Below are 72,089 nucleotides of genomic sequence, written 5' to 3' on the forward strand. Positions count from 1 at the left end.
TCATTTTCCTCCCTATGTACCTTTTCTCCTGATCTCTCAGGATGGTATAAATGAAGCCAATATATGCATTTTTGTTTTGTTGTTGAATAGATAAAGCTTATTTCAGTAAATGGAGTCATTGAGTTGTTGAATATCATGCTATTGTGTTCCCAGGTTATCCTCATACATCCTTTTTCACTACTCTCCTGACTCCATGCCCCAGAAGTCTTCTGATTCTGGAAGATGCCCCTGGTTTTGTGGTTTTCTTATTCTGGAAAATCTCTTCCTCTGCTGTCCTTTCCTTTGATTGGTGATTCCTCCCACGAGATCCATTTTGAGGAAGTACCCATTTCCGATGCTTAGCACAATTTCTGACACGTAGTAAATGCTTAATAATTTCTTGTTGACTTGATTTGATGTAAGAACCTCACCAAATTCTATGGATTCAATTGTTCTTCATTCTGATGACTTGCAGAGATATTTAAGTAGTTTCAGTTTCTCCCCCCTGAACTTCAGTCCTCATCACCAATTTAGATATTTCAAGCTGACTGTCCCTGAGAAATCTCAAACTCAATATATTCAAAACAGAGATCATTAACTTTCAAGTTTCATTGTTTATTATTTCTTTTGCAGTCTATGATCTATTTAAACTGGAAATTTTTAGCTTGGGTGATTAGGGAATGCTCCATGGAAAATGTGGTACCCTAGCCAAGTTTCATACAAAGACGAAGTTTAACATGTTGGTGAAGTATAGTTTAAGGAGGGTTTAGAAGGCCTTTGTGAAACAATTTTTTTTAAATAAAAAAGGATCACAGATATTTTAAAATAATGTCATCATCATCATCACCACCACCATCACTAGCATTTACATAAAGATTTAGGGTATACATATATAAACACATATATATGTGCACATATTTATTTATGTGTATATACTCACATGTATGTACATATGTACAAACAAATATATTTATGTAAAATCACATCAGTCCTCACAAGAACCCTGGGAGATATGTTGTTATTCTCACCATTTTTAATACGAGGAAAATGAATCAGACAGAGCTTAAGGGACTTGCCCAGAATCACATAATAATTGACAGAGGTAGAATTTAAACTCACATATTCCTGATTACACATCCAGTACTCTTTCATTTTGTGGATTTTTAATATTATGATACCTCCATTATTAGACAGCTAAGTGGTATAATGGATAGAGCACTGGGCTTGAAATAAAGATTTATCTTGAATTCAGATCCATCCTTAGCTACTAGCTATGTGACCCTGGGCAAGTCACTTAACTCTGCCACAATTTCTTCATCTGTACAATGATCTGGAGAAGGAAATGGCAAAACATTCCAGTATCTTTGCCAAGAAACCCCCAATCAGATCATGGAGAGTTGGGCATGACTAAAATGACTGAATAGCAACAGCAACAAACTTCCTTTATTTGGCTGAATAATCTGATCTAATCAATGGATAAAAAAAAATCAATGGATGTGGCTACTCATAAATAGAATCTACAATAAAATTGTAATTTTGTACCTTTGCCTCTCCACTCTAGTAAGATTTCAAAGGAAATAACCTGGTTCTCACTCAGAGGACGCTGCCATGTTTAGGAATGTTTGCTTATATTAACCATTTTTTCCATTTACTTAACTCAACCCAGGACATTTTTCTCTCCTTGTAAAATTTTCTCATGATTTTCATTAGTTATAATAGCTCATGTTTTCTGACATCTTAGCTATTTTAATTTAGATATTATTGAAGCTACACATAATTTTATTTAGTTCAAGAAAAAAATGCAACTATTTTGGGGGAGAAAAATAGATTCGTCTTATAGTTGATTTTTTAAAATTTATAACTAGAACAGAAATAATAGAATAATTAATAGGAAATTCACAAAATTTTAAGTGTTCTTGATAACATCTTTCTTATTTTCAATGGATTAAAAAAGAAAGGTATTGATTATAAATTTCTATTAATAACAATAAATTTACAAGTATTTACTATGAGCCAGACATATTTGATACAACAATGCTGAAGAGTGCTATTTTAACCTCATTTTATAGATGAGGAAACTGAGGCAAAAAGAGGTTAAGTAATTTGCTAGCTAATAAATGTTTGAAACCAGATTTGAACTGTTTTCCTGATTATCAGCTCAACATTTTATCCACCTGCCACCCAATAATCTCATATATTACACATGCCAATTAAAATGTGAAACTTTAAGAGTTGAGGGCATAATAGTTAATTGTTTCAACCTAAAGGCATTAAAAATACAAATGATAAAAACTTTAACACTCTCAGTTTACAATTATTACAAAAAGTTATAAAAATATTCTGGAATCAATGAAGTATCTATTATGATGATTATTATTAGAATAAGCAATTTCAATGTAATCTCCATTCAAATATTGTGTGGGTTTTTTTAGACTACTATCTAACATGACCAAAGAATGAAGTGTTACAATTAATTGTGTTTTCTTATTAACAATATTGTTTCTGCCATATGTAAATTTTACTACTTTTAAAAGAATTGGAATATATTATAAGAAGCTAGTACTAAAACTTTTGTCAGCACAATTGAATCTTTGATAGTGCAGGAAGTAGTCTAGGATATCATAGTGCCTCTGGGTTATTTTAATGAACATCAAATATTATATTATAAAAGCTGCACCAAAGTGACAATTAATTAAGAGCCTTGATAAACGAAATGCTGCTTTAGAACTTTATATTATAGGACACAAGTACCATCTTTTTTTTAACCCACATGTGTTATAATGGCATTTAGTCTAAAAGAGTTCAACACACCTGTCCATTTCAGGGATGTCAAAATAAAATAGAAAGTGAGAAATCCACAAATTAGCATTACAAATGGTGTATTATATTTTTATTTATTTGTTGGATATTTTCCAACTATATTTGCATCTGATTTGGTGCACTTGGGAGTTTTGCAAAGACTCATAGCCCACCTCAAGTAACTTTGACACCTCTACCTTACACTATATAATCAATTACACTCTCCTTATTCATCATATCCTGAAACCCATCATCCAGTGAGTGCCAAATTTAGCTAGATACAGCTTTCAAATAAAAAAAAATCCTAATTCCATATACATCATTGAAGGCTAATCTGAAAACAGGAGACAGTGAGAGATAAGACAGGAAGTGTCACGTCTATCTACATCATCAGCTCCATGGAAACAGGCAATCACATGGTGTTCCTGCATTAGCATATTTTGCTCACAAAGGCAGACAAGGTGGCTCTGATATGTTTCCTCAGAAAAGTACAACTCACTTTATTAATATATTGATCAGACACTTGTATTATTTCAGGACTCACCTCATCTTGTTGTCAAGGAAACAGTAATCACATCACTTTTTTGGGAGGGAATCATAAGACACCCATGAGGAAAAAAATAATTGTATTCTGGTGAAGAGAACTACCTCTCTCAGAAAAAATAAAATAAAGCAAAAAACTTTTTGGCTTCTCAGTGTTAATTAATTTGACTTTTACTATTAATAATGTGACAATAAAATATGAGAAGTTTATAAAGTTTATAAACAATAGAGCAGTAAAAAGAATGCAATGGATGATTATTTGCAAATTATTTGTAATAACTACAGATGCCTCACAATAAATATGTTACAATTAATAATACAGGTACACAAGCATGACTATCAAGTAGTTGAATATACTGAAACAATAATTATGTTTAAAACAGACAGATAGTAATTGTTTATAGTAGTACTTTGTTAAATCAAGATTCTTAATATTTTGTTTGTTGGTTAGCTGGTCTACTTTAGCTGTCAAGTGAAGCCTTACTACCCCTTATCAGAATCATGTTTCCAAGTGCATAAAATAAAATAGATGTGATTTCAAAAAGAAATTACTTATATTTAAGTTCACTTATCATTTTAAAAAATCAAAGTTCCCAGATATCAGGTTAATAATACTTAGAGATAGATTCAATTGTCTTTTTGAATTTTTAACCTAAAAGGTTTCTTGTTGGTTTTCCATTTCAAAGAAACTGATAGGTGATTAGAATCAATATGCATTCACCTTAAGAGGAGGATTTTAGAGAATGACAGAAAAATATAAAACTGCACAAAACAAAAAATCTCTATATATTATACTACATTCATATATGTGTGCCTATATTATTGCATGTGTTAAGTATATGTATATCAAAGATTAGTTTTGATATATATGTATGTTATATATGAATTAACTTTATATGTGTGGTACATATATATCTATATATCAAAGTTAATTCTTATACTTTTATCTCATTTGAAAAAATAGACCTGCTCTAAAAAAAGAATACACACACACACACACACATATATGAAGTCAATAAAAAGATACCACATTAAGCATCAGCATATATGGATGCATCTTTCTTCTTCCAGACTTTAGGCAAGTCATTTAATTTCACTGTGCCTCAGTATCCCAGTCTTTGAAACCATAGAGTTGTACTAGTATATATTTTCAACTTCTTTCCAGGTCTAATAATATGTGGCAATAGTTTTCTTTTCTTTACTTTTTTTTTCCTTTGTGATATAGCTTTGCTAGGTGTTGGAGGGAAGGGGTAAGAAGGTTGGTCTGGGAACTTCCAGGTGAAGAAACTCTTTACTGATGCAAATCTATACCATTTCTAAAACTTACTCTCTTAGAGAATTGCCTGATACCCTGAAAGGTTAAGTAATTTCTTCAGGGTCACAAAGCAAATATATATCAGAGGCATCACGGGACCCCAATTCTTCCTGACTGCAAGGTCAACTTTCTCTCCTCTATACCATATAGACTCTTAGCTGATTATAATTCTTGCCTAAACAACAAATAATAATTAAATTGCTTCACAGTATCATAATTTAAAAATATACTGTCTCCATTGTGATTTACCTAAGGTCAGAATATTGGATATCATATTTTCAAGGTCAAATTTAGAATTTAGAGTAGGACATTTTTCATATGCTTTCCATACTAGGAACTAGGTATACAGTGACCACTTGTTTGCAATAAGTGAATCAATCAGTAAGTATTCCTTTAGGAGCTCCGATACAAGACCGACCATAAAGAACTTCAAAATGCAACTTTTGAACTTTGAGGACAGAGTTAGATAAAGTTGTGGCATTAAAGTACAATTATATTTTTAAACTGAGTTGCAAGTTGTAACCCCAGATGATAAAAACTGGATATCATAGTAAAATCCAACTGAACAAAAAGCATCTATTCAGAAGGGATAATTTACACTATCTGAATCTCCTTGACCAAATAATTCATCCCATAAAGGTCAGCCTGCTCCTTTGGCAATAGATATTATCTTTTACAGATCCTGTGCTCAAACACTTTCCAGCATAAAAAAAAAAAAAAAACCATTAAAAAGTCTGTGTTCTACTTGCAGAACCTTACAGAGCTTAGCCAGTGTTTTACTATGAAGAGGTACCAGAACTCAATACCACAGGAATTGGGTGGTACCTGTTTATAAAAAGATGATGTTAACTTTAAAGAGTTAAAGACTATACTACTATAATCCTAAGTGAATGAAATGGGGAAGAGAAACTAAACTTAACTTATAAAGTCAACCATACAACTTTAAAAATTTTTTAAATATGCAAAAGGTCATGTTGCTATAGGAACTTGTTTTATGAAGACTTGACATTAAATTCACAAGATTTTGACATACATTATTTAATTATTCACAATGAAGCCACACTTTTACTATCACATTAAATTTTAAGTCAATTTTTGAAGAATAGTTTTTTTTTCAAGTTTAACTTTAATTGTAGTCCATATATTTTCAATGAGATTTAAATCAAGGGGCATTCCATGTTAATGAAGCATATTTATCTCCATATTGTAGATAACTGCCTTATTCCCTCATGAAATGTGTCACAGTGCTAGTTTATGTGAAAATATTCTGTCCCCATTTGGGGATTTCTACAATTTCAGAATAATTCTCTTTTTTTCCATAGTAATTTATTTATTAAAATTCATCATCCCCTCAATGGAAACAGAATATCCAGGCCCAGTTGAAGTAAAAAAAAACCCAACAGTTTTTGGCTTAAGTATTTTAGTATGATAAAAATGCCTAATTCTTTAAGCTAACATGGACTTGTTACAGTGATTTTTGTAGAGCCTTGAATGAAAGTGGCTTTCATCAGTAAAAAATATCTTTTCCCCCAAATCTTTAATATTCTAGTCTTTGTGTTATCCATATAAAGTATTTTTTCTTCATACCAATAGTAAAAAGCCAAATACTATGCTAGAGAGGACTCAGTAATAACCCTTCCAGATATTAGCTTCCTCTGCGGGTCTTTGCTTATTTTCAGAGGATTAAGTAGTCTATTTCATAAGCATATTTTGTGATTTCTTGGTGTTACTTTTCACTTATTAACACATTTTATGAAAACTGAATAATAGACTAGGAAAATGAGCAGACAGCAAAAAAAAAAAAAAAAAAAAAGTTTCTGATAGAAAGTTACCATAGTGACAAAGAAAATCAAGACACATAGAAGATAACAAAGTCAAAGCTCTTTTATCCAAAGTCTTCCAAAAAACAAGAACTGGGCTCAGGGAGAACAAAAGAGATTTTGAAAATCAAGTTAGACACAGAGAAAAATTAGGGAAAGAACTGAGAGTGGTACAAAAGAAAATAGAAAATGAGAAGAAAAGAGAAGAATGCCTTAAAAAAGCAAGGATGATCAATTGAAAAAGGGGGTATAAAAGCTCACTGAGGAAAAAAAATTCCTTAAAATTAAAATTGAGCAAATGGAAGCTAATGACTTTATGAGAAATCAAGATACAATAAAGCAAAACCAAAACAATGGGGAAAATGTGACATATTTCATTAAAAAAAAAAACTTACCGGGACTTATTTTCCATTTGAGAATCCAAAATGAAAACTTCCAGGAATATTATAACCAAATTCTGGAACTGCCAGATCAAGGAGAAAATATCATAAGCATCCAGAAAGAAACAATTCCAGTATAGTAGAAGCACAGGCAAGATAGCACAAGATTTATCAGCTTCTACATTAAAAAACCGGAGGGCTTGGAATATGATACTGCAGAGAGCAATAGAGCTAGGATTGCAACTAAGAATCACCTAGCCAGCAAAACTGAATATAAACCTGCAGGGTAAAAAGTGGATATTCAGTGAAACAGAGAATTTTCAAGCATTCAAAATCAAAAGACCAGAACTGAATGGAAAATTTGATTTTCAAATATAGGACTCATCAGATGCATAAGGAAGTAATCAGGAAAGTGATATCATAAGGGACTTAATAAGGTTTATTTGTTTGCATTCCTACATGAGAGAATGATTCTTGTAACTCATTAGAATTTTCTCATTATTATGGAAGTTTGAGGGTTTATATATAGACAGAGAGTACAGGTGTGAGATGAATATGAAGGGATAAAATCTTTTTTAAACTGATGAAATTAAGGAGTGAGAAAGTGATTGGGATAAGGGGAAAGGGAGAAGTGGAGGGGTGTAAATTATTTGCCATAAAAAGGGGGCAAGAAAAAGCTTTTACAGTAAAGGGGAATATAAGGAGAAGATGGTGAGTAAGTGTATCATAACTCTCCTACTTTATTACCACATTTTGCTTTGTGCATGAGTTAAACTGATTATGTTCCATTGTAGACTTGATTGATCCTTGAAATGTTTCACTTTCTCACACCACTGGCCATTGCAATATCACTCACTAATAGTCATTGATGTGTGATTATTAAGAGCTACTTTTTTGTGGTTGCAATTTTGTTAAAGAAATCTCTATCCTGTCTAAATTCTTTTGGAACTTAGCCCATTGTTAGCAGCATAATAAATCTTTGCCCCTCAATTTTGAGACAAAATAAATCTCTATCCTCACAATAGAATTTAAGACATATTAAAATAACATAATTCAATATGTATGATTAACATGAGATCTAGCAACCAGCTGAAAAGAATAAAATAAAGGTAGAGAAAATTCATAGTTTCTGATTAAGGTCAAAATTTCTAAGTCAGTCTAGTATCAATAGCAACATACTCATGAACATTGCTATAAGAAAATGAAACCATATCAAAATTAATACTTTTTAAAAATCATTAGCATTCCACTTACTCTATACTTCCATGTCAATATTTATTGGATCAAAGGACTTGAGTGGAGAATGGAATTCCTTTTACAAAAATCAGGTTACCACACAAGTTTTAGGAGCATACTGATTTTGTAAAGAAATATATATGTGAATATATATATAAATATATATTATATATATATGCATAGAGTATGTGTACACACACATATATGTGTGTATATATATATATATATATATATATATATATACACACACATATCTACATACACATACAGACACACATAGGGGAGAGTGGGAGGGTAATCTGTGGAGCTGTGAATCAATACTATATAAGCAAAATGCATTGCTATAGAGAAAGAAGTTTGACCAAGGAAGGTATTCCTCTTATCAAAGTAATAATAGCAAGCATTTAGATAGTGTTTTAAAGTTTGGGAAGCATTTTACACATATCTCATTTATCTCAATCACCCTTAGAGGCAGGTATTATTATTTATCTCTGTTTTACATTTGAGGAGACTGGCAGTTTCTAACTGACTTGTACAGGGTCAAACAGCAACAGGCAGAATTTGAACTAAAGTTTTCTTGCAAGATTTTGTGCAACATTTTATCCCCACTGCACATTCAGCTTCCTCTCAACTAGAATGACAGAGTTGATGATCTCCCACTTGGCTGCTTCAGAGTTTTTTCTTTCTTCCCTTCACTTACCATCTAATTCTTATCCTTTGATCTTTCAACTCAGAAACATGGGTTTGCCTATAATTCCTATGATTAATCAGTAATAATTTCACAAAAAGCTAATTTTAGTGTAGGGTAATATGGATCATCTATGAGTAATATCATGGCCCTTGTGTATGTGAGTCTTTTTTCCCGCTGTTTCAGGGAACTTTAAGTTAAAGGTAATAAGTTTCATAATCATAACTCAGAGCCCCCACACCAAGATGAAAGTCCTGGATATGAGAGCACAGGTTTGACCTTCTGTCCTAGTTAGTTTCTATGGACTCAAGTTGTCACTGATGCCCTTCGGGAAATTGTGTCTGCATCCATAATTAAAGAAATACCTAAGAGATGATTCATTTTAATATTACACAGGAAAAAAAATTGTTTTTTAAATTCTTTTGGGAAAAAAGTAAATGAACACCTTTAAAAGGAACAATAAATTCTGGATGTAAATGTTCATTTTTTTCAGAGAGAAAGAGGAGGTAGTCACTGGAAAGTTCAACTATCTCTGATCCCTTATGTTCCATCTGCTACTGGTAGACAACTGATCACTCTTGTGGAGTGCCATAATGCTCAACGCTATTCTTTGTCTCTGACATCTGCTTGTATGTGCATATATGCCCCCTCTGTCACTCTTTGTCTTTCTCTACAGCAGAGTAATTGTTAAAGTACAGTAAAGGCCTAACTCCTCCTTCCATTTCAAAATCAAAAAGAATTCTCTTTTAGAACTATATCTAGGATTCCTAATAATCAAAACTGTATCCTCTACACATATGAAGATTCATCTGAATCCATCCAAGTACACTAACACAGTTATAATCACGAAAAGTCATTTAAAAGCTGGGTCTTTGCTACAATAGCCAAATTTTTGAAAATATGCCATCATATAGAAATATATCCAAATGACTGAAATTTCCATTGCTATTTGTATGTTTTGTTGTAACATTAACATATATAAGTATTTAGCTTTTTTCTAGTTAAAATGTTCATTATAGTTGAAAGTGGGGGTGGAGGAAGGTGATTCTCTTTATATACCACACGATATAACCACAAAAAATAACATATTTGCATAAAATATTCCTACAGAAATGGAATCATAGTTTCATGAATTTTAAAACTTCTTCCCTCATAGCAGTCATAGGATAATAATGTATTGTACAAATGAATTACCCTAGCATAAAATTTCTCTCTCTCTGTATATATATATATATATATATATATATATATATATACACACACACACACTCTCTCTCTCTCTATATATATATATATATATATATATATATATATATATATATATATACAGAGAGGGGGGGTGAGGAGAGGGAGGAAGAGAGGGAGGGAGAGAGAGAGAGAGATTATTTTCATGTGTTTAGTATTGCAAACATATTTTGATGTGTTTAGGGAAATCTGAATAGATACTTTTATAAAATTAATTTATAAAAAAATTCTGAGAAGATGGCAGAGTAGATTGCTAATTTCAAGCTCTCCTGATTCCCCCCACAAATAGAACAAATTTGTGCTTCAGGGTGAACACGGAGTGGTGAAAAACCAAGAAGACTTGGGGTATCACAGGGATCCTCCAGATACTATCAGAAAAGATCTGAAGAAAGATTCCAGGATTAACATGTATGAATTGCAAATAGCTCTGGGCTAGCTCCACAGAAACATCAAGTGGGGATCCTTCAGGCTATCTGGTTTGGCTAGAACCTCAGCAGGAATCACAGAGACTTTTACCTCCCTGCCGATTTGTCAAGTAGGGGTTTGAATTCCAGAAGACAGAGAGAATTTCTGCTGATTGGGAACACCAGGCCTAGTTGTATTGCTGAGAATCAGCCCTGGGAGGAACAAAACAGCACCTGGTGAGTGCAGAAGCCTCAGCACAGGGCACTGCTGACTATGGGCACTTGAAGGAGGGTGAAGCTCTTGATTTGGGGTTCCTGGTCAGAGAAGAGAGGTGAAAGGAAGTTTCAGGCATCATTCCCCCACAACAATTAGAATTGCTTACACTAATACCTCTTATTTTAAAAAAATATTGAAATATATATTATAGAAAGTTGTGACCAAAAAGAGAAGCTTGACATAAGAATGCACAAAATAATCCTAGAAAATTGTCCTAAAGTGATAGAACATGAGAGAAAATTAAAAATAGAAAAAAATCCACTGATCACCACCTCAAAAAGATCCCTTGTGGAAAATATACAGGAATATTATTGCCAAATTTTGAAACCCCCAGATCAAAGAGAAAATTTTGTGAGAAACAAGAAAAATACAATTCAAACATGCTGGAGCTACAATGAAAATCGTACAAGATTTAGCAGCAGCTAAAATAAAAGACTGTCAGTCTTGGAATCATATCTACAGACAAGCAAAAAGAACTACTCCTGTGACCAAAAATATATCCCACAAAATATCTGTAATTTTGAATGGAAAAAAATGGACATTCAATGAACTAGCAAATTTTCAGGATTTTCTGTCAACCATACCCAAACTTAATAGAAAATTTAACATATAAGAACTAATATCAAAGAGCAATTTCAAAGACCTCAACTTGGACAAACTATAAACATGGACAAATTGTTTGTATGTTTTTACATGGGAAATTTATATTTTATGTTTAAGATTTATATCAACAATAGGATAAGCTCAAAAGAAAGATTGGCAGAATCAAGGTAAAATTAGCAATCATATTATACAAATGAGGTGTAGAAAAATAGACATAGAGGAATTAGAGGGGGAAGAAGGGCTCACAGTTCTAAAAATCTACTCACATAAGGAATGGGTTCAATAAGCAACACTACATATATATATCTCATGAAGGGTATAACACCCTCCTAAATCTATAAAGAAATATGGGGGGAGAGTTAGTGGATGGGGAAGCAAAGGGTGAGAAAAGAATACAAGGGAGGGATCCCTGAGTTGGGAGAAGTTAAATAATAGTAAGATAAGATATGGAGCAGAATTTAAAGTTTGTTCAAACAGGCTAAAGAATGGAGGAAAATAGGATTATAGTTGTTGTTATAATACTCAGTTGAGCACTTTATATGCTATTCCTAAAGTGTTGCTGTTCTGGGTATATCTTACCAGTTCCTTAGGTGAGAGAATAATTAGATCTGGTGGCTTCTAAGTGATTACAGATGTTTCATTAAAGCTTAACTGTTACATCAACTTTATATTATTCTCTATTGAGGAAGGATAGGTTCCTTGGAGGATGTTTCTCAAATACCTGGACCCCATTGTAGTTTATTGATTGAAACACATTACTTCATGTCATGTACTAGAAGTGTCTTATTTATCTATCCATTCAGTAAATATTCATTGAGCTTTTATTGTGTCCAAATATCAACTCTCTTCCAGGGAGCAAATACTGCTTGTCCTTAAATTTACTTTTAGAAAAAAACTATTTTAATATTAAGAGTCCTAATCAACATCATCATAACTGACTTTTGTAAACAGCTTTAGAAAGTGCTTTTCTCCTGATAATCCTACTTACTATGTGCCAACAGCTGTGCTAAACACAAACAATACAGAGAAAGCTAAAAATGTAATTTCTACCTTAGGGGGCTTAGATTCCAGTGGGTAGTAATGTTAGTAGATCATCTACTAATGATGTTGTTGAGTCGTGTCTGAGTCTTCATGACCCCATCTGGGGTTTTCTTGACATAAAACTGAGTGGTTGGATATTTCTTTCTCCAGCTCATTTTACAGATGAAGAATAGTACATGGGGTAAAATGTCTGAGTTCAAAATCAAACTCAGGTCTGTCTAAATGCAAGACCAATGTTCTATCCACTATCCCATCTAACTGCCTTCGACTAATTATAGTGGATCATGATGTTCTCTTAAGAGTAATGACACTGTCCTCTCTTATCATCTTTCTCTCTAATCCTCTCTGCTTAAAGTCATCTGAAGCTTTTAGATGTAGAGATGGAAGGGACTTTAAATACCACTTGGTCACCTAAATCATTTATTAATTTTGCAGGTGAAGAAACCAAAGTCTGAGAAGTGTTTCTCAAGCCACACAGAGAGTAAGCTATGGGTGGGGGTGGGGTTGGAGCACAGCTTTTGTGACTTTTAAAGGCTTCCTCAACAATACTTTCTCTTGTCCATATTTGAGAAAGAGAGGGAGAGAGGGAAAGAGGGAGAGACAGAGACAGAGACAGAAAGAGAGACAGAGAGACAGAGAGAAACAGAGACAGAAAGACAGAGAGACAGAGACAGAGTGAGAGATGGAGAGAAAGAGAGAGAGACAGATAGAGACAGAGAGAGAGACAGAGAGACAGAGACAGAGACACACACAGAGAGACAGAAAGAGACAGAGACAGAGACAGAGAGAGAGACAGAGAGAGACAGAGACACACACAGAGAGAGAGAGAGAGAGAGAGAGAGAGAGAGAGAGAGAGAGAAAGGAACATCAGCAGAAATAAGCATGTCATAAAGCAATTGTCCTAAGACAATTTCAAAAGATCCAAGGAAAGACTAGACTTCCAGGAGTACAAGTTCAAAATGAATGAAAGGCAAACACACAGCTCCAGGCCTACTCTACAACCTCTTGCTGCCTCTTGCAAGGTTGGGGTATGAGTAGAAGATTGAAGGACCTTTCACAATTGAGGGACATCAAGCATATCTGTGCTGACCAGACCCATCTTGGGCTTTGGCTTCCAGAAGGGTCTAGTTCACACCTAGTACAGTAGTGAGAGACAGGGATCCTTTTGGCTGTGTGCATTTGTTTCCATTTCAGGGCAGAGAGGATAACTGTAGTTCACAGTTGTCAGAGAGACAGCAAGAAACAGAATTATTTGTCAGACGTGTGGTTGGGGACCCTTTCTGTGGTTTAGGAATGGAGAGGTAATTCCAAGGTTGGGCTGAAAACAGACTTCAGAAAATTACATTTAAAAAGATCCGAGACTTGGGGATATCATTCCTTATACTTAGGGACTACATGATTACACTAATAGCTGCTAAAAACTTAAATAAAACAAAAAATAAACAAATAAAAATAATTAGCAAAGGAGAAAGAATCCAATCCTAGATAGCTACCTAATACAGGGATAGAGAAGATTGTGGGTTCAAATTCAGAGAAAGATTTTGGAGCCCCCAAAATAGATTCCTTTTTCAATGAAAAATATCAAGTGATCTGCAGCACAAAAAGAATAATTGGAAGAACTTTAAAAATTACATGAAAGAAATTGAGGAAAAATAGGAAAAAAAATAAGAGCTATCCAAAAGAAAAAAAGAAAGAAAGAACTATGAAGAGTCAACCAATCTGAAATAGAGAGCCAAAAATTTAAGGAAGAAAATAATATCTTGAAAACTAGAATTGGATAATGGGAAGCTAATTATATCCCAACACATCACAAATCATAAAACAAAATCAAACTAGTGAAAAATGGAAGATAAATGAAACATCTTATCAGAAAAACAAAGAATCCCAATCATCCCCTGAAAGAGATCTCAGGAGAAAACTTATAGGGATATTACAGTCAAGTTTAAAAATTCCCTGGTTAAGTAGAAAGTATTGTAAGCATCAAGAAAAAAAATTAAATATCATGGAGTTACAATAAGGATTGCATAAGACTTAGCAGTTACTACATTGTAGGTCTTGAAATACTATATTCCATAGAGCAAAAGAGCTAGAGTAATGACTAAAGGTTACTTGTCCAGCAAGGTTAAATATAATCCTGAATGAAAAAAAAGTATATTTAATGAACTGGAAAACTTTTAGGTTTTTGTAACAAAAAGCACAGAACTTATGGGAAAATTCAACATATAACATACAGGAGAAAATATGAGGTAAACATTAAAGATCAATCAATAAGGTCAAATTGTTTATTTTGTATATATGAAAATATGAGCAGTACTCTTATGATTGTCTAGTAGGGGAGGGCAATTAGCACTGGAACCTTACCTTATTCTAACCAGGAATAGGTTTAAGAGGGATACATTAGACGGATGATAGATAGATATGAATGAATAGAGAGATAGATAGACAAATGGTAAAAAATAGATACACATATCTATCTAGAGAGAGAAAGAGGGAGGAAGAAGAATCTTCTAAATTCAGAAAGAAATAAGAGAGCAAGGGTTAGGATAGGGGGAGTGGATAAGGAAGAGATGTTTAGAGTGGTGGACAAGTTAAAGAATAGAAGGGCAAGATAGTACATAAAAGTAAAGCAGAAGAATGAAGAAAAATAGAATAAATAGGATGACAAGGATAGTCCAGAAAAATAGGGAAGAAAAAATACACAAGTAATTGTAGCTTGGAATGTGAATGGAACAAGTTTAGACATAAAACCAAAATAGATAACAGATGAAAATTTTGAATTCAACTATACATAGCTTTCACAAAATGTAAACATGAGAGATTGCACATAAAGATAAAATAAAGGGCAGGAGTAGAATTTATTATGAAAAAATCTGGGAAAGTAATCATGATCTCAGACAAAGTTAAAATTAAAATAGATTTAATCAATAGTGAATAAAGAAACTATATTATGTGTCAGCAATATTATTCAAAATTGCTTTAGACCATCTAAAATATTTAAATAGTATAAAATACCTGATTGTATAACCACCAAAACAGACATGAGAACTATATGAACATAAACATAAAGCACTTTTTATAAAAATAAACTCAGATCTAAATAACTTAAATAATATTTTTGATCATAGATAAGTAAAGCCATTATAATTTCCAAACTGACAATCTTACCTAACTAATCTATTCAATGTAATCCTGATTAAATTATTAAAAATCATTAAAATTGTTAAATTAAATTAATATAATACTATAGTATGATAAAGAAAATTAAAATATTAAAATTATTTAAAATATTTTCGAATTAGAAAAATAATAACAAAGTAAATTTTTGAAAAGCAAAAGGTCAGAAATTTCAAAGAAATCAGGCAGGGAAAACCAAAGAAAATAGATTTGGCAGTATCAGACCTTAAATTACATTGTAAGGGAGAGCACTAATGAAGTGTCTAAAGGACAATTTTGATTATTTTAAATTAAAATCTTCTTGTATAAATAAAACTGAAGTTCGCAGTTGTCAGACAGACTGCATAACCTACATAACCAAGAATAAAAGAAATGCAGGAAATTGGGGGGTGGGTAGAAAACTTTCATAGGTAGGATGTGATTAGGTTGGAATACTGCTGTGGTATAGAAAATGATGAATTGGTTGATTTAGAAAAAATGTGGAAAGACTTGAACCTATGAATAAAAATATTATGCACCTTCAGAGAAACAGATATTAGAAGGAAAGAAACAGAGTATGGTCTTACATATATGTGTATGGTTGTATCTATCTATCTGTCTATATATCCATGTCTAATGTTTGCTTTCTTTAGGGTGGGGAAAATAAAATAATATATACTACAGAAAACAAAAGAAAATCAACAAAGACGCAAGGAAAAGCTGAGCAGCTTTGAAAACAATATGCAGAATTTATGATATGGATATTCTTGAAATGGAAATTTATTGTTTTATATCAAACCTCTCTTATGCTCTGCTTTGTGCATGGCCATTTTTTTCTTTTCTCATTTTGTACTTAAATTTAAGATTAAAAATATTATTAAAATAAGAAATAGAACTAAGAGTAGTACCCCCCATTAATGAATATTTCACTGTTCTTCCCTGTTTATGTGGCAATAACCTCTGTTGTATATACATGAGCCTCTGAAACCTAGGAAGCTATCAGACATTATATAAGTATATATAAGTATTAAGTAGGCTATGAGTCTATGTACTGTCATGTGACTTTTTAATATTTATGACATACAATATCATTAAATATACACAATGTATTACTTAATACATATGTACATATAGAAGAACAAACCAGAGTGTTTACATAGCATTGTAATACTGAGCAGCTGATCTCATATATAGGGGAGAAAGCAGGACAAAATTTGGATCAAGAAAACCTGTGTTTGAATCATGGGCCAAAATGTACTAGCTGTATTACCTTGGAAAAGTCACTTAACTCCTATAAGCTTAATGTCCTAATAACACTTTCACGTTATAAATCTTAAAATTCTACTTAATATGGAATTGTTACTATTGTGTAATAATTAAATAAGCATGTACTCATTTATTACTTTTGTATTTAAGCAACTGTTATCAATAATTATTGGGGGGGGGTAGATAAAGATAATGTATAGTAGACAATTCCTAAACTATAAATCAATGTATATATATCAACTATTCATTTTTATTATTATTAGTGAATCTAAGTGAATTTTCTAAATATAAACTTCATTATCTTTTTGAAAAGAATCATAATTTATGGTGGTCTTTTGAACATCAGAAATTTATAATTTGTTACTAAATACATACACAGAATCATAAGAACCCCATGTTTGAAGGGATCTTAAAGGTTATCTAGTTTGATATCAAACTGATCAAAAATCATTAATAGCATCAATAACAAGAGATCATAGTGCTTATGTTTGAAGAATTCTAATGATAAGAAATTTAAAACCTCCAGAGGCAAACTCATTCCACTTTGGTATACACAGATATGAGGAGAAATGTCCATTACTGTCATTTTGAAGGCTGCAGTGCTACCAAAATACAGATTAGATTTAACTCTACTTTTAATGCTCTTCTGAGGCAGATGGTTTGGGGGCCCAGCTGTCCCGGTGATTCTGAGGGCAGATAAAAATGAATTGGTTAAATATCGTGATTAAATCACAAAGTTATAAATGTTTGCTAGGATTATTCAAATTTAATAAACTGCCTATTTTGTCTGTACACATTTGTAATGTATGTAAAATGGATAAAGAAAAGGTATTATGGCTCTTTAAAATAGTGATCCTATAGCATGTGTCTGTATTTTATATTTGAGGGGAAGATGAGCGGGGAAAAGTTGATGAAGAAAGCAACAACAACTAAAAGGCTACATGGAAAAATGACAGAAATGCTAGTTAAGAAATATCCATCTCTAGAATAGAGGTTGATGGGGATTGAAAGGAGATACACTTAATCTAATTAAGATAAAGCATCCTTAATTAGGTTACGGGAAAGTCTCAGTGTTAAGGTTCAAAGGACACCAAGACAATCTATCAGATTCCTGTCAGAGAGGGACAGGGAAACTCACTGAGAAAGGTTAGAGAAATGAGAGACTTTAGCATCATTCAGAAGGGAACTTTAATATGAAGCAAACAATAAATACACTGGTTATTTGATGATACATTATATTCTTTATGTCTTTGTATATGGTAATCTCTTATGTTAGAGTGAAATCTGCTAAATATTCTTAATCAGTTCATTTATCAGATTCAATTTATCGACAAAACAAGCATTTATTAAGTATTTATTAAGAGGCAAGACACTGTGTTCATGTGTAAAGAAAGATAAAAATATAAAAATTGTCCCTGTCCTCAGGAAGTTCACCTTCTAATAGGGGAGAAGAAGATAGCATATACTTGTTTATTATTTATTGCATTTAATAGTTTGGAAATAAATTACAGATTTTTAACACATAAACTGACCATCAGGTATTGGTTTGAATTCTCTGATAAATTTTCTTTGAATCTCCTCTCAGGTACTAGGTGGTTTTGATGTAGTTTCTGAAATATTTGGCAGAAGTTGGCTAGCAGTGTTAGTAGTCAAGTTTGTGTTAGCATCATAGTCAACTTTTGACTTTGATGGAGAGTTGTCACAGAGCTTCTTGAAGATGCAAAATGGCCAAGGCTCTCTCACAAGTAAAGGCTTCCAGAGATCTTCAAATCTAAGATTTCAACATGGATTTTAAAATGCTTATATCAAACAATACAAAAACAGTGAAGATGGGATGGTTTACATAATGCAATCACAGAAGAAAGGGAAATTTATAGCTAAATTATGTATGTCCTTTCCTCCTGAAACAAACAAATCCTCTGGAAGTCATTATGAAGTAGCACATACTTCTTTGACTTTTAGGTAACCAGAAGGCCCTTCAACTGTTGCTTTCAGCAAATAAGTTACAGCCTTTCCTGACTTAACAAACCTATTTAGTTTCTATTATCTCAGGACCCAGATAAGAAAATCTATACTATTTCAGTCCTCCCAAGAAATGAAAAGTACAAGACATCAAATTGAAAATATTAGGGTGTTCAGGACAAAGAAAGTATGACATACTGAAAAGGAACACTGTGTGACCTAAAAAAAGTCACATGACTACTCTGAAATTCAGTTTTCTCTACTGTAAACTAAAAATATTGGACTATATCATCTCTGAGGGTCTCCTTCCATGCTAATAATCCTTGATTTCATACAGAGCAGTTATGCTATGACTCTACTCTTTCAGGCTGATTCTGGTCAGACCTTTCCATCAGAGTAGACTGAAGAGTTTCTTTTTTCTACTACTATGAAATATAGACAGTTTTCGAGTCTTGGAAAGTTGCTGAGGGCACTTAAAAGTCACACAACTAATATATGTCCAAGTCAGGACTTGAACCTTCCAGGTTTTCCTAACTCCGAAGATTTTCCTGACTCTCTCTTATTTCTTAGAAGCCAGCAACTAGCATCCCACTTCTATTTAACCACTTAACACCAGGATTTATTTTTTTTTACAAAGTACATCTAGTACATCTAGCATACACTTTCCCCTATGTTATCTCAGGCTTTGGGGTAGTGGGCTCAAAATTTAGCTTATTCCTTTCCTAGTATTGGTCTTAACAAGTTCCCTTCTAAAACCAGCATCACTGCTTGGTGAATTGTCATTTCAGCTTTTGATAGTATGAGTCCAGAAAGTTGTTTCAAAAAGTCACTACTTGTTCCTTGTATTCCTATGGCTCAATTTCTTGATCAAGGCTGAATATTCCTTCTACTCCCTATACCTGGAATAAAAAAGAACAAATGAAAAGGCCCGTTTCTCAGTGGACATATAAACTCTGAAGGGAAAAAAGTCTTAAACCCTTTCTTCTTCCAGCATAGTCTCTTATTGGATGCAGTGACTGGAAGAATTAAAAGGCTTATTCAAATGTGAAAGGAGCCAAAGAGATGCCTGAAACTGATTCTAGCCTTTATGAAGACAACAATAATTGCAGATATGCAGCTAAAAAGAAAAATTAAAAATGCAAATTCCCACCACATGGTTAGCCATCTGAAACCAATATCTACATATGGTCCAGTCTCTAAAATATTTCTCTTAGCTGTCACCACAACTCCCCTGGAAGCAATCTTCACATAGCTTCTTCCACATAGAGAGATGACATATAAGAAAGAGGATGGATCTGTGCATGTGCCAGATTATCATTACATATGAAATACTATCAAATACTTAAGTGGTTTTGCTATCCAATCAATTCAAGAGTTCCCTTCAACAATGCAGATAACTACCTTTTCATGCCCATCCATTCTATTCTCCTATTGAATATATATAGTTCTCAAAGTTCACCACAGTCTATCCAAAGTACAGGAGGAAAAATCATGAAGGTCCAAATAAGAGGTCTCTGGTATATCACATGTCTCTTATTTTTCTTTTCTATATAAATTTTTATTGAAGTGTTTTGTTTTCAAATTACCTAAACTTAGTCATCTAGCCATCCCCTTCTCTATCACTATTCTTTTTCTGGAAAGGTATTATATGGAATTCTTTTCATTTTTGTCATCAGTAGCTCTTTAAAAAAAGAAATTAGGTTAAAATTCTCTTGCATAGGGACAGCTAGTTGGTGCAGTGGATAGAGCACCAGCCCTGAAGTCAGGAGGACCTGAGTTCAAATCTGGTCTCAGACATTTAGCACTTCCTAGCTATGTGATCCTGGGCAAGTCACTTAACCCCAATTGCCTCAACAAATAAATAAGTAAATGAATGAATTCTCTTGCATAAATACCAAGAATAGAAGGAAGGCAGAAAATTGGGGGAGGGGTGAACTTTTCCAGATAATCTCTCAGATAGATATGATTGGGTTGGGATATTGCTGTGATGTAGGAAATGATGAACTGGTTGATTTAGAAAAACATGGAAAGATCTGAACTTATGAAAGAAGGTGCTTTCCACCTGCAAAGTAAATGGAAGTAAAGAAGCATAGTAGTCTCTCTCTCACACATTCATGTGTTTATATACATATTATATATGATTATATATATGTAATAGAGATATAATTATAACCATTTTTAGGATGGTGAGAGGAGAGAAATAAAGAAAATAAAGGTAAAAGTGTACAGCAGAGAACAACAACAAAAAAAAAACCTTAAAGGAGGCAAAGAAAAGATGGTTAGTTTAAAAAAATGTGCAGTATTTATTATATAGGTTTTCTTGAAATGGAAATGGAAATGTCTGCTGTGTAGTTTTTTTTTTTTAATTCCCTCAGCTTGTATTTAAGTTCATTTTTTTAATTACAAAAAAGAAAAAAAATAGGGCATACCTGAGCACTTCAGAAAACTCTATACATGTGGCTATGCTTCCTGTCAAGACAATCTTTTTTACTGACATTCTTATCACCAACAATAGAACCCTTTAGAGAGGGCTTCAGTGCAAGTTACCAACTAAAGAGGTAGAGGACTGCCAAATTCAAATGCCCTTTTTTCCATTCTTCCCTAGGGAGAGATTGGTTTTGAAGGTAGTAGAATACTAAATTCCTTGTTTTCTCACTCATTACACTATTTTGTATCAGCAGTGGGTTAATCTCATCAATTTCTTATCTGTGGAAGATGAGACCTCTCCAAAAGGAAAAACCTAAAAACCCCTTTCTTCCCCACTATTGATAATGGGCAGAAAACTAAATGATGAATTTTGTTCCCTTGTTTCTGGCAAGTTGACACATTCTAATTGTTAATTCTTTCTCAGCCAAAACTTCTTATATTACTATATGTTTTGGGTATATGACTCTAGGCTAGTTCCCAGTATGGGGGAAAAAAAAGAAAATGAGAATAAGCAACTTCTCTATTAAATGGAAATTAAGACTTATAGAAACTTATGCAATGATCCTATACAAACATACCTCACTTTAATGCCTTAGTGAGGGGTATGTGGAGATGAAGACCCTGAGTTCTCAAAGATTATGTCAAACTAACCAGGCTTGAAGACCTAACAGGGGTTTACATGAGGAACCTGAAACTATGGTAAACCATCTGAGTGCCAGTTTATATTGGTTTGGAAAAGTTTCCCATTCAGAGAATATCAGGGGATGAAATAGATTAGGTCACATAACAACTATTTGCAATTCATTGAAAGTTCCACAAACTGTGATAGTGGAAGGAGTGTACATGTTAGTAAGCAAAGACTTTTTTGAGATATAGAATTAGATCCAATGAATAAACTAAAAACATAGTGGTTTAATAGTGTTATATGATATTGTGAAAAACTATACTTATTTACTTAGTAACATTTTCCTATTACACATTTCAGGAATGAAATCAGAAAGAATATTTCCCTCCATAATTTTCTATCTATCCTTATCTGCTTCAAAGCACAGACTGATCTTTCTTCCTAACTTGTCCTTGCTAAGGCAGACAAAGTGCTAAATAAAAGAATCTCACATGTCCCTGAGAAAAGAAATCCAGGCAGTATTCATTATTATATATTGAAAGGCAAGGTATCCAGTTAAACAGGGCTTATCTAAAAGTAATAAAATAAAAATCTACATTCAGTTCCTACTGCTGACATACTCTATCAAGTAAATCTTTATAAGCATATTTGATAAACAAATTACTTTTTTTTTGGTTTTGTTTTGAAGCCAATTAGGGTTAAGTGATTTGTCCAGGGTCACACAGGTAGTCTCGGAGGTCTTTCTAAGTCTCTTTACCCAGTATGCTCTCTCTGTCCACTGTATCATATAAAATATCTTGATAGATAAATTACTGAATTACTGATTTATACCTAGTGTTGGGAGTTTCCAAAATACCAGTTCTCTATCAAGATGACAACATGGGTCCAAATCAAATGTGTACATACATACATACATACACACACACACACACACACACACTACAAATTGTAATAAAATAATATCTTGATTCATTTATACGGGAAATTTCTAAAATAGCTAACTTTTACATATAATTTGCATGTCTTTTAGCATTGCTATAAATTTATTTTTCTTCATAAAGGTTTTTTCTCTACATAGGGCAAAAAAAGGCCGAATGGTAGATTGCAAAGAGCACTTGACTTGGAGTCAGGAAGACCTGTGTTTGAATCTTGTCTAAATTGCTGATTAACTGTGTGACCCAGAGCAAGTTAATCTCGCTCCATTTCAGTATTCTTCCTTGTAAAATGCAAATAATAATAGCCTTTTTTGTTGTGAAGATCAAGGAAAAAATATAAATTGTATATGGTTAAATAATATATAATATGTATGTGAAATTATTTACAAAATATAAATGCTAGTTATTATTTAAAATGTATCAGTATAGATATGTCTCTGTGTAGAATCTGGAAGTGAGCATGAAGCATGCACCTTTATGGCAATGAAAACTCTCCATACCTATAGCAACAGGATAGCAGATATGGTTGGCTGAAAAATCTCTACAAACTACTCTATAAATAGAAAATGGAAGCTCCTGAGGCTCCACTTTGCTTCATAATCCAAGAACTTGGAAGTGCTTATTTATCCATCCCTAAAATATTCTAAAAATAATTTGGACTACTGAGATTATGAACAAAGATAAACATTTACAAGGATATAATATACTGAAAGTTTTCAAAATATCTTATTGACATAAACAATGGCAGTTGAATGTTTATTTTACTCAATTTTAATAAACTGGAACAAAAGCCAATCTAGACACTGTAAATACTGCAGATCTTGATTACTATACTATCCTTTGGTCTGGTAGTCACATTCGCTTTTTTCTAAAACATAACAACATTGTCTCAGTGTTTTTCCCATAAGAAAAGAATATTTTAAAGTCCTATTCAAGACTTAAAAACCTGGAAATAATCTTTTGCAAATGGTACCTCCTAAAACTCTAAGGATAATATCTAACATAGCACTTTATTATAAAATTCAAAACTGGGACTGAAATTAATCTTTAAGATCATTTTGTTCAAGTTTGTCATTTGATCAATTAGGAAAATGAGGCCCATAGAAGTTAAGGGACTTGCCTAAATTCTCCTAGGCATAGAGTGGCAGAAAGCCTGGCCTCTGTCTGTCTCTCATAGATAAAGGATTAAACTAAAACAGCTATCAACTACATGTCCCTGTTTCTTTCTCAAGGACCATGCCTTAAACCAAAAAGTAATCTGATTTTCATTGGTCACTAATAGGCCAAGTCCCATTTAGTTATTGTTTGGGTCCTAACTGATTTCGATTTAATGTAAATATCAACCATTTCTGCTTTGGTCAGAAACCCTGAGGGTCTTCCCCTCTTGGATTTATTTATTTATTTAGGGTTTTGTTGGGGGCTTTTTTTTGGGGGGGGAGGATTAGGTGAAAGAGGAGATACTTTGACTCAATTGCTATCTAGCCTCAATCAATGAATGGGTGAGGCTTCAGTCAAACTGAGACCTGTTGAAAACTTTAGCTTACAAAGGCTGAGGTCTCCCATTTAATCCAAGATCATTCCCAGTTGTTTTGATCTATACTTGGCCACTGGACCCAGATGGCTCTAAAAGGGAAAGTGAGGCAGGTGACCTAGCCCAGCCCTCCCTCCCTTAAACCCAATGCAGTCTCATGTCTTCAAGAACAAAAGAAAAACAATAACAAACAGCAACAATAACCCTGTTCCTGAACTCTTTCTTGACCATCCATACCTTCTTCATCCCTCCCCACTGAACTTCAACTTTTTCTACCTTTTAGTTTTCTAACAACTTTCCTGAGCAGTTTGATTCAGTATCCCTAGTGCAGCCTTGAGTCGAACATATAATAGCAACAGCATACCTTAACCAAAATAATGTACTAATTTGACAAGAAAACAACTTTAAAATGATATCCCTCTATATCCTTTCATCTCTCTCCCTTTAAATGGCAATGGAACTCTAAATATTAAGTAATGATTAAAAGGAGAGAAGTACTCTGTCTAAAATGCTGCTGGGAATTGTTGGCTGGACATTACCTCCAGATGAATCATTATTCTTAGTAAATGGGAGTCAGAAATTTAAAGATTTATGAAGTGAGAGGAAACCTAGTGTCGTGTATAGGAGCACTCAGAATCAGGCAGGCCTGGAAGTCTGTATTGTGGAGGAGAGGAAGTTGGAGAATAGGATTCAAATGGCCTAGTTTCAAATTCCATTTTCGCCACTTTCTGTTTGTGTGACTTTGGGCAAGTCATTTGATATTTCCTGGCTTCAGGTTTTTTTTTTCTATAAGAAGAAGAAATTGGACTAGAAGATGACTTATAAAATTTATTCCAACCCTAAAATCTATAATTCACTTTAAGCTTATTTTTCAAACATATTTGCCTATGAGAGCCTGGACAAGTTGCTTAGCATCTCTATGTCCTAAATGATTCCCTAAAACTATAAAATGCATAATAGTTGCTCTATTGGAGAAAGTTTCTTCATCAGGATTTCTCTAGGACTCTGAAATCATAAGTTTGTATCACTCACCTGCCCTTATCCCCTTCTAAAAATGTTATAATTGGGAAGATAAACTATGATACTGATCAATTCTAATTTATCTTTCCTAGTTAAACATGGGATGGTAATGTCATGTGACTAAAATGTAGTGTGTTTTCCTTTTATAGTAGTCCTCCTGAATATTTGAAAACTTATTACAAATGTAGATCTTACACCATCAATTAACAAACTAGGAATCTTCTTAGTCTAAAATAAAAGACCTACTGGGAGCCCACTTAGAAAACTACCTCAAAATCAACATTTTGAGTCCATAATTATAATTTGCCTTCACCTTTTCTTTCTTCCTCTTTCAAAGAATAAGACTACAAAAACTATATATATATATATAGAATAAAACTGTGTATATATATATATATATATATATATATATATATATACACCCTGATAAATCAATTTTGGTTTTGAATTAATGCTAAAATTATATTTTCTATATTTAAAATGCTCATATTCAAAATATACCTCATATTTTCAGTATTTCCATTTAAAATAAAAATCTCACATATTTAACCTAATGATACCCTTGAGGACAATTGGTCAGCATAGACAAATAATCTGTTCAGTTCATGACCTATTGTAGCACATTTGTCCTAATAAAAGCCTAAAGCTTTTTTAAAAAATTTAGAATATAGACAGAGGAATAAGCATCATAATGTCTTTATTTTAAACCTATGAAAATTTATATCCATTAGAGATGATTATTCTTATCCTTGTTCTTCAGATAAAGAAATTAAAGCAGAAAAAAATTAAATGATTCACCCAATGACAGGAGACTATGATAAGTAAGAAAATGAGACATCAATTTATAGATGTTTGTTTTGTTAACATGGAACTTAAGATAGTAAGATTTTTAAATTATAGACATTTAAAGCTAAGAAAGAACCCAAAAAATTATCTTGTGGAACACTTTCCTGCAGGTGAGAAAATTGGCATTCAAAGAAATTAAGTGACTTGTGTAACGTCACAAAACAGTAATACACTGAGAAAGGTGAATTGTGAAGTTAGCATGCTTTACTCCTAGATAATGATCTTAGTGATTCCTGGTCAGAAATCAATTTGCTTTGAGAAAAAAGCAAAATTTAAATAAGTGAAATTTACATGACATAAACTCATGTTTTATTTTTGACCAAATCTAGGTCTTTATTACTGTCACCAATGCTGTTTCATTAACATATTTCAGGGCTCATAGGGAAAAAATTATCTCTTGGGCTCTTCTCACAAGAATGTGAGTAGCTTATGCCTCAACTCAATGTTTCCCCTGGGAGCAGGGGAATTTGTCTTGAGTGTAAATGTCCACTTCAAAAAAAAAACAAATAAATAAATAAGGGGAAAGGACTGAGTTCCAAAATAAGCATGTCTTTTCTGAGGCATACCTGATTATGCTTAGTACATGAGCAAAGTTCTGATAACTTATTAAGAAAAAGAAATCCAAGTCTAATGTAATGTTTCTATCTCTTATCTAGATCCTTTCCCCTCAATTTTATAGTTTGCAAATAAAAGTTTATATTATCTAGTTAAACATTCATTTCTTTCTGAAGCTACATTAAAGTACTGATTCTTCATCAAAATCTCTAAAAACAAACAAATAACAAAAAGAAAGCCCAGAGATCTCTGTTTTCTAAGATAACATGCTAAAAACAGTTGAATTTAATCAAAATTTCTTTCCTCATCTCTCTCGCCTTAATGATTTGTTCCTTTAAAATTAAGTTCCTAATTCTTTGACTAATACTTAATAATGCCTTCCTCTTCCAAATTATTTTCCTCTACTCTGTGTATCTTTTATGAGTTTAGGCATTTGTTCATTGTCTTCTGCCCCCACTAGAATGTAAGATTCTTGAGGGAAGAAGTAACAGTATTTTTGTTTTTCTGGGCATCCTAGGTTCTTTGCAAAGTAACTGGCACATAGTAAATGTTTAATGCATTGTTGTTGTTTGGTGAATTTATAATAGTCTTAATTTCTTGAGAATAGATTAAAACCCATTATTGTTCTGTTCTAACTCAAAAGGACAAATTTTTTTTTCATTTCACATATTTCTCTATATATCTATACATATATACATATATGCATATGTGTGCATATATGCATACAGAATATAATATACCTGATCAGTGGGAAAAGAGCATAAATTTAAAATATGATTAATTCCATGTTTATTTAATATCACACACTTTTTTTTTCTTTTCAAAATGTCTTAGATACCATTGGTTAATTACCCTTCACATAGTGATTTAATAAGGTCAATCTCTAGGTGGCCAGAATGTCAATCACTTTAGTTTTTATAGACACTTTTTGAAACCCAATTCAAAATAGTTCACCGACTTATCCAGTTTTAAAACACATATAATAACGTTTTGTTTGTTTATTTATTTCTTCCTCTGAAAAGTTTACTCAGTGTGGTAACTTCTCCATTATTCTTGCTTCCACAAAGAAACTCAAACTACAATCTAAGGAAGAAGATTATCTAATAATAAATCTAGTGTTGATTCTGAGGGAAGCCAGGAAGAGCTTAGTCAAAGTCCTCTCCACCATCTTCCTCCCCCTCCCTCAATAAAATAATAAATCTAAAAGCTGGCTCATCTGGTATCACCTGTGAAAGGAGATGAGGCAAGGAGCTTATGTGTCATAAAAATCTATTTTACAATGAAAAATTCAGTCCATCTCTTTTGCCTGCCTAAAATCAAATAGACATATTAATTTTTTAATAAGCATTTTGGACTATGCAAACAATCTCAGTATCAGAGAAAAGTTAAAGAAGAAACCCTGATTTTAAAGAAGCCCCAAAAGAAACATTAAATCACTACAACAAATATCTTATGAGATATTTTAAAGCTTCTGGATCCCAGTTTCTTCATCTTCACATCAAAGTAAGGGTTAGACCTGCATATCAAGGAAGGGGTTAGATTAGATAACTTTGAAGGTCCCTTCCAACTTTGTGAATCTCTGAACAGACATTATCACATATTTTTATTACTATTACTATATGCTTAGCACAATGCCTAGCACACAGTAGACACTTTATGAATGTTAATTGATGATTGTAGAAATCAGCAGAAATCCTTCTCTGTCTTGCTACTATTTATTCCATCCTTTACTGACCTTTGATTTATCACATAGACCCATGTTTGGCTATGCTGAGCTCTGCAATGCCTTCTGAGAGAGAAACAAAAATAATGTTAGATGTCTATGATCATTGCATATTCTGGGATAGTGCAGTGAGAAACTTTAAGCTGCCATGGCCTACATAGTCACTGCTAAAGTTGAGAAAACCTGATTCATGATCCTCCCAATAGATCCTGTTTCCTGTGAGATTTTTTTCTATAACAAGGAAATATGATTGTACAATGGACCTTGGAGTGGATGGGATGTCAGACAAAATTATGTGAAACATGTAAACTTTTGCTTTGGGTTTTTCTCACTCTTTTCCTAGCCCTTCTCCCTGATCTTCTCCAGCCTAAGTACTTCTTACATTTATTTTATTATTCTGTGCTATCATTTTTTGTAATTATAATAATAATAATTATTATTATTCTATTCTATCATTTTTTCTTCCATAAAACTTTGATTTCAGTTAGATAACCTGTTAAGGCAGGTTTGTTGATGGCGATAGTTCATTAGTCTTCTTATTTTAGTATTTAAATCTTAATAGGTAAATAGATTTCAAACATCACAGAAAAGAATATGTAATGGTGGGGTTTGGGACAATGTAAGAGATGGCTGAATCATATCGTATAAATAATTGCTTACTTTCTTCCCAAGGCTGGTCCTATATGGGTAATATGCATGAGTGACAATAAAGAGAAATAAGAAAAACTAGTTGATAACATCTTTATTGATAAGCACTGGAAGGAAGTAGATTGAATTTTAGAATGAGATATGCTAAACAACAAATAGAGGAAGAATATTCACAGGATTATAGAGTTGAAACTGGAAGGGATTTAATGGATGAGGAACTAAGTTAAATGACGTGCCCCAAATCACTGAGGTAGTAAGTAGGGAAACTGAAATTTGAACTCACATCCCTGGGGGCAGTTAAATGTCAACATGGATAGAACTGGCATCAGGAAGATTCATATGTATAAATCTTCTATGTTCAAATCCAACACTCACTAGCAGTGTGACCTTGGACAAGTCACTTTCTTGCCTTATTTTCCTTATCTGTGAAGTGAACTGGAGAAGAAAATGGCAAATGACTCTGTATCTTTATCAAGAAAGCCTCACATGGGGTAATGAAGAGTCAAACATGACTGAAAACCATTGAACAAACAACAATAACAAGCCTGAGTAGTTTTTTCTATTGAAACCTAAAAATAAAGGAAATAAAAAAATAAAAATATTTAAATATCTCTATCTTAAATATCTCTAAATATGGAATAAATAGGATACAGTCTATGGGAACATATGTTCTTGTTAAGGTTTCTACTAGAGAAAAAAACTAAATCCATTTCCAGTGTTGGGTTTTGGGGCATTATTTAAAATTGGGATTTCAGATATTGTGAGAGGAATGTAAAAATTCTCTATCTGCCATGTAACACACTTAACAGCTGCTTTTCTCCCCCTAGGACCAACCTGACCTTGGCCAACCAGTATGTATTCTGAATTGTATACATTGTGAAACAAGCAAGGAGAGAAGTATTCATGCTTGGCAGAATTTACTATCCTTTTTGCTCTGTCTTTTACTATGATAAATCCCCTATCCATCTCTTCACTGCTCCTGTCTGTCTCATATTTCTTCTCTGTGGAAGATGCCTTTCAAATGTTGTTTGATTCTGGCTGGTCCTGACCTTTTAAGGTACACTCCTGACTCCCGTTAGGCTTTATAGGCCTGTTAGTTTCTGCACATGTGCAAAGACCAGTGACTCTGTGACCTCTAGAGCAGCTCTCTAAGAACAACTGTATATGAGTTTTGAACTTTTTTTTTTGATACTAGCATTATTCAAATGCATGAATGGAGAATGAGCCTTAGGCTTCATTTTCTTTTTGAATGCCTTGCATCAGAGCCAGTATTCTGACATCAGAGCTGGGCAAAGGATCTCATACAGAAATAAAAGCCTGGTCTGACTAGCTATTGCAACAGTGATGATGCTGGCAGCCCTTCAAGCTGTACTGTGTAAACTTGAGCATACGGCTATGTTTTCATAACAAGCTCCAATTTTCATTTTGGTTCAAAGTTCTGAATACTTGGATCACACCTCCAGTAATAATCCAATCTGGAGACAGGTCAGGGAGCAATAAAATACCTGGAAGACCTTTTTTCCCTCACTTTTGATGGTTTTTTTTTTATTTCCAAATTCTATTGTTAACCTTACTTCAAATGCAAGCACAGTAATTCATTTATGATATTAGCAACAACACATGCTAAACTTTCATTGGCATAGTCAAAACTGCTCCTTATATTTGGTTTCTGTTCACATTCTATTCATGTTAACATAGTTAAAGTAGCAATAAAATCATTTTTAAATCAATGAGGAATAATTTAATTTCTTGCAAAAAAATTAAACAAAGTCAGATTGAGCAGCACTTTAAATAACAGTTTAAAATGAATGCGTCCTTTTCCTAATCCTCTTTACATCCCACAGTAATAGAGGTTTATATCGAAATGTTCATTCTGTCAATCTACACCTACCCTTCATTTTGCCTTCCCTTTCTTTTGTTCTACTTTCCATTTACCCCACTCATTTCTTCTCCTAATAATCTTTCTTCTCTCTTTCTTTTCACTACTCTCTGCTTTTCTATAGATACTTTCATTCTCTGTCTTTCAGGCAATAGATAAAGTCACCTACAATCTATTCTTTTCCCCGCCTTTTCAAAAGTGTGATCTTCCAGCTACCTCCTCCTTCTACTGTGATAGAAATTACTCACTCTTGCTTCTTTGCTCATGGCAAAGCAAAAGAAAACAGAATTATTCTGCTAGGGCTTGCCCAAAGTTTCCAGGAGTCAATTTGCAATGATTTGACACTTGGACTAAGTGCCATATGTATCATGTGCCTTTCTGATTTGCAAGTCAAAATCCTAAGACTGGAATAAATGTCCTAGCCAGACTTAAAAGATACAACTTTTAAAATTATGTCATGCTGAAATCTAAAGTCAGCAACAGCATAAAGGGAACTTCATTATTATTACTGATAGGCCATTCTCTTCCAAAAGAGAAAGCATAGGATACAGCCATTTCTGAAACTGAGCCAAGAACAAGACATATAACAGCATCCTCAGTTCTGACATGAAACATAAAATAATTCGAATTCTAATAAAGTAAAAGTCAGTAATATGCTTGTTATGGGAAAATATATAATTTCTGACAATGTTTTCAAAAATACAGGGATACTCCTAAGATATTAAAATTCATTCTGTTAAAGGGGGTTTCTTTTCTTCTCACTCTCTTTTAATGGCTCATCATCAATTTAGCTACGTTCAGAAGAAGCTATGTTTAATAACTCAATTTTTTTATAGATAGGTTGAATACTCTGAAATCAGAATGAAAGGTTCATGTTAGTTATACTTATGAACCTTACAACCACCATGCTTCATAACTTGCTGTATTTTGATAATAGACTATGAGAATAATCTCTAAGTAAACATTACAGCTTAACTTCCATAGAACTTGCTTAGAAATTTATATGGAGAATAAAAGATGCCATATTATACAATACCTTATAGTTTAATAAATTAATGTGTATGTGTAATTATAGAGTGCAGCAACAATGTCAAACCACAAATGAGTTTATCATGACTATACTTTGAGGAGGATTATGATTTATTGGAATTTTTATTTCCAGTTGGTATGCTTTGATTAGATATGTCAGGACAATGGATAGAATTCATTTTATATTTATGAATTATGAGATGGGAGCATTCAAAAGAGAAAAGTTGTCATCCCTGATATTTAAAATCACACTGAGGATGAACATAATATGTAGTGATCATTTGCCTTCCTCTTTTCCCAATAAAGAAGATGAAATCTTGTATACCCAATTCTAAAATACATGGAAACACAACTGTACTTGTAATTTATTTCATTTTAATGGATAATTTGAGAACTAGCATAAAAATTTTGATTTATATATTTGTCTTATAGTATGGAATGCTTTTGTTTTAGCATTTAACCAAAAATGTCTATCATTTAAACCACATATTATTTGTATTTCTGAATTGCATATTTGTATAAATCAAAAAATGTATATATTTCAAATTCAAATCCTACATTTGAATTAGTCTTATTTTTAAAGTTTTTTTTTTTTAATTTGTCTTCTTTGGGGAGAGGGGGAGGTCTCAAGTTTTACACAATAGAGGTTTACCAGGTGAAAGTCAACAGTGGTCAATTGTAAAGTGGCTCAATAGTAATTCTTATGTTTAGCTTCAGGACCTACTAAATCAACAAAGCCTGATGGGCTATCTAATGAGCACGTGGATGTGTGTTCTGTGTACAAAAAGGGGGGAGGGATGAATATGGAATAATACACACAAGTGCATGGTGCCTTCTCTCTCTCTTACACACACAGACATTGCAACATTTTAAATAGTAATTGTGTAAAACAAACTGGAAAATATTTTATTTGATATGCATATTTGTGGTATTATAAATTAATTTTCACTTATATAAATTTAGCCTACCAGCCACACTGTTGTATATTATTTTTGCCTCAGGCGGGGAATACTAAAGATGCTGCTTAGATGATTTCACCCTCCTTATTATTTGGGGGGAATTAAGATTGATTTCTAGAAAGATAGTAAAAAGAACAGAACGGCAGTGTGCTGCCAATAGTTTGGTTCATTTTCTCATGTTGAGTAAGGGATTTTCTCACAAAGAATTTTCAAATAATGCAAAAGAAACTGGGGTAGGGAACCCCCTTTCTCCAGTATTTTACTATATGATTGGTTTGAGCTGCTTTCTCAGTGGGATAGGGAAGTAGAAGTAGAGGTTGCCTTCTTCCTTTCGATATAACTCTGAAACAGAAGTGAGAAGTCTCCTGGAGCTGTTACACATTTTTTAAAGGGCTATTGCACAGGTGACATTTTCTTTCTTTTCCATAGTTCTTTTCCAGGAGGGAACAAAGATCTCCATTCAGATCAATGATGCTGGCTTGGAATCCTGGAGATTACCTCCCCAATTCGGCAGCAAGGATGTTCTTCCTACTCTCCAGTTTACTTTTTCCCTCATTACTCTGATCCTTCAGGTTAATGGTATCACCAAGCCTATTCCCTGTAGGGCCACACAGGTGAGATTATTTTTGGTTTGGAAACAAGGTGTAACTATCAGAAGGCTTCATTGAAATTACTGAAAGGGAGAAAAAGGTAAAGGACAACGGTAACTCACTTTTGCTTTATGTGGTGTCCGTTGTAGTTTGCCCTAGTTTTTCGACAAAGTTAGTGTGCCGGGGGGTGGGGAGGGAGAGTGGAAGGGATAGAAAGGAGGGGGTATTAAATATGATCCTACAAAGTATGACCAATAGCATTTTTATTTTTACTGAATTGAGGAAGAAAGGGAGAATGGAGACGAATGTGAAGGAATGGGGGAGTCTTATTTCCAGCTTTCCTTCCTCCTGAACTCAGTCTAGGAAATGTTAGAAAGATATGGACATTTCCTTCCACCTTCTCCAGATCTCTTGTTAGTGAGGGCCTTGAAAAGGAAAAACAAACAAACAAATAAATAAACAACAACAACAACAACAAAAAAAAAAAAAACCTTCCATTATTCTGAGACAAGAGTAAGTGACTTTTAAAAAGAGGGGGGAAAAAGTTCACGAAGCTCTGGTTCCAGAACAAAAAATACAAAGGAAAAAAAGCCTGCGATGATTGGAATAGGATCAGGAAAAAATAAAAATAAAATAAATCCTCTCAAACTAGTGCGGGCCAGACGACCTGGGTTGGAGAAACTGGAGGTATTGACAGAATGGACGGCGGGGGGTAGGGGGTGGGAGGGAATGAAATGAAAATCCATTCTCTAGGAATTGTTCAAGAAATGAAAAAGCACTTGAGAATTGTCTTCTTTCTGCAATTTCTGTGTGACGCATTTGTTACGGGCTAAGCTTTAAGTAGCAAAATAATCAGTTTTTAACACTATTTAGTATCAGGGACATTCTTAAAGTCCGTTATACACACGGACTGAAGGAAGAAGAGGAAGATGAGAGAAAGACAGAGACAGAGAGAGACAGACAAAGAGACAGACACAGGGAGAGAAAATGAGCGAGAGAGAGAGAGAGAGAGAGAGAGAGAGAGAGAGAGAGAGAGAGAGAGAGAGAGCGCTTTTGTGGATAACTCAGCATTCTTTCACTATCATTATTTCTCTATTTCATTGTAGCTCCTTATCTTCTTGCAGACTCCCAAAGCACCGATTTTGCAAAAAAAAAATTCTCGCCCACCCACGCTAAATTAAGCTATCCAAACAGTCTTACTTTGGCAAAGAGGTGAATTGATACTAACTGCTCACAGATTTTACGTTCATTGCTCGATCTGAGATTTTTTACAAATCAAGAGGTGCTTTGAAAAGCATGAAATCCCGAACGCTTTGTGACCTTCTTTCCTTTGAATTTTAAGAGGATAGCTTCCACTTTCCTGAGTTTGACTTCTGCGTTCCTCCTGTTCCCCCACTCCTACCTCCCCTTTCCCTAATTAAACCTGGAACTCTCATTGTGAGCTGGTTAATAGGTGAGGAAGGGCAGCCAGCGCTGCCAGAGAGGCTGCCTGGCGTAGGGATTCAGAGCTGCTTCTTTTAAGGAGTAGCGCGATTTAATAAATAGGATTGTATTATTAACTGCAAGAGCTCGGGGCTCCTGAGTAGCTTTGTCTAATAAACCTGGTAGTGCCTGGATAGATTTAGTACTGATCTAGTTGGTTCCTCTCGAACTTTCAGTGGCAAAGACTTGGAAGATTAAGGAGCTCTCACTCCCTCTCTTCTAAGAAGGCTGAAATGTAAAGATTGCGCTTCAAACCTACTTCCTCCTTCTTACTTACCGGTGGGTTGTTGTCAGGGTTCCTGATATAATTAAAATAAGTTTGGACACGTTCTCTCAGATTTCGGAATCAATTCGACAGAGCCGGATAGTTTGAGGAGCCGTTTTCAAATGACTTCGGGGTATAATCAATTTTCAGGAAACCAATGTCCCCATGCTCGAGGGTGACAGATGGTACCTGAGTAGGCGAACTCACCTCAATTGTAGCAAGTTTCTAGCGTCGCTTTATGCCTCAGTAATATACGATCTTGTTATAGTCTAACGGACCCTAACTTAACTTCTCAAACTGCTCAGCTCCGTTGCTAGAGAATTCGAAATGAGACTAGTGGCACAGAAAGTCTGATTAGGGTGCGTTAAACTGAGAAGCAAATTCCTGTTGAAGTCTTCCTTTGTCTTAAACTGGTTAAAAAGCAACTAAGACTCAGATCAAGTCAATACTGTGCACGAGATCGCAGAAAATGAACTTGATGCGGGGCTAAATTATTAAGCAACTGCATTTATTATAATTTACCATTGCCGATTATAATCCTTTGCCTCCCGCTGATGCACATGGAGAAACTGCGACTTCTTCTTCCCCTTTGAATTAGATAAGACTGTTATCTTGGTTTTAGAAGTCGCGGACACTAGAATAGATAGAAAATACCTGGTCGTGATACATAAAGAGTTAATCGTGGCTTTCTTTAAACGCACATCATTTCACCTGACCCCTGGACGTGATGAAAGATACTGATTGTTCCATACTACCTGATAGAAGATTACCCAGAAAGCAAAAAAGAAAGAAAAGGGGAGAAAAGGCAAGGGATGGGATGTGTTAACATTCATTTCTATTTTACAAAATAAACCAAACATATACATATCCTATTTTGTACTTTCTGAATCCTGTGCATATTAATATCCGAAAATATAATCCTTCTGCAGTCTTTTTCTAAATACCTTACTCACTGAAATTGGCAGTCCCACTCATTATTCCACTCCCCCAAACCCGAATCTGGCGCCGGCTAAATATAGAGCTTTGCCTTCTCAAGAACAAAATCCGAAATATGCAGTAAGCAAATCAGTGGCAAAAAGAAAGCATGATCAAAGCCCTCCTTTTCTTCCCAATCCTAGCTTGTTGGGGCGGAGACAGGTTTCTCCTTTACTGCACCTCATTTACTAAAGATCCAACTTAAAATTCAGTCACATCTTTGAAGGTTGGAGGTGGCTGTCGTTGTTATGTGGTGTGTTTTGCTTTGTCTTGCTTCTGAGTTGAATTTAAAACTGATTTAACTATTTGGAAGCCAGGGAGATTAAGAGTGGAATCTAACTTCAGGAATCCATCCCTTTACATCAAGCTTCTTGGAGAATATTGCACTTTGAAGAATAGAAGGAAAACAATTGCATAAAGATAGGAGAGCATGGATCCCAGATATATGAGTATCCTTTTTGCATCGTGTCTATATGTGTACACTTTCATGGTTTTGGCTATTTATAGTCTTTGAAGGGGTGTAATAAAACACATCCAGAACATTAAATTTTCAAGTTATTATAAGGTGTGTAAGGCCAAACTAAGGATGGAAATAATGCCACTGAAAAGCTTCATATTCTCTTATCTCGTATATCTCTATTTTAAAAGATTATCATTATTATTATTTTTATCCAATAGAATACACTGGAGTCAGAAAAGTATTTTTTTTATACAAGAGGATTAATTCCTCCTTTGAACACAAGAGGTCGCTCCTGCGATCAAGTACGAAAGGAAAAAAATATTGTCTAAACTGTTAATCGACACTTGATTTATTCTACAACAAGCATATATTAAAGGAGATAATTTTTTTACAGGCATACACACACATTGTTATACTAAAAAGGAAAGCGGAGTTGAGAAAAGACAATGAATTATGAATAACCAAATTCATATTTCAAGTACAAATTAAATTTAGTTATAAGAATTTTGCGATTAAGATACGATAGATTTAGCCCTAACTTTCTTGTGGTTAAAATCCTAGCAGTAGTTTTCCCATAGATTTTGAATAGATACATTGAAAGGCAAAATAAGGTTTGGTCTCCCTCAAGGCTTTCCTTTTGCCAGTAGATTCTCTACGAATTTCCAGATCTCCTCCAGGTTAGGGGATGATTAGTAAAATATTTGTTTACAATATAAGCGTGGGTTGACAACAGGAAAACAGGTTGTCTTCCACTATTATGGTGAAATTGGCCATTACTAAAGGTTTTCCCCCAACCACATGCCAGCTTGTCTGTTTGGAATTGCTATCATCAGCAATAATTCTTTGTAATTGCTTATTGGTTTACAGAGCTAAAACACCACACTGTGTGTGGAGGAGGTGGGAGGTTAGAGAGATGGGGGGAGTAGCACTGTCAATCTCCGGTCCAAGTCATCCAGCACCTTGGATTTTCTAACCTTTACTTCCATAGTGACTAGGCAGGATGATGGAATATGTTGTGATAAATCATATCCTTTCCTTCTGCCTTAAGGAAAAAAAAAAACACTATAGTTAGATTGTTTATCTTTATAGGAATCCCAATTCTCTTTTAATAGAAAGACTTTCCTTATAGTGGGAAGTGAATTTTTTTTTTTTAACTCATTTTATCTAATATCACTAGGGACAAGAAACTAAGCAGGGTGTTTTATTTTGTTTTGTTTTAACAAATATTGCTTTTCAATTATCATTTCCCATAGCTGTTCTCCCATTTGGTAATCTCTTAAACTTAGTTTTGCCCTTTCTATTTCAAATATATCACATACACTGAAAAATGTGATGATCGGTTTAGGCATAAATTTGAGAGCAACAGGGAGAGAAGTTCGGGGAAGACAGTGGAGAAGCCTCAGTCAACTCGATGAGAAATTGCCACTTCTGTTTGTGCCCAGGAAAGACGCCACATATACAAAGCAACTGAAGCAGCCTACCGATCTTAGAGGTCTTATCTAAGGCTAGATCAAGCAAAAGATACAAAGAAAAGAACTTCCCAAAATACTAAACTTTCTGGAGTCAATAAGACACTAGAGTTAACGCCTTCCAGAGTTTGAAACTGGAGGTTCTTTAAAGAAAAATTGTCAGGCACATTAGGAATCAAATACTCGGAAGTTTACTTAATCTTGGGGCGTGGGGGAGGCGAAGCTTCTTGGCCTTGCAATGTTTCTTATTTAAGAGATCACTGAAAATTTACCGGTGACTTCCTATCAATGATCCTTCCAATCGAAGCAATTTTCACAGAGTAAATTATTTGAGGATTTTCACAATTCATGAAGTAGGATAGGTTTTTTCTCAAAACTTCAATATTAGGTCCCCTCTGAACACCCCTTTTAACTGAAAATAAAAGGCAAAGAATATGTGCATATATATACACCCAAATATATACGCATGTACATGTACATATACATATATACACAAGCAATACACCAGGTATTTAAATATATATGTATATATACACAGATATGTACATACTGGCACTTGCTACACAATTACAAAAGCGTTTTTAAAATAAAATATAAGACAGCAGGAGACAGAGAAGTGATAGCATATATTAGGGTTTTTTTTTTTTTCAAGATAGTTTAGTTTGTTATTAGACAATCAGGAAGTTAGGACTCCGCATTTCCAAGTCTAATCTATTTCTAAAGTTAAAATGCAAGCAGACATTTTGGAAGGGCTGGACGGGAGAAAAGCAGTCCACGGTGAAAACTTTATTTTTTACCTGTGTATTTTCACACTGATTCTCAGCTAAAGAGGGTATCACCTTACTTTCCTTAAGCTTGCCATGTGGGCGAGGGAAAGGGGGAAGAAGGAGGTAAACGTGGTACTACTGTGCAAATAACCCTTCTAGAGCCTACCCCTTCCCGTTCTCCCTTTGCCTCCCCCCACCCTCTTTTTTCTTCTTGGCTTGGTACCACCACCACGAAGAGCTCTATTCACCTCTGCCTAGTAACCCGGCAGAGCCGACTCTGGGACCACCCGTTGAAAGAAAGGGAGAAGCCAACCAACATACCCTCCCGTTCCAAAACCCACCCCCTCCCCTTCCTAACACACATGGAACGTCGTCCACGGGAAGACCTACCAACCAGCTATTCGCCGCCAGCTGCACAAAAGCGGGCCACGAAGAGGCTCACCGGAACGGTGGAGAAGCAAGGGAAGGAGGGAAAGGAGAAAGAAAAGCGAGAGAAATAGAGGGAAATTCATCGACAGAAATGAAAGGGGGGAGGGGAGAGAAAAAGGGGGGGGGTAAAGGGGGGAGAGACTGAGCAGCGCACAGCATAAAGTATCAAGGGAGATGGACAAGAGCCCTGAGAAAGTTGCCTCTGAATTCCTAATCCTCTCCTGTAGGCTCGCCGACGGGCCAGTGGCGCACAGGACGGGAGAAACTGAAATATGATAATCAGAACAGCTGCTCTGTGAGCCTCTTGACCAATGAGAGAGGAGCAGGGTTGACGTCTCCGCGCTTTGCGTCAGACCAATGGAGATTGAGCTGAGTTGGAGCTGAGAAGTTTGAGTAAGAGATAAGGAAGAGAGGTGCCCGAGCCGCACTGAGTCCGACGAAGCAGCGCCTCTTCTACTCAAACTACTCGGGCTTAAATTGGACTGATCAGCTAGAGCGCAGCACAAGCCTGCAGCGTTTCTCACCCTTGCAACAACAGTGACCAATATTTCACACTTAGCACCAGCTCCAACCTCCTCTCTGGTCTTTTAGTCAACTGTACAACCACCATTTCACTGTGGACATTACACCCTCTTACAGATATGGGAGACATGGGAGATCCACCAAAAAGTAAGAGGAAATTTTACCTTGTTGGAATCAATGTGCTGTTATTGTGCCGGGTAGCTCTACTGAACTTGAGTTGTTGACTTGAGGGAAAGCTGCTTTTTATCTTTGTCTCCATGCCTGCATGCTTGCTATCGGTTCTTATCTTGGGGAGTCTGATCGTACCTAGGGTTTGAATTACTCTTGTGTGCCTGTTTTCTCACCACCACCTCCTTCCAGGCGTTCTTGGGTGCTAAGCGGTGGTTTCCCTCCACGGGAATCCAAGCTCTTTTAGGAGGTTAGCCTCCGAAGGTCTGCCTTCTCATACAATACCCAGAGATGTGAATTAGCATTAGACTTGCAAACGAGAGCGGGTGACAACTGCATTGATGTCTGATCTTGCTAACAATATCGAGTCCTGGGTTATATTTAAGAGCGTGCTTAATGGAAAGTGTAGACATTCCCTCCCGTTCACTTAACGCTTCCAGTCAAAACCTTTTCTTTGACTTGACTTATACATAAGCTTTGCCAATGGTTATTGCAAAGGGGGAAAATAAATACAAAATGAATAGTTTTGATTGCGTGCTAGGTTTACGAATGTAGACTATTCAGATCTGCATTTTACATATGTTCCGCCTCCTTTTTAAATGAGTCAAGGTTTTGATGGCACACTTCAATTACCATCCAAAAGTGCAATACGCTTAAGGAAAAAAAAAAAAAAGCTCAACGAGTACGCCCTATAAGGGAACGACACTAAAAGTGTGTTTATCTCTGTAGGAGAGTAAACGGTTAGTCAATCATGTATTTATTTTCATTTCAGAAAAACGTCTGATTTCCCTATGTGTTGGTTGCGGCAATCAAATTCACGATCAGTATATTCTGAGGGTTTCTCCGGATTTGGAATGGCATGCGGCATGTTTGAAATGTGCGGAGTGTAATCAGTATTTGGACGAGACCTGCACATGCTTTGTTAGGGATGGTAAAACCTACTGTAAAAGAGATTATATCAGGTACGCTTTTTACACTGCTTTCTTATTTTATTAGATTTCTCTTTCCCTCTCCCTGCAAAGATGACCTTACCCCCCTCCCCCCCATAGAGTTTACTCCGTGGATGTTCAAAGTGAAAAGTTACTCTTTAAAGATATCCTAGGAATTAAGCAATGCCATTCACTTAACTTTTTAAAAGTGCACAGTGATTTTTTTTTTAAAGAAAAACATTCTATAATATGTGGCTCCCACAGACCCCCTCCTCTCTCTCAAGCATTTTTTTATTTTTATTTTTTAGGAATAGATATAGTCAACTTTCCTGGACAGATAATTGGAAGCTTTGAAATACAGGCAGCTTGGTTGAATTTTAAGACGTTTATATTTTTTAAGTTACAATAGGAGTCTCCCCCCCTTTCCCCCCCAAAAAAAAACCCCCCACGATCTGTCTAGTAGCCTTGTAATAGACTCTTAGAATAGAGGGAGAGGAATAAACCAAATTTCAGGATTAACTTTAAAAACCCTAAGAGAAGGTTAATTGCTCGTTGTCTACATGGCGAATATTCTTGCCCTGGAATATTTAAGAACGGACCAACATATTCTCTGCCAAAAAAAAAAAAAAACACAACAAACCCTGACATTTAATCTTTTTAAATATTAACCCTTTGGTGACATCTGACTGTCTTCTCTTTCTTATCTTATCTGTACTGATGAATTAGACAGAGCAGATCAAATTGCCCATCATCTGTCCGGGAACAATTGGTATATTTAGATAATGGAACTGCTTCCTTTCTCACATTAAAATCTGGTAACTGATAAAATGAATGACTGCCCAATACCGACACGACTAAAACCAACTTTCGCCTATGCTTTTAGTTTTTGCTGGATTGCCAAATTAAGTTATTGCTCACCTAAAATGTATCCCTTGACCTATTTATGTGGCAAAGAACTTTCTGTAGCAACCACAAAGAAAAAGACACACGCGGATTTTTTTTTTCTTTCTAAAGAGGTTTTTGAAAATTGCATTTAAAAATAGAATGTATATCGTATATCTCCGAAGTTTATATTATCCCCATCCCAATTTTTGTCCCAAAATTTCTTCAGTACTTATTAATGTCTATTATAATTGTAGCATTCTTGTAAAAATGATAAAATAATTTCAAAGTTTCCCTATGATTGAAGTATGTCTTTTAAGATGTATTTCCTATCAGGCTAAAAACAAACAAAACAAAATGCACCTTTCAAATCTATAGGACCTATTGTGTCAAAAGCCAGTAAAACTCCACAGGGAAAATGGGGGGGAGGGTGACGGGAATTTCAATGTCAAAAAGTTTTTATATGTTTTTGTCGTCAAAATAGGACCAGAGAAAAGGATGTTAACATTCTATAGGAAAAGAGATGTATGATTATATTCAGAAAAAAATCAGCTTCCTAGGAAAGTAAAAAAAAAAAAAAAAAAAAGTTCATTCACGGGCGGGGAAACAAACTTTTGAACCTTGAAACATTTGACAACTGAGCCATTTTTCTTGTTTACTCGATTGTCTTGTTCATGAACTTAGGAGTCTGGAGAGTGATCTTTCACTTAACACAAGAAGTTTTCAGTCACTGTACTTAATGTGTAGATATGACACCCCCCCCCCCCAAGTTGTTCTCAGACGCACGTGTGCCTAATTTTGGACGCATAGATTTGCAAAACTACTCGACCTTACCCATCGCCCATCCCCCTTTCTCTGTTAAAAATGTTTCTATTTTTTCTTTCTTAAAGTTGATGTACCTTTGGAATAAACTGTTCAAAGATAAAGGTTGAACTGGAGAACAAAGTAGAGATATGTTACTTAAGTGAATATTTTTTCTTTTCTTTGCGTTTCCCTTCTTTCTTTGTGTGAATTACACACACACACACACACACACACACACACACACCCTTTCATTCTTTCTCCTGGTGTGAATGCCCTCCCCCCCCATTACTTTTAGAGAGACAGAAGGTCATGTGAATATGCAACCAGGATTAAACCAACGAGGTGACTTGTTTGTTTGCCCCTTGGTGTTGAAATGTCAGGGAGGAAGTCTTTATTTGGTGCCTTTTCTTTTCGTTTTTTACGGTTGCCTCCTAGCTTTCGTGCAAGCTGAGATGTCTGGGTAAACGCTTCAGTGACTTAAAAACCAGCCGGAGCAGCAGAAGTAAAATAACTAAAAAAGAATAGGATGGAGAAGGTACTTTCTGTTGATGGTGATTCCCTAAGGAAAAACTTTCAGAAAGTCCCTGGAATTGTATGTTGTGTTGAAGAGAATATAGAACATCTCAGAGATGTCCTTCAGTGATTGTGTGTGTTTATCCGCGCGCGAGCAGATGCTTGACAGTCACTCCTCTCAACCTTTGTTTTCTACTTTGAGGGACACCCTTAGCTGTAGCCTTAGACAAGTTCCGGTTTGACGAAATTGGGGGAGGGGAGGGAGGAAATAGAAGAGAAGGTTGGACAAGCCGGATTGACCCATAAACTGGTTCTTTTCTCTGTTCAGCCTCTTCCCGAATAACTCTGGGACTGGGGAGTAAATTGAGTTTTCTAATATATCAAGAAATTTCCCACGGTGTCCTGAGATCAGTGAGTGTGTGCAGAGAGGCAGACATAGTAAAAAGTAAGAAGGAAGAGAAGAATAAGACGCGAAAAGAAAAAAAATTATATACACACACACGTGTGTGTGTGTGTGTGTGTGTGTGAGAGAGAGAGAGAGAGAGAGAGAGAGAGAGAGAGAGAGAGAGAGAGAGAGAGAGAGATTCTGCCTTGTGATAAAACTGAATCCTTTTATCTTTCTTTTCCATTTTTGGCCTCTGTATGCTAATGCTAGTAGAGTATTGTAGAAAGAATAGTGGTGAGATTGGTGAGCTGGGGAAAATGAATGAAGTGAAGTCTTTTTACATCACCTTGTTCTCTTCTATACGGTGCCCCGCTCAGGTTATACGGGATAAAGTGCGCCAAGTGCAGCATCGGATTCAGCAAGAACGATTTTGTGATGCGCGCTCGCTCCAAGGTGTACCACATCGAGTGTTTCCGCTGCGTGGCCTGCAGCCGTCAGCTCATCCCCGGGGACGAGTTTGCGCTGCGGGAAGACGGCCTTTTCTGCCGGGCTGATCACGATGTAGTAGAGAGAGCCAGTTTAGGGGCCGGCGACCCTTTGAGTCCCCTTCATCCTGCGCGGCCGCTGCAAATGGCAGGTACTTCTCAATCCTCGGGGGATGGCATGAATAAAGCGGAAACTACAAGGCCTGAGTACTATCCACCTCCTTGGAGAAACCGAAGCTTCTTGCAGTAGCTTCACACCACCAGCAGCAATGAACAGATCAGCAATTAAAGGGAGAGGAAAACTTTCTCTCTCTCTCTCTCTCTCTCTCTCTCTCTCTCTCTCTCTCTCTCTCTCTCTCTTCTTCCCTATTTTCTTTCCCCTTTTCTCTCCCTTCACCTCTCCCTTTCTCCTTCTCCTTCTCCTCCCTCTCCCTCTTTCCCTCTTTCCTTCTCTCTTCCTCCTTTCTGTGACCCCCCCCCCAAATAAACTTAATCTATACTTATACATATACATATATACACACAGTACATCTATATCAGTCACACAACGAATACTTACCTATGAGTGCATGTTTTTACAATCTGGGCATATACCTAGGCAAATGACGTTTACAGAACTTCCAGATTATTTTTATCCTCCAAAGCACGCTTTATTGCAAACACTCGTCACTGCCTCACCTGGTAATTTCCCTGTGCCTGCCTAATTAGAGGGGTTGAGATCCTTAGCTCTGTAGCTTCCACCTTTTCCAAGTTAGAGGTTAGGAAGAAAGCTAAGCTGGTGGATATTGAGACTTCTGAGCCCTAGATCGGAAGGAAGTTTTTATTTTCAACATTTTGACAAAAAAGGGTGACCGAAAAGATAGAGACTAAATAATTGCAGGTCAGTACTCAGGGCTGTAATTTAAAACTGTCAGCAAGCTAATCTGCAGTAATTGCTTTTTAAAGCAGGTCTGACTCTTTGAAACATTTTTATGTGATTTGACAAGAATTTCATCTTCAGTATGGCATAGTTCACTTTAGACTGGCCCTAACTTGGGAGTTAACTGAGTCTAGGTTGGGAGTGGGGGACTGAATCCTTGCATTGTATAGAATATTTTGTAGCTTGCAGAATGTAGGGCGATTCTCCTAGGAAAGGGGTGGTGATGGTTAGAACAAAGAAAGGTTGGCAGGAACTGAGGCCATGGGCAATGAAGCAAAGGAATGTTTTCCAAAACCAAACCTTCCTGTCTTAAAGTATTCATAGTTTTTAATTGTCAGTCTACCTACAACACAGGACGTGACAAAACCACTGTCCTCCCCTCTCTGCCTTCGGGCAGCACTCAGAGATTTTTGTGCATGTTGTAGACAGGGATTTGAAAGGAGCTTATACAGGGGCAGAGACAAGGGTGGCAACATATGTTCTATGCAGCAAATACTTTTCTTGTGGAAAACAGTAGAAGAGAACAAAATATTATCTTGCCGTAGGGCACATGGCTTCACAGCAGTCATTTATCTTGAGTTCAGACAATGTAATGAGCAGACAGTTTTAGTTTCCTTTTCCTTTGAGTGAAACAATTCTGAAATGTTCGAACATATTTAACATTAGAGTAAAACAACAACAACAACATCATCAGGACTAGGAACAGAAGCACACACACACTCAGGTACCCGGGAGATCACACACACCAACTTTTTTTTTTTTTTTTTTTTTGAATAAGCGGCATGAGTCTCACCTAATTTACCAGAGCAAATTTTTGGCATTTTGGCAAAATTCTCCTATCTCCTCAGAGAAATTCTCTTTGGAGTTAATTTGGTGTATATTTTTTTGAGGATTTGCCACCTACAAATATTTGCCTTCCTTTGACTGTCTCTTCAAAAGTAGTTACTCGATAGCCCCAGATGTCAAGGACAACCATCCTTGTCTTTCTGTCCCCAAAGCATAAACCTGTAGGGAACAAGCACATTATAGGAGGGGTCTGGATTATGTTTAGAATGGATTTCAATTGAAACCCAGGGGGAGATGGAGAAATAATACTGAAATATGCATTCTTGGGTTAGAGGTTGCAGGGGAAGTGAATTTTTTTTAAATGTCCTTTTTTCTGTTGTTGTTGATGATGCTATGCAATGATCCAGATTTGGAACAAAGGTTGATATTTACTGTCCCAGATTATTCAGCATTGACTTTTGTTTAGGAGAGAAACAGATTTTATTTCCCCTCCCCCAACAATTTCCACATACATCTCACCTTATCCCAATCATTATACATCTGATCAGAAAAGAAATTAGAATTGTCATATAAGCCCCTTCATTGAAAAAAAGAGGAATTATTAACAAAGCTTGATTAAGTGAATCCCAACTTTTTACTTGCTATCCCTTCCCCAGTATCAGTTATCCCACCCCAGGTTGCAGGAATCTTTCTTACTTTGCCTATAAGAATCCTCTTTTTTTACAGCAGAACCCATCTCTGCCAGGCAGCCAGCTTTGCGGCCCCATGTTCACAAACAACCCGAGAAGACCACCCGAGTCCGAACGGTTCTTAATGAAAAACAGCTCCACACCTTGAGGACCTGCTATGCTGCCAACCCTAGACCTGATGCTCTTATGAAGGAGCAACTAGTGGAAATGACTGGCCTCAGCCCCCGAGTGATCAGGGTCTGGTTTCAAAATAAGAGGTGTAAGGACAAAAAGAGGAGCATCATGATGAAACAGCTCCAGCAGCAGCAACCTAATGACAAAACTGTAAGTGGCCCCATCTTATTATTTCTCTCTTTCCCCACTTTCCTTCCTAGAGATAAGAGAATTGGAAAAGATGAGGAGCATTCGAAGGGAGAGGAAACAGTACAGGAAGCCTTTATTACAGGGAGAGTAGAGAAACTGCCTGAAGTACAAGGATTCCCTAAACAATCCTTAACCAACTTTATATGGAGCTTTGTTTCCAGTTAGTGTGGGATAGATTTTGTGTGCAGAAAAGATATCAAAATGGTTGCCTGTGGATGAGCTGCAGCGATCTCTCCCATGTATTCTTCAGGGATGTTGTATGATTGCTGGAAACCTCTTTTTGATGGAGGTTTAGGATCCTCTGGTTTCTTTAGCAGTCTAGGATACACTAGACATTGTCCACACAGAATTGTCCAAGAACCAGTGAGGAATTTCTTCCTCAGACTTTATAGTGCCTGGAATAGAAAAAGGTAATCGGTTTTCAGAAGAATGAGAGGATCTGGGACTCTAGTTTTTAGGATACTTAACTCATCCTTAATTCTGAATCACATGTATGTAGGTGAATAGAGTAGAGGAGAAAGAAGAGATAATATTGCTGTTGTGTTCTGCAGTTCAGTAATATGTCAGGCTACCACACGAGCACAATATAGACGCTGGGAAATACACATACACACAAATATAGTTTTAGGGATCAGGTCTGGGGGTGGGGAGGATGGAAGTTATGGAATTTCGTTTACTCTTTTGATTCCATTTTGTGAATTCATTAAATTCTGCAGCTGTTATTAAACTTGGTTGACCAGCTCCTGTGGTACTCTGGCCTTCATTTGTTCACAATAGAAGCCAAACTCAAATAAGAATTTGCAGGAAACCTGAATATAGGTGGGGCTTAGAGGAGAGAGGTCATGGGAACCAGCTCAAACCCCCCAGGAAAAACATGATTTGGGAAGTCAAAAGAGACCACTCTCCTTTTTATTTCTTTATCTGTCTGATGTGAGTGTGCACTGTGGGGCAAAGGTTTAAATAGACGCTTAATTACTTGGTGAGAGAGAAGGAGAAAAGAAACCCCTGGACACTTTTAGTTTAAGGTCAAACCAGACCTGAAATTACTTTCAGAATACTTCCAGTGCAGGAAATTAGGATAAACTGAAATACAGCTACCATCTATGCTCAATGCAGATTAGCTGAGTCAATAAAGGCAACTCTAGAGATAAGATACTCCACAGGCCTGTTTGCTTAGCAGTCCTGGACTGTGAAGGTAGTCCAGTTCATTAACATGTGGGGACTGGATGGGGGGGGCTTGTTTCTAGAATATCCAGGGGATGACAGGAACTCCGATGGTGGCTGCTAGCCCAGAGAGACACGATGGAGGTTTACAGGCTAACCCTGTGGAGGTGCAAAGTTACCAGCCTCCTTGGAAAGTACTGAGTGACTTCGCCTTGCAGAGTGACATCGATCAGCCTGCCTTTCAGCAACTGGTAAGTGTCAGCTCCCTGTCTGAGGAGACTGGATTCCTGAGATAGAAATGAGAAGGAGAAAGGGAGAGAGAGGGAAAGAGAGAGAGAGAGAGAGAGAGAGAGAGAGAGAGAGAGAGAGATCAACTGTGAGGTGGACAGGAGGGAAGAAATGAAAGAAGGAAGGGACAGTTGCTTGCTTTGTCTTGGAGTTAGAGGGAGGAGAAAATGGGAGGGGGTTTGAGCATAAGGGAGATGAAAAACTGACTACTATAGGTGTTTTATATAGCATTGTGTAATTTGAAGATATAGATTGACTGATATCTCTATTAATCAAGTCTAGTTTAGGGAACTAAACTCAGTTTGATGCCTCACCAGAGAAGGATGTATTTTGCTTATGATCATTATAGCACTTACTCTGCTTTTTATAAAGTTATTTTTCTTACTCCTGCTTCAAGGTTGTAATATATCTGAATACTAAAATAAGTGTTTTTTTAAATAAATGATCAATGAAATATAATATGAACCAGTTGCAGGCATCTTAACTTTCTGGGTGAAATATACAGAGAAACATTGTTCAATTTTACCTACTTTATGTTATGAACTTAAGCTAAAAGGAATATGATTTTGATATGTACAAAAGATTTTCAAGTACATGTATACAAATTCAATATGCATTTATGAATTACATGTTAGAAGTAAATAAGCAGAAGAGATGCATGCTTAATCCATGCATGCTGGGAGTTTTACTTAGTTTGAAGGAGTTTTCTTAGATGAAAGGAAAAGAAGTATAAAGTGTAAACTTTTCCTAATTGAATTTCTGCTGACTGTGACAGTTCAGCTGCAATAGTAAGAATATAGCCTTAATTCTTTGGGTTATAAGAAATCGAATATTTTAACATGGGATCTTAGAGTTGAAAGAAAGGGCTTTAGTCCAGCAGCTGTATTGAGGACACTGACCTTGGGAGAATAAGGTAATCTTCTTAACTATAGAAAGGCAATAATATAGTAAGGTAGGGGAAAAAAAAACTCTTATACTCAGTTGATCCATATCATTCTGGGCTGTAAAACAACGAGAATGGGCAAATTACTTGCTTTCTTGAGTTTCATTTCCTTTATCTGCAAAGTGGAATAATACTTCAAAGTACTATTGTAAAAATTGTTGTGCTTGTTGTGCTAGATAAACTTGTTTTCACATGTGGATATATGATAAGTATATAATATATTTTCTTTAATAATAAAGAATACATCATATAATTATTATGTACAAAATCCAATACTTTAAAAAAATTTCTCCTTTAATTCCAAAAGGAGGTTCAATTTTTCCAACAAGAAACTTTTTGACAACAGCACTTACCCTAAGGCAGTTGCTTTTCTAGCTCTGAATGTAAACTTCACATTGTACAGGTAGGCCATTGGCCAGTAGCCATTAATATTAAATAGGCTACCTAGAACCTGATTTTTTTCCCGTTAGGCTGGGCCAATCTCATCATCTGATACGTGTACGGAAGCAACTTGTGATTTTACAAAGATTTTAATAGGTTGAAATTTTTTGAGTCCCTGAAATTAAGATTGAGAGAGCTCTAGCTATTTTAGGGCAGGTCAGATAACCTATCCAGCAAAACAGAGATCCAGGGATATCAATGTTTCCACCCATATTTCCAAGTTAGGTAAGAGATGGGGTCAGTAGGAGGTAGGAGAGGGGAAGAGATTTGATCCAGAAATGTTTTAAAGCCCATTATTTAAAGAGCCTTTGAATTGCTTTGCAATTCAATGAACTTAACATTTGTAGCAAGCATTTACATGAAAAACATATAAACAAAATAAATGAATGAATGAATGAATGAATGGTAGCTCCAGGTGCTATTGGATAGAAAGCAAACCCAGTGAGATCTCTTTAGGATTTTGTCTCAACCGTTTGAGTATCTACTGGGTATTCCTTTACCAGACCTGAATTCCTATTGTGTATTTCTCAATTCATAGGAGAGGCTTTGATGCATAGAGAAAAGACATTAGCTGCTCCCAGGGTAACATGTAGCCGGCAGGGTAATTTTATTGTGTACATGCATGGAGACACTGCCATGCAGTTTCACTACAGAAAACACATTTACTCATTAATAATTTAATGCAACATAATGTTGGGAATTCAGTTAGCGTTAGATAGAAAGTCCTCAAAGGAAACTCTGGTAGTAGCAATAGAAACATTGTACTATGTGTCAAAAGAACTGATTTGAATCCCACCTCTACCTGGAATGTGACTTTGAACCAATTCTACTTTTGGGTTTCATTTTCTTCATCTGTACCTAAGAGATTATAATGCCTAGAACTATCTCACAGAGTCTTGGAGAGGAGAAACTCTCAATAAGTGTGAGTTATAGATAATGATTTGGAAAAAAGTCCTAGAAACAAAGTTTTCAGTTTATTCTCAGGTGTTTCAAAACTGATACTTTACTAAACATAATAAACATATGTTAATAAATATATGTATGTATGAATGTATGTATACACATATATAAAACACATTTTAGTGAAGGGCAGATATAGATAAGTCCAAATGAATGCTTAATTTATCACTGCGAATTTTCCTTCTGAAGCAGCTCTCAACATATAAATCATTTGTATGTGTATGTTTATATGTTTATTTGATGTGTTTATCACATATAATCAGGTTTAAATATATTTAGTAGGCATATGTGCCTATGAATATGCATATATTTATTCAGAAGTACATATGTGGATCTCTTTCCATAAACACAAGAATAGCCTCTTTTGTTCTTCCTTTTCTTTGTAGGTCAATTTTTCGGAAGGTGGGCCAGGTTCAAATTCCACTGGAAGTGAAGTAGCATCAATGTCCTCTCAGCTCCCAGATACACCAAACAGCATGGTAGCCAGTCCTATTGAGGCATGAGGAACATTCATTCAGGTGTATTTTTTTCCCTGTTGGAGAAAGTGGGACATTATAATGTTGGACTCCAAAACAAAAGTATTTAACAACCAACTAATGAAAACTGAATCTAAGAATGGATGCTCCATGAAATGCACGAAGTCTGTTTTAATGACAAAGTGATATGGTAGCAACACTGTGAAGACAATCATGGGATTTTACTAGAATTAAAACAAACAAAAACAAACCAATTTAAGAAATGACAACAAAATGATATCCAATGATCATAGGAGTACTGAAAAAAAAAAGACATTTTTAAAAAGTAGAGGATTTATATTCACGGATCTCAAAAAAAAAAAGCCTTTTTATTTCACTGTACATCTAGAATTAAACAAAAATAGAGATTTTTCTAGGCCATCCTAACCCGAATGGTGCTGTTTCTATATTGGTCATTCATTGCCTTGCCAAACAAGAGCTCCAGGAGATTTCAAAAGATCTTGAAGAGAAACGGGCTTTTTTGGCTGAAAGATTCATTGCAGGAAGGTGGAGCTGCATTGGTTTGCAGTGTTTTAGTTGACTTTAACAAGGGGTTGTTTGAAACCTGGGTCTCTTAGCATGTCCTGTAGCTGGTTTCTTTTATTTTCTTTTTCTTCTTCCTCTTTTATTTTATTTTTTTTTTGAGATCCATCCTCTAACAAGAAGTCTGAAACGACTTTAAAGGTTTTTGAATTCAGATTTAAAAACCAATTTATAAAGCATTGCAACAAGGTTACCTCTATTTTGCCACAAGCGTCTCGGGACTGTGTTTGACTTGTGTCTGTCCAAGAACTTTTCCCCCAAAGATGTGTATAGTTATTGGTTTAAACGACTGTTTTCTCTCTCTGGAAATAAAGAGGAAAAAAGGAACTTTTTTTTTGTTTGTTTGCTCTTGCATTGCAAAAATTATAAAGTAATTTATTATTTATTGTCGGAAGACTTGCCACTTTTCATGTCATTTGACTAATTTTTTTGTTTGCTGAAGTAAAAAAAAAAAAAAAAAAAGAGAAAAAGGTTGTACCGTGGTCTTTGAATTATGTCTAATTCTTATGTGTTCTGTCATTTTTCTTAAATATTATGTGAAATAAAAGCGCCATATGTAGAATTATATCTTCAGGACAATTTCACTAATAAACGTTTGGCATAGAAAAAGAAATCAGTGCTCCGATTCAGGGTTCCTCTTTTTATATGTTTACACGTTAGCAGCTAAGCACCCGGAAATAAAAGATTGCATGAGATGCAGGTCCTGACAAAGTACAGTAGGTGTGATATTTTATTGCAAGTAGTTAATGTGCGGCTTGTAAATTTCAGTTTCAATAGTTGGATCAAAGCTGGTTGGAAGCCGTTAGCACTCAGCTGTGATGTTACAGGTTTTCGAAAAATGAGATGCTGCTCTCTTGCCCTGCTCCCTACCTGCCCCTTCCCCTTCCTTTTTCTTCAATATTACTTCTCCTCCCCCTCCCCCCAAAAAACACAGGTGGGAGAGTGCCCAGAAAGGGCTTTGAACTATTATTTTAAGTAAGTGCTGTATACCAAACGCTCCTGCTTCAGTCTGTTGAAGTGACCAGTATTTCACATATAATCTCTTGCTAAGAGATGCGTTTTGCTTGGCAAGTCAGGTATGAGCATTATTTATCAGTGGCTGCTATCAGTCGATTGAGAAATGTTGCATCCCTGGTTTAGGGGGAACAGAGCAAGGAAGTATCTTTTCTGCAACCAAGGAGCAGTGTGTTTTCTTGCCTCTTGCTTTTTATCTTCCTTAATTCCTCCCCCTCGTTCCCATAATAATTGTCAAAAGAGGAATAACTTGGGGGTGGGGCGGCAGAAAGTCTCCCTCTTGGGGAAGAGCCGCCTACACCCCAGGGTATCCAAATTCGAGATTTACCAGCTCCTATGGTAGCAGGGGGCAATTGGCTTGTGATCTTTTTGACACAGCTTTCTCTCTATCTCCCCTCCTCCTCCCCCAACTGAATTTTTAGCCAGATCCTAAACTGCCGTCTTCTACGAGTTAGATACGAAGAGTTATGCAAAGGCAGCCCGCTTCCTATCCATTTCCACTTCTTCCTCTCTTTTCTCTTCCCCCTTCCTCCCCAGTTTCTTTTCTGTTTTATCTGGCTAGATAGAACTCATCTGCGCCAACATAGGCGAAGCAAGACTCCACCCTGTCCCCTCTCCCCCCCTTCTCCGATGGAAACTAGATTCATTTTTGTATGCGCGACTGTAATGCCGTTTGGAATATTTGACAACTCTTTCAATAAATATGAATTCTACCTTACCCTTTAGTGCGTGTGTGACCAGAAACCCATTCTCAGAAATGGACTTTTGCTTTGCGTTCGTAACTCTGGGAGTGGGTGGGGGTGGGAGCTAAAGACGCTTTAGTCTTGGTTGCGTTAGTCCCCTATCTCTCTAAAGTAGCTCCCACAGTCTCTAAACCTGCTTCTAGGGGGGAAGCGAGCTTCAATTAGCCTTTTGTTTGGCTTGGTTCTACATAACGGGTTAATTACAGGCTCTAACGCGGGGCACAAAGAAAACAAACTTTGCATTGAAAATGTTACAGTGCCTTAGACAGGCCCGTTGATTACCTTGATTGTTGTGTCTAATTCTTGACACAGGGGTAATAATATGGCCGACAGTAATAATGGCTTGTAGGATTCTATTGAGGAGGAAAAACAACAAAACAAAACAAAACAAAACAAACTAGGAGTTATGTCGTATCTCAATGTGGATCATCTCTAGGAAGGTTCTTTTCTTTCTTTCTCTCTGCCTGCTCCTCTTCCCCCGAACTGTTCACCTTTTCTTTTCACCAGCTTTGCCTGTCCTCCTCCTGATCTTTTTGCCTGGTTTCCACGGTTTTCTAGTGACCTCTTTTTACGCCCTTTTTTTTTTTTTTTTCTCCATCCTCTAGCTTCATTCATGTACTAAATAAGCAGATACATTTTGCACAATCTGATTATGGATATTGACTGCAAGTCTGAAAAGACTCCAGTCATTGAAGCCAGTGTGGGAAACATAACCAGAAAAACCTAGGTAGCGATTTCTTTTCTCTTTCCAGCCCTTAGATGCTGAGATTTGAGGTTCTTGGTGCAATGTTCAGAGACAATGAGGTCGTATGATCAGGAATTCAGGCCCTGCGGACAATTCAAGGGAACTGGGCAGATTTAGAGGATCTACTCAGATCTTGGTGATGCTTCTGGCTCTTTTCTGTACCTTTAAAAATAGAAAAAGGGTGTTTGGCATACAAGGTGTTCCTATTCCTATTATGTGTTCCTCCACAAGTTTGAGGAAGACTGGGGTGAAGTTAGGGAACGTAGTTATTTTACAGTATTACAAATATTGTAGGATGACAGACTAGGAATTTAGTTCTATAGTATTCTAGTACTTTACTATTTATTATTTAAAAAAACAACCCGGTTTACTAGATTTTCCAACTAGTTTTCTGAAATCGGTAATCCAATTGAATTTCTGACTTTCTGATTATTTGATTTCCATAGTAGTTCCTGGGAAGTATCCAGGAACACTTTCTCCTTGTTCAACCTATGTAGATAGAGAACCTGGAGTCCTCTTCTAATAAAACTCCTCCTGTTTGCTATTATCCTTTATCCTCCCTCCCTTACTTGCTTTGAATTCTTCCTTCTGGACATTATGACTCATTTCCTCCAGCTTCTGTTGCTACAATTTAAAGCGACTAGAGACTGTAGAATGCCCACTATAAGACATGGACTCAGGTAATAAATATCTGTATCGACATTCTCGCAGAAATTCTATTGTCTCAGACTAAAGGCAAACTTCTTTAGTCAATTGTCCTTCTTTTTAACCTCTTAGCAAACAAGTGGCTTGCTTTGTCCTGCCTTTGGGAATGTTGATTTCTTAGCATTTGGGAAAGTTGACTAGTTAAATGGTCTTAGGTTTTCTCCTCTTTGAAAATTCAGTCCAGGTCCAAAGGAAATCCCCATGATGGTGAATATGTGTGAACTCACGTGGGAATTCCCGTCCTTAAGTTATTGGGAGAAAAGTGTGCTGGTACTGTCATTGAGAAGCCTTATACTCTACTGTACTGTAAACTATTATAATTATCAACAGCAATCATAAGAATGCAATAATTGAATTATTCGCATACGTCATCTTGTCAAACCCACTTCTACGACTACTACTCCGTTTCACTATTATCGCTATGGTAAACGAGAAGCTACATGTTTCGGGATATCTATGAGTCCTGTTTTTACCAGAATCTTTTTTTGTTTACGGTATAAGATTTAGTAGGAATATAAATGTTCTTACTCTGTATTGATAATCACCCTTTCTTTTTTCTTTCTTTTTTCTGTATTAACCAGTTAACCGAGATCCAAATATCCACCAAGGCGGTGTGTAGATGAAACACAGTCGATTTCAGTGAGAAATGATTCTCATCCTTTGCACAAGCCAAATATCTAAGCCGTAAGTATTTAAGTTTCAAATATGTACATTTTAAAGCTGTCACCTATAAGGAAAGTAGAAGAGATTTATAATCCCTATCTATGCATGCATTCTATTCACTAACAGTTATTGGCTTCCTCTCTCCTAATCAACAATTACAGAATACATCACAAAGCAATAAGAAAGTCAGGTTTTGAAGTGGGGGTGGGGGTGGAGGAGGAAGGAATTGGGGATTTTTTTTTTAACCGTTTGTAAATCTGAATACTTTAGTTTTCACTGTAATCCTAATTCTTGGAACGTTTGAACGATTCATTTTATTAATAATGATAATGATAGCAATAATAATGACGACAACAAAAGTAAGGAAAGGATGCAATGGAGATTTTTTTTTTTAAACTAAGATGCAAGTAGTTAATACAGGGCACTGGCAGTAGAGACTATTTACTGATCTTTTCTGATTGTTGTTTTCTCGATAAGAGAGCGAGCCACTGAATGGCTGTTTGAGTCCAGGCGCCACAAACATAAACTTAACAGCCAACAATGTCCCAGTTTGTGATGGAGGATCTCTCCACACCTCCCAGAGACTTCTGAAGTGTAGACAGAGGAGCTGGTTCTCTAGGAGAGGAGGGGGTGGGGCAGGGCGGAAGGCTAGACTCAATGTTTGCTCTGGCCATTGTGTGCGATCCCATCGTTGGGTTTTTATAGAGTCCTCTGTGCTCCCCCCCCCCCCCCCCAGCCCCTTCTCAGCCCACTTCGAGAAGCTACAGTTTCTTTACGTTCAGAGAAACCTGTTTTTTCGAATTAGCATTTGGGAGCTACTGTGTCGTTCTGACTGGCAAATCCTTTGTGACCACCAAAGAGGACATAAATTTGAAGGAGAGCATCTCATTTTTGAAACAAGGAATTCAGACGATTGAATTTTTATTGTTCTAAAATTGGGGGGGGGCGGAGAGAGGGCTTCCCACAGATGTCAGAAGCTTCAGATTCTCTTTTTTTGCAAGAAATGTTTGTCCCCCTCCTCCGCGCCAGCTTCAGTTTAGGTTGGTTTGTGTGCCCAGACTGGAACTGTTTTACTCCTTATAGGACAAAACGGTCTACCTTGGATTCCCTCCTCCAATTTCCCTTACCCCACCTCAAACCTTCTCTAGTCTGTCTTCTCTCGGATAGATTTACCAAGACAAAGCAAACCGGACAGAGATCTTCTCTACCCCTGGGGGGCGGGGATAGGGGAGCGGGGGCTGAGAGAGGCACGGAGACACACGGTGGTCAATCAAACCAGCTCCTAGGCTGGCTCCGGGGCCTTAGTCACTCTTTGAGTCTTTGGAAAAGCAATAATCATGGCCCTGGAAAGAGGAAAATAGGGTGTTACTGTGTCCTGTACTTTCGGGACTGATCAGGTTGGTAGATCTTGAAGACTAATCCAAACAACCCGTTTGACTTGTGAGGTCCGAAGTCTAGACAGAGCTGGTGGCTAGGCGGCTCCTTATCTTGCTTTGGGATCAGTGGAAAGAGGCTTTCTTAATGCCCACAGCAGCTCCGGGATCTGCCAGGCCAGCAGCTTACTCCACCTCGCAGACAGAACAACAAATACACCACCTGGAGGCTTCCTTAGCACACTTTATTGTTTTAATGGTGAATGTTTCAAAACATTCATCTGTCTTTTTAGTTTAGCATACCGGACAATCTATCGCCACTCCCTCCGCCCTTCCAGACCCCAGAAATTGGGTGTCGCAGAGACACTCTTGGGGATTTTCGTGGCCATCTCAAACTGGGCAGAGCCCCTAGTTTCAGCTGAGAGGAGACTGCACCCCCAATCTCCATCTTCCCGGATCTTGCCCTGTTTGGGAAGAGAGTTTGGGGAGAGAGACCAGTTGCTTCACATTTTTAAAAATCTTTACTCCTGAAAGCTTGACTTGGGTTGGTTTTTTTTTTTTTGGGGGGGGGGAAGAGAAGGGGGTGAAAATGGAGAAGAAATGACGGAGGAAGCTAAGCATTCGGAGGGTGTTTAACATCTTCTTTTGTTATCTGAAAATTGCTAATCCTTGAGGCTCGAGGGGATTGTAGGTTCCCCCCAGTCCCGGATGCAGGAATAATCAATAAAAGTATTTAGTTCAGTAATTAAACAACGTTTTCAGTTGTAGGAAGGCAAGAGTGTCATTGGCTGTTTATGACAGACGTTAGGTTGCGATATGCTAATTTGCACAGAGGACACTTTTCCTATATATACTTTCATCCTTCCCTGTTCTTTGTGCAGAGTACTCAAAGACAATACATATCGACGTAATACTCAACTCCTCTACTAAAATCCCGCCTCCTTCCGCAGCTGCCGTCCCCCCCCCCCAAAAAAAAAAAAAAACAACAAAACAACAAAACAATTTGCTGCTGAGAATTTGCTGCACAAATTTGTATTGTGCAGATTTGGAATGGCTAGTATTTGGCCATATATTCCTAAGAGTAATTCTACCTTATCCTTCCAAAAGGAAAAAAAAAAAATCTCTTCATTCTAAGTTTCTATTTGTTGTCTAATGGGTAATATATTCTATATGAATATATCTGTATTTATAAATTATATGATTATGTTGCCTGATAACTATTGGAAAATAATTATGAAAATTCATTCTATATAAAGCTTTAGAGTTTGCAAAATAATTTGCGTGGATTATCTCATTTGAGTACAAAAAAATTATGAAGCATAGGTAGAGTATTATTCATTATTACTTCCTCTTTTATACATGAAAATTAATCTCCAAACTGTAAGAGATCTTTTTGGCTTTGAATTTAATCATTTGTGCTTTTGAATATGACATCTACTATAGTCCTAGTTCTCTATCTCTGTCTCCCCTCCAAACTCTGACTTTCCTTGTTTCAGAATTTTAAAAAAGACAAGAAAAGTTCTTGTAGGGAGTTTCTTTCCCAGAAAGGAATCCTTCGCTGTAATTTGGGCACTGATTTTTCTTCCCCCTTTCTCATGAGTAAGAGTAGCTGTTTATTTTGACCTGTCACAAATACAATGTGTTGTTTGAAACGTGTTAAACTTAGCAGGTATATTGAGATAATACTAGACAGGCCACTGAACATGATAAAGTAAAATATGGTGGGAATTATCTTTAAAAGGCCAAGAAGCTTTTTTCCCTCCCCCCAGTACAACTTAATATTTCTACAAAAGGATAACTTTCTATAATTTCTATAACTTTCCATAATTCAAAACAAGGATCTGCTCGTGTTAAGTAGAAATAGTTTATAGTAATTCACAATATATTATTTCATTTGGTTACCACTCTATCCTTTATTTTATGTAAGTTGATCCTTTTAGATTTTTAACTTGTATGGTTTTTCATTTTCTCTGATTGAACAGTTAGTCCTCCCTTGTAAAAACAACAACAACAACAACAACAACAACAAACCAAACTAAACCAAACCAAACCAAACCTATCTGTCTGAAAATGCAGTGATTGTTTACTAAGGTAAGAAACTTTTAAAAGTACAAATATTTTATATTTCCATTTTCAATCAAAGAATTTATACTTGATTCTGAATGAAAAGGATAACCAGGAGAAATATCTTTGTTTCATAAAAGAACTATTCAGTTTACAAAAGAAAACTATATACATATACATATATATATATAACACATATCTGTAACAACATTTGTAACAACATTGTAACAACAGTTCAATATAAAATGAAATTTCAAATTATTCTTTGAAAAGAAGTACCTCGAAGAAAACAAAGAAAAACAGGGAAGTGACTTTTTAAAAACTTAGCTTTTAAAATGCCTTTAAATTATAAAATTAAACAAATTCAAAATGGTACTTTATATATTCTTTCACCAACAATTAGAAGCTAATTTGTTAAAAAGTGAAAACTACAGAATATAAGGTTTTACTACTGTTTCCCACTCTTTTGTAAATATTGTTTAAAGCCTGAACTAAATCAACACTATTCTCAGTGACTATCCAAAATTGTGGTAAAAAGTACTTAGAATCTTGTTAGTTCATCCAGGTACCATTGACATGGCTCAAATTTTAACTTAACATTGAGGACTTTTAGAGCTAGAGAGATATGTCATTATTTTCTAGTTGTGTCTGAATTTCTATTTTGGTCACTAGGAGTTGTAGACATGTATTAAGGACACTCCATGGCCAGTAAACCTTACCCTCCAGTTCTATTGTCTCATCAATAGGGACTTACCTCTCCCATTAGTGTTAATGGGAACTACTCTTGTAGAAGGAGTTTCAAACAATTTACCCATCTGTGACCATCCACTGAACTCACTACAACATATCATACTCATAGGACAAATTTCCTCAGTCATCTAGTCCCAGACAAAACATCAGTCTTACAGATGAACCTAACACAGTTTGAAAAGAAATACATAATAATACACTGTTTGAAATTAATGCTAAAAGTAATGAATCAAAAACCCCACTAATTTTATAGTTCAGTTTATATTTTTCACACTTAGTGAAGGTCAGGGTAAAGGGGGCTATGTTAGCTCTAGCAAAGAACCAATAGTTGTCATGAAGGTAGAAACAGGAAGTTTCACTGATGGATGTAGTCTAGGGAAATGCGGCTATGACTCTCATTTCAGTTCTGTATCTACTCTTCCTATGGGGAAGTTGTTCCTCCTGACCTACTTTTACATTGGATTTTTGTTATTGTTATCGCTGTTTTAAATTGTACTGATGGATTTTAAGGAGCTAGTCACACTTCCCCCTGCCCTTCTGACCAAATGTATGCATTTGTGAGCAGGTTGGCTGGAATTCAGAGTGTAGCCCTTGGCTTGGGACAGGGTTCTCATTTGTAAGCTAAGTGACTGGTCTTGGGATGAAATCTGCAACCTTGGCCTGATTGCAGAGCTGAGAGGCCACCCCCTTGTATGATTTATGCATTTATCAGAGTTTAGGATTTAGAAAGCAACACAAGCTAGCTATGCTCTGAGTGTCCAGGTTTTTACTAAAGATGGCTCAGTGATCATCAGTAGAAGAGTGATATGTCAACCTCTTCAAGAACAGGAGGTGCATAATGGTTATTTTAGCAGTGACATAACACTTTCCTATTTGTGAAACACTTTACTGTCATTAGTTATGCATGAACCTGGCAGAGCCATCATGTAAATGAACTCTGTACCTGTTTGTCAGCCCAGCTTCCAGTTCTCTTGCCTTTTCCTTGGATATATAAAAAAATCAAGAAATCAAAGGCATCAAGAGGAGTATTTTCTTTGGAGAATCCAGGAGGGAGAGAACTTGACCTTAAGTGCGATGCCAGGCTGAATACAGGCCCTAGATTCAGAGGACCTGGATGCAAAGCTCACCTCTAAAGCTTGCTAGGTGGTACTGTGGTGAGGAGCTAGACTGGGACCTTGAATCAAGAAGACAAGAATTCAAATCTAGCCTAGAGATACTTATCAATTATGTGACCCCAGGCAAGTCAAAAACTCCTGTCCATGTCTGGAAATCTGTGAAATGGAGATAATAATAGTACTTATTTCTTAGGACTATTGTGAGAATAAAATGAAGTGATATATGCAGACCTCAAAGTACTATGTAAATACTGCCCTTGCTGTTCCTACTACCACCACTGCTGTTACTACTACTGCCACTATTGATTGGGGGCAAATCCCTTATAGGTAGCTGGGTCTCAGTCTCCTTCTTTCTTTAAAATGTATATATTGAATTAAGTGTTTTAGGTCCCTGCCAGCTCTAATCTTTGATTCTGGGTAATGGAATGTTGCAATTATTGACAAACACAATCACAGCTTCAGCAGATGGGAACTTGAAAGTTGTTTTGTAGATTTTGTTGGTGGTGGTGGTGGTGATGGCACTTCTAGGAACAAAAATAATTTCAGTCTTCTTTTCACTTCTCATATTAGGGATTTTTCTTTCCCAATTACTACTTAGGATCAGTGACAAGTCAAATTAGTCCAGAAGCTAGAGTGCGAGAGGATAGTTTTGTTTTTTTCTATGAGACTCAATTATATAGTCATCATGTAACAGGAAATGTGCATTCTTTGTTATATACTGGGTCTCCTGCAATGAATTTTATGGCCCATGTTTTTTTTTTTCCCCAATTCTTTTATACTGTACCCATGGTTGTGTAAAAATTATGAGTATCTATGGGAAACTGACATAGTCTCTATAAGATAAGAGAAGCATCTGCTATATGCTAAAATGCATGGGTTTTTAAATGGATAATGGGGAAACTTTATTGCTTCCAGGAATATAGCATCCTAAATTAACATTATACTCATATAGGTTTTTAAAGATCCAGTCCTTAATCATAATTATATTTGGTGCCTTTACAGCCCAGTCAATAAGCATTTATTAAGTGAACTTGAGAGTAGACTGCATTGCTATCCTTGGAGTTAGAAAACCTAAATTCAAATCTTAATTCTACTTGTTTTTAGCAAGTCACTTAATAATTTAAATATATAGCATTTTTGTATATATTATCTCAGTTGAAATTTAAAATAACCTTTGTGAGGTTATATTGTAGGTATTATTAGTTCATTTTAAATATTAGAAAACTGAGATTTAGAGAGTGTATAAGATTTAACTATGATCACACAACTGGTTAGTGTCAAGAGCAGTATTATATCTCGGGTCTTTCCTAATTTATATTTTCCATTACACAATTTCCATTGCATTTTATACTTAATTTCCTCATTTTTACTATCTATCTCTATTTTCTTTATCAATATTTCTTTATTATATCCAGTATTATGTTGTAGTTGGGCATTAGGACTTTGATGACTTGTGAACAAGAAGAAATACAGAATTAGAGTGAGGGACAGAGATTTGGTATATATATATATATTTATATACATGTGTTTCATCTCTATGTGATATATGCAGAGACATATTTGTTAAAAATCATAAAAGCAGATAAAGAATATGGAAAATGAGCAAAGATTGAGGCATGTGAGATACTTATAAATAAAAGTAAGAAGAAAGTCCAGAAATACAGAAGTTGGCAAAGGTAATGAGATAGGCTTTAGAAAAATAGAAGATAATCAGAAATATGAGGACTAGGAGAAGCAATTATTGGGGTGATGGGGATCATAAAAGACAATAGAAGTCTCCCAGGAAATGAAGGCAAAAATCTTCAGCAGGCAGATAGGGAAAGCTGTGCCACACACACATCAGAAAGATCAAGGGAGATAAAGAGAGAGAAAAAGCCTTTGAACTTGGCTGAATGAAAGTCATGGATTACTTTAGGAGGAATGAGAGAAGATGGAAGGCAGGTTTAGTGGGGAATTAGGGGAAATATTTTAAACATAGCTTCCTTAAATTCTTACCATTGTCACCAGGCATTGATTGAGAGTTCTTTAAGAGGACAAACTAATGGATCAGTGGGGCTGATTAACATGATTGGTGAATGCAAGAAATTGCAAGTTTTCGTGGAACTATGAAATGGGACAGAGAACCAACTAAAACTGAACCCCATTCTATCCATATAATTTTGCTGAATTAACGTGGAGCCATAAAATTCATCATTTTAGCCAAACAAATAGGTTAGACTTTTACTGCCCCAGGCCTCAAGCAACATTGGCCAGAGGGCAATTATTAGAAATTAATGGGAATTGTTAACAATACCCTTCTCTATATTTTAGGGAAAGTATTTGTTTGGGTTGTATAGAATTGATAGAATAAGCTCTAGCCATATTTACATTAGATTATTTTTTTTAAGGAAAAATATAATGTTAATTGTTATGTAGATATCATATTAATGCAACACCCACCTGAAAAGAACACAGAAATCACAATACTACTTTTAAAAACAATACCCAAGAAGAGAGGGTACTCTCTTTAAATACCTTGGGTATTTAAAATAATACCCAACAGTAGGAATCAGATAAGTAAAAATAGTAACATATTTCTAAAGAATTTTAAAAACTTTGTTTACAAATAGCAGCTCCCCTACCCCATATAAATTGAGTAATATAAATATTATTGCTCTCATTTTTCAGACAAGGGAACTTAGGCTCTAAAAAGGGGTTCTTAACTTTTTTTGGGGGGAGGAATCATACATCCCCTTGGCAGTTTGATGAAGTTTATGGACAACTATTTTTTGTTTGGCTAATTTATCTATTTTCCTTTGCTTACTTTCCCCCAAACTGGTTGATATGTATAGATTCTCCTCAACGGAAAGAGAGCTAATCCAAATAGCATAGCTATTCTCTTGTGGGAATAGGATTGAGAATGAGAGAAGAACTCAAAATGTCTTTCTTCAAGATTTTTAGCAACAAGTTGAAGATGGGGGAAAGAAAGAACTCAACACATAGAATGGATGAATGTGTTAAAGAATAGTGGGGGAAAGTAGCTGAAGACATAAAAAAGAAAACACAAAATGAGAGTTGTGGAAAATAAATACCATATTTTCATTTTCTATGTCTAAATATGACTATTGCTTTAAAATCCTTTCCCAATGTAACATTAACTCTAATTTTCTTTTTAGACCAGAATCCAGGATTATGTTGAAATTGAAGATGAAGCTGTGAAATGAAAGTAGCTCCCTATAGCTCTTTGTGTCATGAAGGTATTATTTATTCCAGTACTTACAGAAATAAGGAAAGACTGTATTCTGGGCTTCAGTTTTGGAAGATAAAAATGTTTTTCATTCCTGTCATGGAGTCCTTGACTTTCAATGAAGTGGCAACTGTTCCTGCCAAACCTACCCCCTTAAATACAGATCAAACCCAAATCACTACTTAAAGATGGTGTTGAAATCAACATGTGTAATGAATTTAATTACTGGGAAATATTTAGTAACTTATTTTTCAAAGAAAAAAATGTTGATTAGGAAACTGTAATGATAGAGAACCTCTCCTTTCTCCATGAAATGAATATGTGTTCCTAGAGATTTTATGATCTTTTATCAGTGTCTTTGTCTTATTGTTAATAAGATGAATTTTTGTAAAAACAAACCAAAAAAAAAACAAACAAACAAACAAAAAAAACCAAGAGTGGGATCTTTGAAATCATTGCTCAATTTTCCAAATGCAATAGGTCTTCTAATTCACTTGTGAGCCCAGTTCCCTGTCCAACTGCATTAATTCATGTGTACTGTTCAGCAGTTTTATACCTGGCTAGATGACAGTCAGTTGGATGTCAGATAAGATGTGTTGCAGTTTTGTGGCTAGACACTAAGGCCGGGTTACTAAGAAGACTCTTGTTCCCTTTCCTAATGCCGAAGACACAATACAACACTCACCCTTGTAGGTTTAATGAATGTTGAAATGGACTCAGGAAGCAGCTCTAATAGCTAATTATTATCATGTAGACCTTGTTTAAAGGGAGTCTGACTTATGGGCAGATCCTATAAGTTTGCTTGGCTGATGTAATTTCTCCATGTGGAACATTCTAGAGAGTTGGCTTATAGAAAAATTGTGATAACATGTAAGAGAAATGTTTTCGAAAGACTGTGGAGTATGCATAGACATTCTGAAACGTATTCTTTTTGCTAAAATGTCTGGCAGGAATTTTTTTTTTTTTCTCCTCTCAATTGCTTGTATAGACCATACTGTCGACATCTTCCTAAATGCCTGTCAGCCTCATCTACTCCTTATTTACATCATTCAAGCCTGAGGGAATACACAACCTCTTTCACTGACTACATTTCAATGGAGGAAGTTGAGGTAACCGAAATGACTTTAGAGCTTCTCTTCTTTAAGGTCACATAACTGCCAAGAAAGAAGCCTAAATCTTAGTTCTTTTCCATTCCTTCTTTTACTGTTCCAGGTGAGGGGAGTGAAATTTCTAGATTTGGTCAGAAGAATGAGCCACAGAAATCTAGGAATTGCAATCCAAGTCAGATTTGGCAGCCACATAGCAATAATTTTCAGAAAAGAAAGGAGATGTTTCAGTAACTTCAATAATCAAGAAGAAAGACTCATTTGATAGTCATGTTTTTTCAGGATAAATTTAGTGTGACCAATCCTTTGTAGAAACTGAGCCAAATTATGAATCTTATCTTCTTCTTTTCCCCCAATACCAAGTTACTAAAGTGGTTTATTGGAGAGTATGCCAGTATGGTATTGAGGAAAATTTTGTACTTTGCTTATATGTGTATGTGTGTATGCATGTATGTATTTTTAAAGTAAATATTTTTTGCAAGAGCTATCTATATTAAGGTATTAAATGGAACTGGGGTACTAATTATTGGTCCCTAAGAAATGGGGCTAACATAACTAACTAGTAGAAGTTCATATTCATGGCTTAGAAAAGAGACACCACAAACCACTCAAAGTACCGGATTCCTGTGGCTTTCTCTTCCAAAGAAGGATGGATACACCACTTGCTTTATTTAGAATAAAAAAAAGAATGAACAAAATTTAGGCCCAGAATTGAGATGTATTTCATAGAAGATAACCAGTTTCAAAGAGTGTAAGACCTTCAGGCCTTTCCTTATATCTAATGATATCTCATGTGACATCATGAAAGAGTCATTCAGACTTGAATGAAGATGAGAGGAAGCAGCTGAAAGTAACAGACCTTTTGGACAATGTGAACAGTCCCATCTATGTAGCCAGTCAATAAAACTTCTTCCTGACTGTATAGTTGACTAACAAGAACCTTTTCATCATATCTATTCATGCTCCAAAGTTTCTTCTGAATACCTCCCTTACATATTGTCATGACTGTCCAACAAGCCACTCATTTCCTTAATATCTTCTAAAAGGAGAGATTCCAAGAATATAGCAAGCTTATGGTGTCATCTTATGCTTATATACTAGACCCGTAGGTATACTAGAGGCTTTTCAAACACAATCCTGTAAATATTTCTATCTCAGAAATTGGTAAACACTACAAATCAGGGCAAGATTTATCATTTTGCTGATTTTTATACAAGAAAAGGATGGATAAAATGTTCCTAATAAAGATTAAACTTTAAAATTTTTCATGCATACATTTCTCCTCCTCCTTCTCTCCTTTCCCCCCACCCAAGAGTTGAATATATGTGTAAAAGACTATCACTGGAAAGATACTTCTTTCCTTCCTCCACTCCTCCATTACAATTAACTGGGAAGTATAAAATGCAGCAGAAGGAATCTGATCATATCCACCATCCATGCAGAGAACATCTTTAGAAGGCAAGTGATAAAACTTTTAAATTGTAATTAAATCTTCTCTTTTGATAATAGCAGGGTGACCATATTTCCAATCCTCCTAATTATGATTTTAGAGGAGTGGTCAGAATCAGGACCATAGGAAGTCAAGAGGGAGAGTTAAAAAAAAAAAAAAAAAAAGATTCAGTTCGTTCCCTTTCACTACAGTTCCCAGATGGAAACTGGCGTTTGTAGTAGTGGTCAGTGACCATTGCTATAATCAGGGCCCTGGCTTCAGTGAAAAGCCTGTTCTTTTCTCTAAATTCCCCTCAAATGCATTCTTTGAATTTCTAGTTCCTTGGAATTTGGGGGTTCAGAATATAGAAAAAGACTGTCACTCTTTTATCATCACTGTGAATCTTTCTGAACTACTTGTAAACTTCTATATTATAATATTATTCAGCAAGGCTTATTCACAAAATAACAGATCCCAATTCAAAATTTTTTTTTTGACTGTGTTCAAGATTCTCTTAACTTTGTCTTCAAGAGTATTTCCTTGAAAATTAAGATATCCAGAATAGATTTTCAAAGACTGGAATTGTTTTGTTAGGGCAGAAGTTCAATCTATTTGTCTTAATTATTGGGCAGGGTCTAACATTAAATTAAGAAATCTGTATAGTAAATGATAAAAGGAAGTTGGGGAAAGAAAACAGGAGAAGGTTGTTTTAGAATGGAGACTTAACCAAAGAATGTTTGAAGGAGAGGAAAAGGTAAATTGGAAGTTAAGGAAATGGGAAAAAGTTTTGTTATTATAAATCATATTTTGTTGCATGCTGTGGATCTTTTCATAGTGTATTCCTGAACAATGTAGTACTTGGGAGCTACATCAGATAACTCAATAGTAATGGCAGACGCATTTGGGTCCTTTTATTAATAACTCTGTCCACTTGTTTGGGTAAGCTTCCCAAGTAGTAGAAGGAATAATGAATTGAAATTAGAGGACCTAGTTTTATCACTGCCTTTGTGGTCTTGAATAATTTGCTCAATTTCAAATAAAAATGGACTTTCCTTATAAGAAGGAAGTATTTTGTATGGATTACATAATTTCTAAGGTATTTTCCAACAATAAATCTATGATTCTATATCCCTCTTTTGTGAACTCAGAATGTACTTCAAGTTTACTCCTTGTTGCTTCTACATTTCTTTCTAAAATTTCTAAAGTTAGGAGTGCTTACAATGCTCATTTAGTTACTTACAGCTTTTGATATGCCTTATTATAAATGGTTTATGCATATACAATGACCATTTACTTGCAATTTTTGCCCTTTGAATCCTTTTCAGACTGTTTCATAGTTGTCATTAAACTGTCAGTAGTCCATCTTAAAGCATTTCAGCTTCACTTTGCCCTGAGTCAAACTCTTTGACTAATATTATTTGCACATTCTTCTTTCCCCCTTCCTTTTCTCCTTTGTTAGTTTGGTTACTGTGATAACCATTTTATACCATTTTTGACCGATTTTGAAGGCATTTTTAAATGTCACATTCATAAGATTTATAGTTTTAAATCTGGATCAGAGCTGAGAGCTCATTTTAAAAGGATCAGACCAGATGTGCTTTTGGGTCTCTTCTAGTTCTTGATATGTGATCCTCTGAATTAGCCCAGTTTTCTTATTTCTGAATGAGGAAACTGAGGGACAGAGAAGTAAAATGACTGACCCAGGGCCCCTTGTAAAGAATCAGGCGAAGAATTGAGATTTGAACCCAGTTTCTCTGATACAAAATCAAGTATGCCTTATTTGCATCTTGTTCCATTTTATGGTGATCAAATGATTCCAATCAGCCACTGTCATAAGTATCAAATCATCATGTCACTACGTATTTTATTATTTTATTGTTATTTCTTATGGCATCACTTTCTAATCTGTTTTGTTGTTGTTGTTGTAAACAATAAGGCAGCTTTCTGGGTAACATGGTAGAAATTGTTCTTTGTGACTCCATTTGGCAAAGAGACTGGAGTGGTTCACCATTTCCTTATCCTGCTCATTTTAAAGATGGGGAGACTGAGGCAAACAGGGTTAAATGACTTGTTCCAAAGTCACACAGCTAGTTAGTGTTTGAGGCTGAATTTGAACTCAGGTCCTCCTGTCTATTTGAACTCAGGTCTTCCTGTCTTCAGGCCCACCACTCTATGTACTGCTCCACCTAGTTCTTCATATGATAGAAATAGCCCATTATAATTTCCTTGTAAATAGTTACATGAGGGTAGAACATCTCTCTTTGAAGTACTACCTCAGATTAAGGACTACTGCAGCCATCAGAGGCTATAGTTTTATTTTCTGAGGTATTATTAACTTTTTCCAGTATGAAAGAAATAAGCTTGCGGTAACTTTAAGAACTTAATATTTCCCATTTCTAAAATGTCAAGTATTGTGCTCATACCTGGCACAAAATCAGTGCCTGCTACAAGAAGCAAGAAGCCCCAGACTTGCTTCATAAACTAACTTAAAAATGCTGTGGTAGGGCTCGCTAAATTGACAGAATTAATGACAGTAATAACATGGGATAATTTATCTTTTTTGCCTTATCATGACCATTTCCCACATGGTCTTAAATCTAGAATGCTTCAGCTGTCATGGGGCTTTAATCAGAAGGATAGTACTTTTTCAAGAGATAAATTTGACCACTAATTTTTTGAACCATTCAGGATTTCAGTAATAGTATTCTGGAACCATTACAAAATGATACTGAGATATTGAAGAAAAAGTAAATTCCTAGATTGGATATATGAACAAACTTTGTTTATATAGTCTCCTCTTCTTGAGAATTTAGGAAAGGAATACAATTAGCTAAGATGCATATTTCATTTTACTCTTATTTTTCCTGATCTATATAACACTTTATATAAGAAAATATTTTCCCTAGATTTTACTTGGTAATTTTTTTTAAACCAAGGATTTAGAAGGGAACTAATGTTAGAATTGGGTTCTTAATTCTAATTGTTAAAAAATACTTAGATAGCTAAAGAGACTGCCAAAATAATTTTGGAGAGTAATAGAACTTCATAGGGTTTAATCTCATAAGTATACAGAATGCTTCTGAAAAAAAAAAAGAGGAATAAACATACTATTTTTTTTACTATGTAGCCAGAATATATTTCATACCATATTTATGTTACCTGAATTATATTTGTCAATGGAATAACTTAAATCAACTTTATTGTTAAAATTATATGCAAATCTGACAACCCTAGCAAAAAAGAGAGAAATAAATGGTCTTCACTTTAAAATGTGTTTATATAATATTAATACTATATGATTTTCATTTCCAACCCTTGGTGAATTTTGTCCAAATAAAATAATTTCTGTGATTTAACATCTAGGTGGTTTCCCTGTGGTGAATGTGTAGGAAGATTTGAACAAGAATAGTACAGGATACATAGACATAGGCGGGTTGCAATCTATATATCCTTGGAAAGAAAACCCCATCACTAAACTTAAAGATCACTTGGGATGATTTGAGTATTTGAAAAGAGTCTCCAGAAGAAAAAATATCCTAGAATCATAAATGTTAAGGGTAGGAAAGATTTAGGATCAAATCTATGCTGATATTCTTTATAGTTGAAGAAACTGAGGGAATACAGATGTAAAATGACTTTTTAAGATCACACATTTAAGTAATAACAGAGTTGGGATTCCAACACAGGTCCTTTGATTACAAATGTAGTTTTCTTCCCATAATTCTCAGAACGTGGTCTCTGAATATTGGGTCTCTGACAGAGAGAATTATTATCAGCCGAAGAGTGGGAGCCAAAATGGTTAAAACTTGGGATTCTGAATTCCTTTGCAAAAGTGATTTAAGGATGGCTTGTGTTTTTAAACATATTTGGAGTTTCAGTTATATACCTCTAATTTCCAATTCAGTTTCAGAAAAGTGGGATAGTTTATTGCTTAGGATTCTCAGGAACCAAAAACATCTCTCAGGTCATCATACCTGAAAAGCTCATATTTGATATGCAATTTTATGATAAACATAGGAATAGAGGTAGGGCCTAGAATCAGAAATATTTGAGTTCAAATCTGTTCTCACTTATTAGTTGGATGATCCCAAGCAAATAACTTAACCTCAATTTGCCTAAGGTCTCATCTGTAAAATGGGAAAAATAATAGTGTCTATTTTACAGAGTTGTGAGGATCAAATAAGATGCTTATTGCAAAACTTTTGCATAATGTCAAACACATAGCATTAGAAATATTATTAGCAAAGCACATGTCTGCATACTTCAATTAAAAAAATTGGGAACTACATTTTTTAGATAAAGACCGTACTATAAATAATGGCAATAATTTCCAGGACTAAACCAAATGATGTAAAATGTATCCTACATTTCCTACAAAATCAGGATTTCATCTCATCATTGAGTTGTCCCTGTGATGTTATGGCCAAAAGTTCTCTCGCTGTAGTACTAGTAACACTAGACAGTTTAACTTTGAGGCCAGGCCCTTTTGGACACGTTTATTTTCACTTTCTTTGGAAACTAAGAGCCATAAGCATTTGCAACCAGACTACCCTCAATCTTCAAATAAGGAAGTGGGGATGGTGGGTTGGATGGGTATATGTGTGAAATGGATGCAGGGACCAATCAGTCAAATTAAGAACAGAAGCATGAGAGACTAGCAGGTATCATGGTAAGTTTGAAGGGTATAGATGGCTTTTCCTATGCTGCCTTTTTCCATTTCTGAACCTGAACTCTGTCAGAAGGAAGGTTCTTTAACAATGTTTAAATAAAGGAAAGAATTAGTGAATGTAAGGAATAGTGAAAGTGTAGCTACAGGGCATTGACATTACTTTCAGTCCTTCAGTCATATAGAAACAACTAAGCTCAGCACCTAGAGAGCAAAGCTAATTATTTAGAATAAAAATAAGCATAATGCAATAATTAGTTAGTTCTAGTTGTTGCTTTCAGAATTTTGATTTAATTGGCATAGGAGACCCTTTTTTGAAAAAAATAAGGAACCGTCTACAAATGCAAGAATGCATCCCCAAATCCTCATTTGGATTACAAATTATTTATATTGGCAATTTTACCAATTAGCATGTTAAAGATTTGTCTGAGGCACTGAGAGTGACAGACCCAAGGTCACACAGATGGTATATTTCAGAATCCTAGATTGAACCTAATTAATTTTTAACAAAAAATTTGTCCAATAACATTTTTCTAAACATATTTCCACATTTATCATGCTGCACAAGAAAAAACAGATCAATGTGGAAGAAAATGAGAAAAAAAAGCAAGCAAACAATAACAAAAACTGTGAAAATACTAGGTTTTGATCCTCATTGTCCTCATAGTCCTTCCTCTGGATGCAGAAGGCTCTTTCCATCACAAGTCTATTGAAATTGGCCTGAATTACTTCATTGAAGAAAAGAGCCAAGTCCATCACAGTTGATCACCATTTAATCTTGTTCTTGAACACAATTCTTAAGTTTAGAAGATCATATTATCATAAATTTAGTGTTAGAAGAGACCTTAGAGATTATCAAATGTAAC

General features: G+C 35.5%; 1 protein-coding gene across 1 annotated transcript; it reads left to right on the forward strand.

Annotated features, from left to right (window-relative positions):
* The first annotated feature begins 39,909 nt into the window (after positions 1–39,909).
* On the forward strand, positions 39,910–51,320 carry ISL1 (ISL LIM homeobox 1). The gene is made up of 6 exons (XM_003759351.2): positions 39,910–39,994; positions 40,788–40,977; positions 43,906–44,165; positions 46,445–46,731; positions 48,018–48,185; positions 50,953–51,320. The coding sequence occupies exons 1-6, from the start codon at positions 39,967–39,969 to the stop codon at positions 51,067–51,069; spliced, it is 1,050 nt and encodes a 349-aa protein (XP_003759399.1). The 5' UTR covers positions 39,910–39,966; the 3' UTR covers positions 51,070–51,320.
* The last annotated feature ends 20,769 nt before the right edge of the window (positions 51,321–72,089 follow it).

This window comes from Sarcophilus harrisii, chromosome 1 (genome assembly GCF_902635505.1).
Source record: "Sarcophilus harrisii chromosome 1, mSarHar1.11, whole genome shotgun sequence".
Taxonomy (NCBI): domain Eukaryota; kingdom Metazoa; phylum Chordata; class Mammalia; order Dasyuromorphia; family Dasyuridae; genus Sarcophilus; species Sarcophilus harrisii.

Excerpts from the sequence above, each read along its gene's own strand:
- ISL1 (XM_003759351.2), top strand. The coding sequence starts at position 39,967 with ATGGGAGACATGGGAGATCCACCAAAAA. Across the intron at positions 44,166-46,444 it reads GCGGCCGCTGCAAATGGCAG|CAGAACCCATCTCTGCCAGG; the intron begins GTACTTCTCAAT and ends CTTTTTTTACAG. Across the intron at positions 48,186-50,952 it reads AGCCTGCCTTTCAGCAACTG|GTCAATTTTTCGGAAGGTGG; the intron begins GTAAGTGTCAGC and ends TTTTCTTTGTAG.